The sequence below is a fragment of the Adiantum capillus-veneris genome, chromosome 2 (genome assembly GCF_014529385.1).
Source record: "Adiantum capillus-veneris isolate H3 chromosome 2, ASM1452938v2, whole genome shotgun sequence".
In the NCBI taxonomy this organism is placed as follows: Eukaryota; Viridiplantae; Streptophyta; class Polypodiopsida; order Polypodiales; family Pteridaceae; genus Adiantum; species Adiantum capillus-veneris.
The window spans coordinates 116377845-116449933 of NC_140932.1; the positions used below are offsets into that span (position 1 = coordinate 116377845).

The 72089-nt window shown below is 41.3% G+C and overlaps 2 protein-coding genes across 2 annotated transcripts; both read right to left on the reverse strand.

Annotated features, from left to right (window-relative positions):
* Positions 1-13844: 13844 nt before the first annotated feature.
* On the reverse strand, positions 13845-15608 carry LOC147463439 (uncharacterized). Its single transcript, XM_086496606.1, has 6 exons — positions 15279-15608; positions 15099-15204; positions 14893-15005; positions 14556-14694; positions 14173-14192; positions 13845-14042 (listed from the first exon to the last, which is right to left on the reverse strand). The coding sequence occupies exons 1-6, from the start codon at positions 15606-15608 to the stop codon at positions 13845-13847; spliced, it is 906 nt and encodes a 301-aa protein (XP_086352732.1).
* A 9-nt stretch (positions 15609-15617) lies between these two features.
* LOC147463440 (uncharacterized) lies at positions 15618-16265 on the reverse strand. Its single transcript, XM_086496614.1, has one exon. It carries the CDS (start codon positions 16263-16265, stop codon positions 15618-15620), a length of 648 nt encoding a protein of 215 aa, XP_086352740.1.
* Between the last annotated feature and the right edge of the window lie 55824 nt (positions 16266-72089).

Below are 72089 nucleotides of genomic sequence, written 5' to 3' on the forward strand. Positions count from 1 at the left end.
TGCAATGGTTGCATACATGGTACGGTTGGAATAGATGCATTATTTACCACATGATCCAAGTTGTAAATACCATGTTTTATAAACTTTGCCAGACAATGACCCTATCTCGAATGATGAGGAAGGCTCAGATGAAGCCTTGTATGAAGGAAATGGCCTACCAAGAGTGCCAGCTCATGGAGAGCTCTGCTATAGACGGAAACATGGTTGCCCTACAAAATACGCAAGATAACACAATATCTAGCATAAAATGACAAATCTGCATACCTGGCAATTCGCATAGAACATAAACCATGACATATGCGAACAGAGAGAGACTGAGAGCAAGATAGAGCAAAAGAGCACGTGTAGGCGCACCTCCTAGAGTGGAGTGCTACGCCAGCACGGCGAGAGAGAAAAGAGGAGAGGAGAGAAGAATACACAGACACTGGGTGCAATCTCCCCCCATGCAAGAGTGAGCATTTCCCTCTTGCATGAATTTATACTACAAGAGGCTCTTCATATTAGCGACGCTCACACAGCGACGCTTATAGCGACGCTCATAGCGACGCCGACTGGTGTAAAAAAATAACCGAGCGCGCCCAAAAACTCAGATCTCAGATCTGAGTTTTTCGGCGCCCTCAAGCAAGGAGCAGGTAACGCTCTCCCTCACTCTCTCTCTCTCTCTCTCTCTCTCTCTCTCTCTCTCTCTCTCTCTCTCTCTCTCTTTTTCTTCTCCACACACACACACACACACACACTCTCCCTCACTCTCTCTCTCTCTCTCTCTCTCTCTCTCTCTCTCTCTCTCTCTCTCTCTCTCTTTTTCTTCTCTCTGGCATGAGGAGAATAAATCTTCGGATGGTGTGCTACGAATTCCTGCAGATTGCGCAGCCTGGAAACATATAGATGGAACATGGTCGGATTTTGCCAGGGAAGCTCGAAATTTGCGCTTAGGCCTGGCTATGGATGGCGTAAATCCATTTGGTCAAAGATCAACATCTTACAGTGTATGGCCCATTGTCATCGTCAACTACAACATTCCCCCGTGGTTGACTACGAAGAAGGGGCACCTATGGCTAAGCTTGATTGTGCCAGGGCGATATAAAGTGGGGAATATGGATGTGTATCTTCGTCCACTATTGGAAGAGCTACAACAATTGTGGACTGGCATAGAGGTGGTGGATATGAGCCGACACACAGGACGACGGAATGCTTTGATCAGAGGCATTCTAATGTGGACCATGCATGACTATCCCGGGCTAACAGAATGCTCAGGTGATCTATTGACACTCCTCACTCAGACACTGTAAATATTGTTTTTTCCCATAGTTGATCTATTATCATGTGTATACATGCAGGGCTTCAAACAAGCGGATATAGAGCATGTGTCACATGTGGACCTAGACTGAATGCACGTAGGGCACCCTCACTGAAGAGGCAAATCTACGAAGGTCATCAAGCGTATCTTCCAGAGAATCATGTGTTACGCGACGGCTTTTTGGGAAGAGAGCCACCAAGGATGTCTGCACAAGCATGGTTAGAGCAGAAGGAGATGTGCGATGACGGATTGCCTCCAGGGATGAAGAGACTATCTCTATGGTACGAGTTACCATACTGGCCCCGACTCATGATCAATCACTTGCTCGATCCAATGCACATATTCAAGAATGTGGGTAATCTACTATGGGACCATTTGACCGGCAAGAAAGATACTTTGGGAGCCAGAGTTGACCTTAGAAATGTGGATCGTATGGAGCAATATTGGCCGCAAACAGCGTCTGATGGATCGATAAAACTCCCTAAAGCACCATGGATTTTCACAGGAGCCCAAGAACGCAAAGTAAAAGAGGCCATTCGATCTTTGCGGACCCCCACTGGCGTAATGCACTCGCTCCGAACGTGTTTCACTAAAGAAGGAAAGCTTACCGGTTTGAAGTCACACGATTGGCATAAAATGTGTCAGGTACGTTCATAGTGGACTTTAATATCATTGCATAAAATGTGGACTTTAATATCATTGCTGCACATACTTTACAGTTTATTTTACCGGTTGCCATTGAGGGATGTTTGTCTCTCGACATCCGTAACACAATCTACAAACTTGCAAAGCTGGTGCAATGGATCTCACAAAAGGAGATCAACGTAGACTCCATACCATTCGCCAAACTAAATGCTGCGGAGCTTGTGTGCATGTTTGAGAAACATTTTCCTACTACAATGCTAACCATTCAGGTGCATCTTCTTGTTCACATAGTTGATGAGGTGGAAATAGCTGGCACAGTTCATTCCAGATGGATGTTCTTCTTAGAGCGTTTCATGAAAACGCTTAAGGGATATGTGCGTCAAAAGGCACGTCCGGAGGGTAGCATGGCAGAAGGTTGGTTGGTATCAGAGTCCCTAGTGTACATTGGAGAGTGGCTAGACGGATTTGATAAATCCCGGGACACGCTATGGCGAACCATAGATGATGAGCGCATATCTGGGATTGTCATGTGCAATCTCGGTGTTGAGAAGAAGATGACGGAAGATCTAGAGGCTAAAATCAACCGATTTTGCATGCTTCACAATCCAGTGATGCAAAAGTGGATTTCACAATATGAGGATGCAAAGCAAGAGCGACAAAGGGCACGAATCGAGTGGAGACGGGGAAGACGACCACCGATGCACTATCCAGCGGTTCTGGAGAGCCTACCAACCTTCATGAGCTTAAGATGGTTGCACAACCAATTGAAAAGCGCACAACAATGCGGTGACGAAGTGACTGAAGAAGAGTGGGAGTACTCTCGGGGTTGCGCGACCAAGGTAAGTTTGCAATGTACGACTAGCAAGTGACTTTATTTATAAACGTTTGAACGGCCACTCATAATCTTTGTTCGTTGTAGTATAAGTCATACACAGCAGCATGGTGTAAAGGTCGACATTTTAGGGTGGAACGAATCGACAAAAAGCGTTTTACTCAAGATTGTGGAATCATGGCAAAATTTGAACAGTCTAGTCGACGACGTTCCTCTGATGCAGATCCTGTGGTGGCGGAACTCACTTACTTCGGCACGCTGCAAGAGATTTTGAGGATCGATTACAGAGGATTTTTTGTCGACTTGTTCGACGTGCAATGGTTCAAGATAATCATGGAGGGTCGCAACGCTACTGTGCGTAGAGGAGAGTCTGGTTTTCTTGAGGTGGATTCTACTAAGAAATGGACTGACCTAAGAGACACTTTCGTACTACCTGAGCATTGTGAACAAGTAAGTATGTAAATAGTTAACATCCCCCTTTTACAAGTTATGTGCTTGAAAGCTCTCATGTAAGTTATGTGGCTCTGGCAGGTAGTATTTCATCCTACAAAGTCTACATCAAACTGGTGGTACGTCATAGAGGTAGCCCCTCGTAGTGCAAGGACGTATGAAGACTACCATGTGCCAATCACAACGACATCAATGGAGGAGATCAGAGAAGATGCTCAATCAGAAGCCGCTGCGGTGGTGCCAGACGAGCATCAAGATGCTACTACTCTATATGGGGTGCATGCAGAGGAGCTACAAAATGAAACAGAGGATATGTGTTTAAACGGAGAGCTCTATATAGATATAGGAAGTTATGCTGAGTTATGCGAGGATGAGAGAGAGATCTCTTAAAGCCACAAATATTGTATTTGAACAATTTTGATCCGTGTTGTAAAAGCTCTGGCTCTCTAAGTACCTTCCATGGTGTATAACGCTCTTTTCTACTCGCGCTCACATCTTTTGATTGAAAATTCTGAGTTTTCGACTTGCCTCTTCTATCACTCGATTCATTGCGTCATTGTATTTATATGCGTCATTACGTCATTGTATTTAATGGTCTTTGCGTCATTGTCTACTCTATTCATTCAATATTAAGTTTAAATATTCGTGTGTTTAATGCAGGTATGGATGATGAGGAGTTTCTTTCTTCTTTGTCACCGCAGCAGAGACAGTGGTACGTGGAGCGTCATCGCTCTGGCGCATCATCGCGCGTTCCTACACCATCCGCATCTCCCTCTCTTTCGGAGCATTCGGCGCGCTCCGAAGCTTCGGCGTCGACGAGACGAGCTTCACACTCGTCTAGACATCGGCGCTCTAGTGGTGGCGGTGGCGGTTGTTGTGGGGATTCCGCCACCGATGCCTCCACACCGCCTCGTGTTCGACGAGGCTCTTTACCCTCCCCTTCTTTGCCCGCCCCCACACCAGCCACAGCATCGCCATCTACGCCAGGTTTTGCACGGCTGACTATTCCTAGAAGCTACACACCTCTACCTACTCCGCCAGGAGCCACCCCACTCGACACTCCTCGCTTCGGGGCCCAGACGCCGGTGGAGACACCTGACGTCCGTACCCCCATCGACACGCCGCTAGAGACCCCTGTCGGGACACCCAGGTTCACGCGTCACCGGCCAGAGGGCTTGCCTTACTCCGTCGACATCAGCGGCGGCATCATCATGGATGATGACGGCAAGAAGGTGATCTCGCGCATGCGTGGTCTTTGCTCTCAGCTGTTTAGACACTATATACTAAACAAATGGAGTGAAGTACCAAGTGATTTAAAAAACAGAGTCATCAGCATACTTCATGATGAGTTTCCCGTTCCAACACGGGATCAGCGCTTCAATGAAGACCTGATGAAGATTCGAATGCGCGAATACTGCAAACACAAGCGTTCCGAAGTGCAAAAAGCAATCAAGAATGGGTGGAATAGGCCAGATTGGCTGGCCAAAGAAGATTGGAAGAATGCGAAGAAAGCAGCGCGCGAGAATCCCGACAAGTGGAAGCAACAAAAGGATGCAGCCAGAGCGCGAGTAGAGGCAGGGAGCTCGCACCACTTGGGGAGCGGTGGATGGGCATCATTTGAGGCCGATTTTGTAAGTCTTTTCACATTGCTCTTTATGCATGTTCGATAGTTTAGGGTTTATGAGTTTTTTAGTTCTAACATAATGAGATCTTTGTATGTTTTGACAGTTGTCAATGACAGGACGTGATCCCACACCGTACGAGCGCGAGTACGCAGGCAGGAAGGGCTTAAACGCCCTGATGGACATTCTCAGTTCTCGCGGCGGCATGGTTAGTATTAGGGTTTACTCTTTTTTATTTTTTGTATTGTTTTATAAATGTCGTTATATGTTTATACTTACTGAAAGCTGTCTTATTGTCTTTTTTTGCAGAATCCGACAGATACGCCGCTTGGACGCGATGAGACGTCTGACTAGACGACGTCAGTTTAGCCGTAGCTAGATAGCATTAGTTTAGGGTTTCTCATAGCTTATGTATCATGAGACGGATTTTATACGTCTTTTTGAACCATGTATATTATTACATTTGTCACCGCAGTTTCTTTTGCCAATCAATTCTTTATGCCTATGATGTTGTACAATTGTCATTATTACATTTGCCAATCAATTCATTTTGCCTATGATGTGTACAATTGTCAATTTTGCAAACAATGCGTCTTGTGGGTGACTATTTTGGGTCTATTATCTACCTTTGCATTTTTTTTAAAAAGTGAATCAAGTACAATATGGTTGATGGGTGGCAGGGCATTCAATGCCCTGCCACCAAAAAAATATTCTCTCGGGCGTCGCTATAAGCGTCGCTATTTATGGCTCTGTAGCGTCGCTATGAGCGTCGCTATAGTCTTCTGGGTAAACGTCGCTATAAGCGTCGCTATAGGCGTCGCTATATGCGACGCATATAGCGACGCTTATAGCGACGCTTATAGCGACGCTCTCGTAGCGACGCTCGTAGCGACGCTTTTAGCGACGCCGGGGGTTATAAAAACCCAATGTATTTCCGTCGCTAACAGCGTCACAAGAGCACACAACCTCTTGTAGTGTTATTTATAGATTTCTTGAATGCCCAAAAATGAGTACAAACTAGCCGGCCGGACATAATTGGCCAAAGCTCATAAAGAGCTGCACTTGAATAATCAAATATACATATAATGTAATATCCTTCTGCATAATCCATTATCTGCCGATGCTTTTGCCACCTGTCAGCTGCAATAGATAATAAAATATGAATTCTATAACATACCTCTCCTTTGGAAAGCAATTGTCCTTAGTTGCGAAGATAAAATCCTGCAAACAACACTTTTAAAAACAATGATTAGAAATTTGTATCAAATAGGAAAAGAAAAATCCATAAAATTAGACACATTGGTTATGCCTGCCGCCATCCACATACTACCTTTTCTAGTGTCCCATACCACTAGAATAAGCAATATATGTCCTACCCTGATGAATCAGGATATCATTGGTCACACTCATCATTGTATAAATCAATTCTCATCAATCTCAAGTTCACTTTCATAAATACTGTCATGATAGAAAATCATCATATACCAATTTCAAATCCAATTCCAAAATAACAAAATCATACCAGTTACAGTGGTGGCCAGCCACTACATCATGATTTTGTAATAGGTGTGCCTAAATCGGCGAATCTACACCAATAAGACATGCTGCCTAAATCGGCGAATCTGCACTAATACTGCCTAAATTGGCAAATCTGTATTTGGTGTTTAAAAATCATGAATCTGTAGTTTGTTGGTGTGTTGCCGAAATCGGCAAATTTGCACTAGGATGAGCATTGACACACTGCCTAAATTGGCGAATCTGTGTGCTTGTGACCAATGGACTAGACAAGACATAAAAGAGAAAAATATTAACTATTTGTGGGACACCACTTTGGAGTATATCAAAGTACTTACAAATTGTTGTTCAGTATTCGAAAGTACCTTAGCTCACTCGAGTAGCTGCATAGCTTATTGACAAAGCATCTCAATAAAATTTCCTTTCAATACAATTAGAAGCCATGACCTTAACAATGTTTGAGTATTCAGCTTAGAAGAGAATACATAGAAATGATATATAGAAAGGGGAGGGGGGTATTTGATGTAAATACCTAAAGGATATTCTGTATCTGAAAATATACGTACCTATGTGTGTGCGTGCATAGAGAGCTATGATTGAAAGAATGACAATTCGGATTAGCGGGTCGCACAAAAATAGAATGCTCATACAAGCTAGAAGGTTGTAACTGAGTTGTTCTCTTACTGAATGGGAGCAATAGACACATCTAGAGTTGTAGACAAGAGAGTTGGCATCCTTAACAAATGAAGTGTTAAGTAAGAGATTAGGTTAGATAGTGGGTTAGTACACAAAGAATGCCAGCAGTCGAGAATCTTTAAGAATAGTGTTAGTGGAATATCACCTGAATGTGATAAGTAATACTGTAAAAATAAAAGAAGGGGATTTACGGTGTGAGTGGTGAGCTTCATGACAAAGTGTTGTACTTATTAGTGAAATATACATACTTAGGATGTTTAACAAACCTGGAAAAATAGAGATTGTTTGAGCGGCAGCCAGTGGAGATAGACTATTAAGTAAGTAGGTTATAGGAAATTCTTGTGAGCAATGAGAACATGCTCAAAGAAAATGGGAAGAATCCTCTAATAAGTGAAGTGCGCGAAGAGAGAAGTAGAGAAATGCGATGAGAAAGAGAACAATTATTACAAAACCCCATACTGTGAAGCTCTTTTGATTCTTACATTGTTTGAGTCAGGTTTTCTTGCAATGTATTTTTCAACATTTGAGACCAATTTCTGAGTGATAGAAGCAAAGATTTACCTATAATATGAGCTGATAATGTGAAAACAAAAATTGTATATAATAATTTAAACCAGGACAAGTAGTGGATATTAGACATATATCTTCATTATGGTGGTATATGTAGAGAACAATGAGGGCCATTTCTAAATATGATGATTTACCTACACAATCGTCGATAAGAGTGTTTCAGTACATGTTGTGTGTTACTATATAAAACAATTATGTTTATTGGTTGTAGGTGGGTGTCAAATCAAATGCGTCGGGCTTCTACTTGTGTGGGCTATGCACATTGGGTGCTACCACATGATAATCCTGAGTGGTATTTCATTTACAAAGACGATTTAGATCCTCTTAGTGCAATTATCTAATTGGTTCGCTAGGTATTAAAGAAAACGATGTTAGGTGAAAGACTAAAACAGAAAGTCTACGAATATCAAACTAAAATCATCATCGTCGTCATCGACAAGTCCCGTGGATGCCCGGCATTGGGTGTCGTCTCAAAAAGTATTGTATCAATGTAGCAGAAAGGCGATAAATGAAATGAAATAAAATGTTACATTAAACGCTTTTGAAGGTCAGAATTACATTTTGAGTCGGAATTGATATAGTTAGTGTGAATCTAATCCAATGTTTGGGTACTAAATAAAATGAAGTAAAGTGAAAGACTAAACTTAAAACCCTAAAGGCGTAAGACAAAAATTGTCATCATCATCGTCGATTCTCGTGGGTGCCTGGCAACTCGCGTTTTCTGAAAAAGTGTTGCACGGGTCTCTGAAGAGTCCGCCTCAGTATAAGTAGTCGTACAGGGAGGGGTTCCAGTGTTGATCGGCTGTTTGTGATTCTGTTGCCCTTCTGATCTCTTTGATCATCAAGCTACCTCAGGATTTGGCCCCAAATAGGCAGATTTGTTGACACTACCTAACAAAAAGTCAAGGCCGATTTTATGGAGCCCCTTGCGTGAAAATGTCCGCTAGGTACACTCAGCAGGTTGCAGCCGCTGGCTTTGCTGATTCTACGTTGATTTCCATAGTGCAATCTGTGGCTTCTATTATACTTGTGAGGGCTTCCTAATCTTGCTAAGCTGACATTTGCCTTGGCTTGCTAAGAAAGTGGCAGCTCTAAATGGACTTGAGAGCGGTACCAATAGCACTATTGTAAGCACTTGAACTTACTTTTGAGAGAATGTTGCCTGGGTTTCCACTCGTTGCCATGCAAGAGGGGGAGAGAGAGTGAGGGATCCCTGATGCACGGTAGTCTAAATCGCAGGAATGATGCTTGGATGATCTAGAAACTTTGCTAACAAGAGAGAAAGGCCTGTAGCTCTTAAATAAATGAATGTAAGCACGACGATGAGGATGGTGGATTTTAGTTCTTCTGCATATGAGAAATTCAATTCCAAGGCCTTGCTGAATGAGGCATGCAGGTCACGCCATCTCGAGGATCCCATTGGCAACCATGCATCTCTTTGACCTATAGACCATGCTCCAGGTTATCTCTGAAAATACTGCATCTTCCCTCGAAGGACGGAGCTCTTCTTCCTTTCTCAAGGTACCCCGTTTCTTGAAAGATTATAAGACTATGAGATGATGCTGCTCCGCTTCGTTCGGCGGTCTCAGCGAGCATCCTTACCAAATTCAAAGAGGCTGAAGGGTCATATGTAGAGTCAGTTCGCGCTCTTGCACGTGTGGACATTGTCAAGCCAAGCATGGAAGCTGCATACGGAACACTGAACGCTGCAAGATGATGCTGGTCTTGCTAAGTTAAGTGCCATAATGTAGAGACTGTGTACGTGTTTGCAGTGGGGATAAACTTACAGTAAGAGGAGTGACTGTGACCTCGCCAATATGCACCGTTAACGGCATTAGAGATGATAGTGGGTGGTAGTGTGTGAGGGAGAGTGAAGCGGGCGAAGGCTGTAGTGAGAGAGAAATCAAGAGCTGCTACTGCGTGTGTGTGGTGCATGAACTACTGGTTAGCAAGGGACACCACAAACTAGTGATTCAATTGTGGCTGTCATCGCTCAAGCCCGCTAATAAGAAGTTGGTGCCATGACTACAGTGCATGAGTGGCGGTCGATGAAAACGAGCCATTGGTTGTTGGGAGGGATAGTGAGTGGAGGAGGGCACTATGTGATAATGATGGCCATGCATGGAAACTGTGAAAGGTAGAGAAAATCGGCATCCCAGCTCTCAAGGCCCACCTGTTTATGAGTCTGCATGGCGGCTGCAGGTAACTCTATGAAAGGGATTGTTGTCACCAGTACACTGCCACTGAAAAGGAGCGCCCACAAACAAACGAGGGAGAAGTAGAGATCGAAACTATTGTGGATGGAAAAAAATAATAATTATAATAAAAATAAACAAAAGACTGAGAGAGAGACAGTTGGGGTTGGCGCCGCTGTGCATGGTTGAAAGTGGCAGGTGAGAAAGCTCGTGTGCTGCATGGTGGGTGAGTGAGGTGATGAGAAAGAGGGAGGGTTGCTGCTCGTTAACGCACCACAGTTGCATGATGCATGGCCACTAGCCGAGGAGAGAGAGAGAGAGATTGGTCGCTATTTGACCAAAGAGAGAGAGAGAGGGAGAGAGTTCGGTCTGCACGCTTTCCCTACTAGCTTGCTAAATAGCCAAGGCCCATGCCAACCAGCTTCGCTACTTTTGCAGAGCTTCTCATCGCGGCCATAGCCCATACCAAGCAATGTATCCTAGGCTGCTCCTCACCCTTAAAACCGTAGTCATTTATTCAAAGGTCTTCGACCTTCGTGAAGATCAAGAACCGCCTCGATACTCTGCATGCTCTTCACGACCTACGAGCAGCACTGGCTATCGTGGACAGTAGTCCATGGTTGGTTGTTTCTTTGCCCTGCTATCCTATAGCTACATCCTGCCGCTTTGTTTGCATTGACCATGAGCTTCATCACCCTCGACCACTGAACTGTAAGATGCTCCAATTGGAAGTTGAATTCAAAGTCAAGCTCATGAAGTTTTGTCGACCCTCTTCTTCCTTCTGCTTCTCATTCTTCAAAAAGTGAAAATTGAAAAAATAAAATAAAATTGGCTACTTCTACTTCTGCTTATTCTCATGTGTCCAATTCCCGACGAATAATTGAAATCTAGTAACACCATATTGAATCCCTCTAATTAAGTTCTCGCATGATCACTTATAAACTTATTTCACTCTTTATTCTATGGGGTGAGTCATGGACTAGCCTTTAGATCATGAGATTAAGTTTAATCTATTCAATTACTATGTTTAACGATCATAATTTTTGCTAGTAATTATTCTATCATGACAATAAAGAAGAGGTTCTCTTTAATTTCAAAGGTCACTAACTGTATCATGCAATCAACACCAATTACTGCAAGCTGAAGCAAATAACAACACCTACAAGCATGACAAAATAAAATACTTAGCTGGTGCTCGTCAAATTATTTAATCTGGGAGCGTAGCCTTGCTCTGATACCACTACTACAGACGGAAACATGGCTGCCCTGCAAAATACCCAAGATAACACAATATCTAGCATAAACTGACAAATCTGCATACCTCGCAATTCCCATAGCACATAAACTGCGACGTATGAGAACAAAGAGAGACCGAGAGCAAGACAGAGCAAAAGAGCACGTGTAGGCGCACCTCCTAGAGTGGAGTGCTACGCCAGCACGGCGAGAGAGAAAAGAGGAGAGGAGAGAAGAATACACAGACACTGGGTGCAATCTCCCCCTGTGCAAGAGTGAGCATTTCCCTCTTGCGCGTATTTATTTATAGATTTCCTGAATGCCCAAAATTGAGTACAAACTGGCCGGCCGGACATAATTGGCCAAAGCTCATAAAGAGCACTTGAATAATCAAATATACATAAAATGTAATATCCTTCTGCATAATCCATTATCTACTGATGCTTTTCCACCTATCAGCTGCAATAGATAATAAAATATCAATTCTATAATAAGCTTGACATCGCAACACTCCCCCTTGAGCTCGACGCCACTTGAAGGACTCCAAGCATAGTCCGAAAACGATGGAGCTTCTCAGCTCCCAGGGCCTTGGTGAAGATATCCGCTACCTGCTCCTCTGTGCTGACGTAAACTAAGTCAATGTCGCCTGCAGAACCTGATCTCGAACAAAATGGTAATGAACCTCTATGTGCTTGGTCCGCGCCTGAAATATTGGGTTCCTGGCCAACTGAATACTGCTAAGGTTGTCACAGTAAATTACAACCTCTCTGTCCACCTGCAGCCTCAAATCCATAAGTAGCTTCTGTAACCAAGCTACCTCACATGCTACAACTGCAACACCTCTATACTCAGCCTCTGTACTAGACAAGGCAACTGTGGGCTGCTTCTTGCTGCTCCAAGTGATGGTAGCACTCCCAAGTGTAAACATAAACCTGCTAGTAGAGCGTCGATCAGTGGCACTAGTAGCCCAATCTGTATTTGTGTAACCATACAACTCTACTGGAACATTTGCATCATAAAATAGTGCATGGTCTAATGTAGCCCTCACATAGCGTAATGTACGGTGAACTGCATCTAAGTGCGGCTTCCGTGGAAGCTGCATAAACTGACTCTGAAGTCCCACTGTATAGCTCAAATATGGCCGCGTGATAGTCAAGTAAATGAGACCGGCCCACAATCCTGCGATACATAGTGAGATCCTCGAGTACATCACCATCATGTGCACTCAGCTTTGTATTGACAAACAAGGGCATAGAAATAGGCTTGCAATCAACCATACCATATTTGGATAACATATCCAATGCATACTGTCTCTGAGACATCCATATGGCCTCTGTCGTACGAATCACCTCAAGTCCAAGAAAGTAGCACAGCTCTCCCAAATCCTTCATCTCAAACTCCTTCTTGAGAAGACCCTTAACATGCTCAATCTCTGTCTCATTGTCACCCACAATAATCAAGTCATCTACATAGATGGTAATAAGCACAAATCCAACATCATTATGACGTACATAGAGTGAGTGATCAGCATGTGACATATGAAATCCAATGCGCAAAAGAAATTTTGTTATTCTGTCGTGCCACGCTCTAGGTGCTTGCTTCAGCCCATACAAGACCTTACAAAGACGACAAACATAATCTGGATGCTTACCATCTTCATAACCAGGTGGCTGCTCCACATACACTTCTTCTTGTAGCTCCCCCTGCAAGAAGGCATTCTTGACATCCATTTGATGCATAAACCACCCTTTTGCTGCAATCACCACAATGACAGTGCGTACTGTAGCCATCTTTGCTACTGGAGCAAAGATTTCCTCAAAATCTATACCATAAGTCTGTGCATACCCTTTTGCGACCAGCCTTGCCTTATATCTTTCAATTGTACCATCGACCTTATGCTTTACTTTATACACGCATTTGCACCCAATGGCTTTCTTACCCTCTGGTAATGGCAACGACTCCCAAGTTTGATTTACATCAAGCACAACCATTTCTTCATCCATGGAATTTTCCCAATTTTCATTGCCAATTGTATCCTCAAACCATGTGGGTTCTACATCTTGAACAACCTTTGCTTTGTAAGCATAATAATGAGTAACATACCCATCATAAGTCAACCTGTCCACAGGAAATCTGACCCTATTAGACCTGCGTGGTCCTGAATCATTGCCAGGTGTCCTTGCAATCTATTTTCTAACACTTGGGGTCCTGACTGCTCGTATACCAAGCTCCTCATCAAGACTCTAATTTGAACCATCAGAATCTGCATCAATGTGTGAGGAACCTGAAGACACACTATTCATACATGGGGGCTCACCTACCTTCTCTTTTCCTTTGCAAGAGACCTGTGATGCACTTTGCGGTGTAACCTATGTGCGTAATCTGCCACTCCATGGCTTGTCAATAGAACCACTAGAAGAGGACTCTCTTGGTCCACTTAAAGTATGTGACTCTTGCTTCCCACTTGAAGCATCCAACAAGCTCTTTTACATCAGCCCCAATATTGTCCTTTACATCACTGTACCAGCCCGCCGTCTCGTCAAAGACAACATCCCTGCTTACACAGAATTCACGAGTACTAGGATTGTAACACCTGTACCCTTTTTGCTCATTTGAGTAACCCACAAAAATACATTTTTCAACCTTGGGATCTAGCTTTGTGCGCGACTCACCTGGAATGTGCACATACGCAATGCACCCAAACACTTTTAAACGTGACAAATCTAGTTTCTTGACACTGTACTTTTCCTCAGGAATGACTCCGTGCACAACAGCAGTAGGAGTCCTATTCATAATATAAACACCTTATTTATTGCCTCAGCCCAAAAATGATGAGGCATATCCTTTTCAGCCATCAAGGCTCTTGCCACCTCTGCAATATGTCTGTTCTTCCGCTCAGCAACTCCATTTTGTTGTGGAGTGTATCGACATGAGAACTGCCTGCATATACCATTTTTCTGCAAAAAATCAGAAAACTCTTTGGAGAAGTATTCTACCCCTCCATCTGATCTTAGTGTCTTTACCTGTTCACCTGTTTCCTTTTCAACAGAAGCTTTGAAGCTTTTGAAATGATCAAATACTTCGCTCTTTTGCCTCAGCCCAAAAATGATGAGGCATATCCTTTTCAGCCATCAAGGCTCTTGCCACCTCTACAATATGTCTGTTCTTCCGCTCAGCAACTCCATTTTGTTGTGGAGTGTATCGACATGAGAACTGCCTGCATATACCATTTTTCTGCAAAAAATCAGAAAACTCTTTGGAGAAGTATTCTACCCCTCCATCTGATCTTAGTGTCTTTACCTGTTCACCTGTTTCCTTTTCAATAGAAGCTTTGAAGCTTTTGAAATGATCAAATACTTCGCTCTTTTGCTTCATAAAATAGACCCACACTTTTCTAGTACGGTCATCAATGAACGACACATAATACCTGCTTCCATGAATGTTGGCAGTCTTTGTTGGGTCCCATACATCTGTATGTACCACCTCAAGTGGCCTCTTACATACATTACGTTCTTGTGGAAAGGAATTATGTGACTGCTTACCAAATTGACATGCCTCACATACTTTATGCATTCCATCAACCTTAAACTTTGGCAAACCTGCAGTAATCTGTTTTGATTGCATAGAGCGCAATCGCTGCTCATTTACATGACCAATCCGTTTATGCCATATATCTACATCGGCCACAACACCTGCACCTTTTTCAAACATAGCAGCTTTTATTGCAGGCATATTCACATCCAAAGTAAACATCCTGCCAACACGTCTTCCTTCTGTAATCAACTTGCAGTCATTCTTGTAGTCTTCCACATAGCAACCATCAGGATTAAACCAGACCTGCAATCCCTGTTCTATCATTTTCCCAACTGAAACAAGAGTCTTTGTAATATTTGGAACATGAAGCACATCAACCAAGTACTTCATTTTACCATCTTGCATTTGCAAGGGAACTTTTCCAACATGTGCAATAGAATGAGTTGAATCATCACCTGTCTCTAGATAACCTGGTCCATCTAGTTGCTTCATCTCTTTGAACCACTCACCATGGGATGTCATGTGGTTAGAAGCACCCGAATCCACATACCATACACTGTCACTGGCATGTATATCTGCAATCATAGCATTTACCATATGCTGCATAACAAATAACTGCTCGGACCGATCATCATCATTGTTGTTCCTTTTTGTTGCAGCATAATTGTTTTGTTGCCTTCTCTCTCTACCTCTGTTATTTGGCCTCCTTCGTGTTGTGGACATTCATTTGAGTAGTGACCCCGCTCACCACATTTCCAACATTCAACATCAAATGCATTATTTTGATCTCTGTTTGCATTTTGATTTCCACCTCTCCCCCTGCCTCTATAATTTTGTCTTCCTCTTCCACGACCTTGACATCTCTGATTTTGCTGCCAATTCTGATATTGACCGTCGTGACCATCACTTGTGCCACGACCTCTACCTCTACCTCTATTTGAATAGAAGGCTTGTTGATCAGAATTGATATTTCTCTGAGAAGAGGATGCACCAAGACTCTTCTCTTCACGAATTAACATGGTTGTCAATTAACATGAATAGAAGGCTTGCTGATCAAAATTGATATTTCTCTGAGAAGTAGATGCGCCAAGACTCTTCTCTTCACAAATTAACATGGTTGTCAATTCTGTAAAGTCAGGAACGTCTGCTCTAGTATTCATAGAGGTCGACTTGAAGTTTTTGTATTCTGTTCCAAGCCCTTCTAATGTCGCAGCAACAACATCATCGTCATCAACTGTGACACCAATAGATCCAAGAGAATTTGTTATTGTCTTGATATTTGAGGCGTAGTCATGGATAGACATGTTGCCTCGCTTCATTGTATTTAGCTTTGTTTTGAGCTGCAACTTCCTGACTCTGGTATGGTCTTCATTGAGCTTTTCTAAGCTCTTCCATGCTATGGCAGGAGAGGGTGCACTCTCTAAGTAACCCATCATACTATCTGAGACACTCATAGATAACCAATACATGACTTTGCTTTTGCCTTGCTTCCAATCTTTCAAGGCTTCTTTTGTAGTAGCGTTCTCTTCGGGACACCATGGAGCTTCATCATTTTCACCTTCAATGTAATCCCAATAGCCCTTTCCTTGTAGGAAATTTGTCATATGAAACCTCCATGTAGGGAAATTATTATTGTCCAACTTCTCACTAACGATTTGGTTAAACTTGTCTGCCATATTCCTACATAGCTCCAAAAATCTGCAACTTGCACAAAACTTGCAACCTTGCTGTGCTGGTATCTACGAGCTACTAAACACTCAACAAGAGTTACCACAACTCATATGCATGTATCCACAGTCATGCATACATGTACCAACTTTTTTTGCACACAATTTTGCATGCAAATCTGCAACCTGCACAGAAACCAGAAAACTGCAAATCTGGTCGTCCCTGTTTGATTACCTGTACTAGAACTCTATCTCTCAGATAGAGTCTAAATTGAGCCTAGTATCGAACTTTGTGAGAAGTAGCCCAAAAATCAGCATTTATAGACTGTTGGAGATTAGCGTGTCAGTATAGTGTGTCAATAGCTCTAACTTGGCTTTGATACCATGAAAAGAAAGAGGAGAGAGGACAGAGACCTTCTCCCAAGCTACACACAGAGAAGAAGATACACACGGTAGAGGGCTGAACTTTCTTCTTCATCTACTTCACAAAATGAGTGTGTATTTACATAATGAAAAACTGACTACATAAGTAGTACAATAAAAAGAGAGATGCGGTCCATAATGTGAACCCACTAAGTAGCTATGCTGGCTAGATAGATATGCCAGCTGTAGAATCTGTTAAGTATGGAGCCTGATTTACCCTTGTAATTTTTTGTGGTAAAAGCGCACATTTGTAAGGCCCCCATTATGAGGAGAAGCCATCGTGCGTGAAGGAAAATCACTCACTGGAAACCAAAATTTTCATGGACAAGAATCAGGGGCAACTTTAGGGGCCTCAAGGACGGAGGCCCCCGAGACTTTTTTTTCCCCTCGCCGGAATATTCCTTTTCGCCGAAATATTATGGCCCGGACGGCGGCCAGAAAGTGGTCGGAAAACAATCGATCGGTTGGCCGGTGGCCGGTGGTCGGAAGTCAATGGCCGGTGGCCGGTGGCCGAATTCAATGGCCGGTGGCTGAATTCAAAAGCGGACTTGTCTTCTCAAGGGCGGCCACACATGGGCGGATTGGAGGGTCCGATTTGGACTTATTTGCACAAGGGCGGCTACACATGGCTGCCCTCTCTTATGAGAGGGCAGCCCTTTTGGCCCATAAAAGGAGGCCATTTCTACACACATTTCATAGTGTGAAGTTGATGCAACAAGGTGAGTGTGAGGTGGTGAGAGTGAAGCAAGGCGGGAGCTCTATTAAGGGTTTAATCCCTTTGTAAACTACTTCTTCTTTTGAAGTGCTAAAGCCATTGAGTGGCTGCTTTCCCGTGGACGTAGCCCACATTGGGTGAACCACGTATATCGTGTGTACTCTCTCTCTCTCTCTCTCTCTCTCTACTCTACTCTATAATCTCTTGGGTGAACCACGTATATCGTGTTTACTCTCTCTCTATCTCTCTCCATTAAGTAATCTACTCAAATATCTATTTAGCTACGTCTTATTTCTTAACAACTGGTATCAGAGCAAGGTTTGCTCGTAGCTAAATTATCTCAAGGAAAGGATTCCTTGAATTGAGTGGGAGTTATGGCGGAGGAAGGGAAGCTCAAGATTGAGAAGTTCAAAGGCAAAAACTACCAACATTGGAAGATGCAGATTGAAGACTATCTCTACCAGAAGGACCTCTATTTGCCACTAGGCGGTCTTGCAAAGAAGCCCGCAACGATGGCAGATGAAGCATGGATTGTCCTTGATTGAAAGGCACTAGAAACAATTCGGTTAAGCTTAGCGTCAATGGTGGCCTTCAATGTTTCGGAGATGAAGACCACAGAGGACTTGATGAAGTCACTTGACGACTTCTACGAGAAACCATCGGCATCCAATAAGGTATTTCTTATGAAGCGCTTGTTCAATCTAAAGATGACAGAGAATGGTTCATTTGCAGAACACCTAAATGACTTTAACACAAACATAAGTTAACTTCGATCGGTGAAAATCAATTTCGATGACGAAGTGCGAGCTCTCCTTATACTATCATCTCTACCGGATAGTTGGGACAGCCTTGTGATGGTTGTAAGTAATTCTATTTCTGGCACAAATACTCTTAAGTTTGATGATGTTGTGGGTGTTCTCCTAAGCGAGGAAATGCGAAGGAGAAGCACAGGAGAATCATCAAGTGCTGCATTGTCAGTAGAAACAAGAGGAAGGCCTAAGGAGAGGTTCAAAAATCAAAAGGGTCGTGATCGCTCAAGATGGAGCAAGTCACGCACAAAGTCAGTTCTTGAATGTTGGAACTGCGGCAAGAAGGGCCACGTCAAGAAGGATTGTTGGTCCAAGAAGAAGAAGGAGACAGAGTCTCAAGACAACAAGCCAACATCGGAGGCCAATGTGGCAGGTAAATTAGAGCAAGATGCTCTAATTCTCTCATTAGACAATGTGTCTAATTCCTCGATAGTAGATTCCGGGGCTTCATTCCATGCGACACCACACAAGCAACATTTCCAAGACTACACCAAAGGTAATTTTGGGTATGTATACTTGGGAGATGATGAAGCTTGTGAGGTTGTCGGCAAAGGTACAGTTGTTAAGTATGGAGCCTGATTTACCCTTGTAATCTTCTGTGGTAAAAGCGCACATTTGTAAGGCCCCCATTATGAGGAGAAGCCATCGTGCGTGAAGGAAAATCACTCACCGGAAACCAAAATTTTCACGGACAAGAATCAGGGGCAACTTTAAAGGCCTCGGGGGCGGAGGCCCCCGAGACTTTTTTTTTCGCCGGAATATTATGGCCGGACGGCGGCCGGAAAGTGGTCGGAAAACAACCGGTCGATTGGCCGGTGGTCGGTAGTCAATGGCCGATGGCCGGTGGTCGGAAGTCAATGGCCGGTGGCCGGTGGTCGGAAGTCAATGGCCGGTGGCCGGTGGCCGAATTCAATGGCCGGTGGCCGAATTCAAAAGCGGACTTGTCTTCTCAAGGGCGGCCACACATGGGCGGATTGGAGGGTCCGATTTGGACTTATTCGCACAAGGGCGGCTACACATGGCTGTCTCTCATAAGAGAGGGCAGCTCTTTTGGCCTATAAAAGGAGGCCATTTCTACACACATTTCATAGTGTGAAGTTGATGCAACAAGGTGAGTGTGAGGTGGTGAGAGTGAAGCAAGGCGGGAGCTCCATTAAGGGTATAATCCCTTTGTAAACTACTTCTTGTTTTGAAGTACTAAAGCCATTGAGTGGCTGCTTTCCCGTGGACGTAGCCCACATTGGGTGAACCACGTATATCGTGTGTACTCTCTCTCTCTCTCTACTCTATAATCTCGTGTATATAAATCTGTCTCTCTCCATTAAGTAATCTACTCAATTATCTATTTAGCTACGTCTTATTTCCTAACAACAGTTTCTGTCAAAACTGCTAACGGAAATGAATGGAATCTTAAAGATGTTAGGCATGTTCCTTCCCTTCGCAAAAATTTAATCTCTACAGGACAATTGGACGATGAAGGTCACAACATTGCATTCGAAAACAAACGGTGGAAGATCTCAAAGCGATCTTTGGTGGTTGCCAAGGGAGAAAAGGTCGGTACACTTTACTTGTGTACTGTTAGCACGCAACCTTCAGCTTGTGCAGCAACTACAGAAGTTGACAGTGCAGTGTGGCACTACCGGCTTGGGCATATGAGTGCCAAAGGAATGCAAATCCTTCAAACAAAGAAGCTTCTACCAGGTTTGAAAGAAGTGGACTTAGAGTTCTGTGAAGATTGTGTTTATGGTAAACAAAAGAGGGTAAAATTTCAAAAATCAGGAAATGAAAGAAAAATAAAAAAACTTGAGTTGGTTCATTGTGATGTTTGGGGTCCAGCAAGTACACCATCACTTGGTGGCTCATTGTACTATGTAACATTCATAGACGATGCGACTAGAAAAACATGGGTTTATGTCATGAAGAATAAATCCGATGTATTTTCCATATTTCAAAGGTGGAAAGCCTTTGTGGAGAATGAAACAAGTACCAAGGTTAAATGCCTCAGATCCGACAATGGAGGTGAATATTGCAGCCAAGCTTTTGAAAGCTTTTGTGCTAGCAATGGCATTCGGAGGCAAAGGGCAACCCCAAGGACACCTCAACAAAATGTTATTTCGGAAAGGATGAACAGGACAATCATGGAGCGAGCACGAAGCATGCGGCTACATGCAGGCCTACCGCTTGAGCTTTGGGCGGAAGCTGTAAGTACGTCTGTGTACTTAATCAACCGGTCACCCTCAACGGCATTGGATGGGGGAGTTCCAGAAGAGGCATGGACAGGTAAACCGGTGAATTATGCATTTCTCAAAGTGTTTGGGTGTGAGGCTTTCATGCACATAGATAGAAGCCTAAGATCAAAGCTAGATGCAAAGTCCAAAAAGTGTTTCTTCATTGGCTATGGAGAAGGTGACTTTGGGTATCACCTATGGAATCCTGAAGATGGTAAAATCTTAAGGAGTAGGGATGTAATTTTTTACAAACAAAATATGTACAAAGATTACTTGGAAAGAAAACAAACAAAAGAAACAGGTGATGAGTACATGGAGCTTGAGGACGGTGAAGACTCAAGGACTGCAAACGGTGACAATGTGCAACAGCGTCAACCAAATGAGGAGCCTCAACCTATTCCTCGAAGATCTACAAGAGCAAGTAGACCTCCAGAAAGGTTTGTTCCTTCCTTCAACCATCTCTTGATCTCAGATTCTGGAGAGTCGGAATCATACAAAGAAGCTATGCAACATGAATCCAAAGAAGAATGGACGAAGAGCATGCAAGTGAAGATGGACTCACTACATCGCAACCAAATATGGGAGTTGGTTGAGTTGCCTAAAGGTAAGCGGGCACTTCAAAACAAATGGGTGTACAAGCTGAAGGAAGAAGAAGGTGGGATGAAAAGGTACAAGTCTAGGCTTGTGGTAAAAGGGTTTTCTCAAAAGAAAGGTATTGACTTCAATGAAATATTTTCTCCTGTTGTAAAAATGAACTCAATTAGTCTTGTCTTAAGCCTTGTGGCTGCTCATTATTTAAATCTCGAGCAAATGGATGTAAATACGGAATTCCCTCACGGTGACTTAGAGGAGGAAATCTACATGCTTCAACCAAAGGGGTATGAAGTAAAAGGTAATGAGAAAATGGTTTGCAGATTAAAGAAGAGCTTGTATGGTTTAAAGCAAGCATCAAGAAAATGGTACCTGAAGTTTGATCGATGGATGTTGGATCATGGATTCACAAGATGCAACTCGGATCACTGCGTCTACACGAAGAATTTGGGAGGTGGGAAGTTCATCATCCTAATGTTGTATGTTGATGACATGTTGATTGCAAGTGCTAACATGCAGGACATCAAAGACCTAAAAGAGGAGCTATCTAAATCTTTTTCAATGAAAGATTTAGGTCCTGCAAAGAGGATACTTGGTATGAAAATATCAAGGGACAGGACAAAGAAGACAATAAAGCTATCTCAAGAAGATTACATCAAGAAGGTACTAGAAAGGTTTGCAATGCAAAATGCAAAACCAGTTTCTACACCTTTGGCTGGTCATTTTAAACTAACGAAGGATATGTGTCCAAAGACACAAGAGGAGATAGCCTATATGTCTAAAGTTCCATATGCTACAGCGGTAGGTTCTCTAATGTATGCTATGGTTTGGACAAGGCCAGACATTGCACATGCAGTGGGAGTTGTGAGTAGGTTCATGGACAACCCAGGTAAAGATCATTGGCAAGCTGTGAAGTGGATACTTAGGTATCTAAAAGGGACAACAACAAATGCTTTGTATTTTGGAGGAATTGATATTTCTCTAGAAGGGTATGCTGATGCAGATATGGCAGGTGACAAAGATACTCGAAGGAGCACTACTGGCTATGTGTTCATGGTTGGAGGCACAGCAGTAAGCTGGGCTTCAAAGCTGCAGAAAGTGGTTTCACTTTCTACCATGGGAGTATGTAGCAATGACGGAGGCAAGCAAAGAAATTATGTGGCTTCACAGATTCTTAGAAGAGCTTGGATTCAAACAAGACAATTGTGTCTTGTACAGTGATAGCCAAAGCGCTATCCATATTGCGAAGAACTCAGCCTTTCATTCAAGGACAAAGCACATTGAGGTGAGATATCACTTCATACGCACTCTTTTGGAAGAGGGACAGCTAAAGCTAGGAAAGGTGCATACAAGTGAAAATCCTGCAGACATGTTTACAAAGGTGGTCAACAAGGAGAAGTTGAGCTTTTGCTCATCTTCAATCGGCATTCAAGGATAAGAAGCCAGAATGGAAAGCAGTCACAGGTTTGGTTTGGTGATCAGTCTCCAAGTGGGAGATTGTTAAGTATGGAGCCTGATTTACCCTTGTAATTTTCTGTGGTAAAAGCGCACATTTGTAAGGCCCCCATTATGAGGAGAAGCCATCGTGCGTGAAGGAAAATCACTCACCAGAAACCAAAATTTTCACGGACAAGAATCAGGGGCAACTTTAGGGGCCTTGGGGGCGGAGGCCCTCGAGACTTTTTTTTCCCCTCGTCGGAATATTCCTTTTCGCCGAAATATTATGGCCGGACGACGGCCAGAAAGTGGTCGGAAAACAATCGGTCGGTTGGCCGGTGGCCGGTGGTCGGAAGTCAATGGCCGGTGGCCGGTGGCCGAATTCAATGGCCGGTGGCTGAATTCAAAAGCGGACTTGTCTTCTCAAGGGCGGCCACACGGGCGGATTGGAGGGTCCGATTTGGACTTATTCGCGCAAGGGCGGCCACACATGGCTGCCCTCTCTTATGAGAGGGCAGCCCTTTTGGCCTATAAAAGGAGGCCATTTCTACACACATTTCATAGTGTGAAGTTGATGCAACAAGGTGAGTGTGAGGTGGTGAGAGTGAAGCAAGGCGGGAGCTCTATTAAGGGTTTAATCCCTTTGTAAACTACTTCTTCTTTTGAAGTGCTAAAGCCATTGAGTGGCTGCTTTCCCGTGGACGTAGCCCACATTGGGTGAACCACGTATATCGTATGTACTCTCTCTCTCTCTCTCTCTCTCTCTCTCTCTCTCTCTCTCTCTCTCTCTCTACTCTATAATCTGTTGGGTGTGAAATATATCTCTCTCCATTAAGTAATCTACTCAAATATCTATTTAGCTACGTCTTATTTCTTAACAGAATCCCTTCCGAGGATATGCCATGCCGGTCACCCACCGTGTCGGTGATGTAAATGTGGCCAACGGTCACCAAGGCCTACCAAGAGTGCCAGCTCATGGAGAGCTCGACATCTCAACATTGTAGATGGCAGAGCTTTATCAATATGTAGTCTACATGCCGACGATTAGCTTCATGGTGGCCATCAAAACCACATGTTCTGTCGAGTCTTACCATAGCCCGAGTTAAATTTTGTGAGCAAAGCAAAACTCGAGAAAATATCTATGGTCATGTTGTTATAAAATTGCCATATAACCATAGAATTTACATTGAACCAAAAATTTCCATCACCTTTTAGGGCACCTCACATGAGGATTTTACATCTTAACCACACAAAAGCATACATACTGAGTTTGGAAAAAACTGGACAGAGCCCTCTTTGTACATAGTGCAATAGCTCAAAAAATACTATAACCCAATAGGGCACCTCACATGAGGATTTGAAATTGTAACCAAATCCATCCATAAAATACCTACTACTAATCCACAACCCAAAAATATGCATATTTACCCATAAAAGTTTATATCAATACTACGTACTCGCTTTTGAAAAAACTCAACATATTTCCTGTTGTGCATGGAGCAATATCTCAAAAATACCATAACCTATTAGGGCAACTTACATGAGGATTTCAAATTCTAACCAAATCCATCCACAAAACACTTACTACTCATCCAAGACCCAAATATATGCATATCCACAAAAGTTTCTTGCATCTCTACATAGCAAGATATAAATTTTGTTTTTTATCTCCAATATTACGGATTCCATAGTTCTTATGATGAGTCGCACTCATAGTCAATGAAGACGTTGCGCTTTTGACACATTTCAAGGATGCAAAAATCAAATTGTGTGTCCGTAGCCATGGTTTGAACCATCTCTGTGCATAGATCGGAAGTAGACTTCCATGACACAAAAACAAAATTCAACACACTCTTTGAAAGGCTTAAAAGAAGAGGATCAAAGTTTCCTCTCCGAAAGAAGAGGGATTCAAGACTTTGTCGTGCCCGCTAGCATCATAGTTGTTATCACATGCATGCTATATGGTTGGTGGTATTTGTGGCTCATGGTGATCATGGTATTTTTTTGGTTAATAATGGTTTGGTGCCTCCAAAAGAAGGGTTGCCATCAATTTTTGCACCTTTTGCACTTGTGTAGTCTGCACTCTTTAAATCCATACCTTGGTTCACCAATCTACGCATGATGTCGGCGTGCGCTCTTCCAATGAGCTGAAAATATTAGATTTTGTATTCTTCACCCCATATAGTCTACATTGCTCAAATGCAAGATTTGCTTCACCAAGATCCGCACGGTGCCATGCACTCTTCCAAACGAGCTATTGAATTCAAGTTTGCAAGCCACTTCAAAAGAGCTTGCATAAAATAGGGGAAGTAACTTCATCAATTTTTTGCAAAAGTAAGCTAGAGGTAGTATTTAATAGGAAGGAAAGTACGTGTGCTACGAGATCTGCAGAAAGCTTCACATGCCTTGGATGTGGGATATTCACTACTACATACCAAGTCAGTGTGGCCTCAAAGTCTGCACCCCTCAAAGGAAAAATCTCCACTAAGCTCTGTACACCAGCGTGCGCATTATCTTGCAAGGGAAAGGAGCGTAGGAGGGCTCACAAACCTGTTGAGTTCAAATTCTTGAGTTTGCACGCGTATACATACACTTGTAACTCATCTGGTAGTAGCTCAAAGTTATGGTTTTTGTATCCATGGCATCAATGTCATGTAAGATATGCATCTTAATGGTTGTATGTGTGTCTATAAGTCTACAAAACATCGAAAAGAGAGAATGAAAACACACCCAAAAACACTAATAGGTTGCCTCTCTATAGCTCAAGATGATCACAACACCCCAATACAATAAAAATCACACCATAACAGACACAATTTGCACCGCATACACTCTATTTCACCAATTCAACAAGCTTGTCCACTCCTTGATGAATCCCAAACCACACAACATTAGAGCTCTCTCTCTCTCTCTCTCTCTCTCTCTCTCTCTCTCTCTCTCTCTCTCTCTCTCTCTCTCTCTCTCTCTCTCTCTCTCTCTCTCTCTCTCTCTCTCTCTCTCTCTCTCTCTCCCCTCCCTTTGCATACCACAATGAGGCCATTGCACACTATAAGTACCATGTGCATTTTGGAATGGTATTTGCATATGGACCAATTACCCCTACCATGTGGCACCCCATGGGTGATCTACCTTCTAGCCTCCTTAAAAATTCTAGTGCCCTATAAGAAAAATCACATTTTTATCCCCACTTTGGTAACTTTCCTATTTTTTGCCTATTTGCCAAATTGTCATCTAATAAAGCCATCATAGAAGCTCATGTTGCCAACTCCAAGGCAGATCACCCCGTGGGTGATCTGCCTTCTAGCCTCCTTAAAAAATCAAGTGCCCTATAAGAAAAATCACTTTTTTAATCCCCACTTCGGTAACTTTCCTATTTTTTGCCTATTTGCCAAATTCTCATCCAATAAAGCCATCGTAGAAGCTCATGTTTCCAACTCCAAGTCCTCCAGACCTTGAGGCACTTTGACCTCGTTGGGCCCTTGAACAACGTACTCGATCTTGGACAAAATTCATCTCGTACCTTCTTTCTAGTATAGCTGCCTCCAACTTCCAATATTAGTCTCTTGCCACTTCGGACTTTGATCGAAGCCCTGTAACTTCTTAAGCCTTCTCATGCCACAGAGAATCCATGAAAACCCTGGCAAGCTCAAAAAAAAATTAGATGGCACACCTATTGAGGAAGTCAAGTTGGGAACATAACTGTCCCTCGATGAGACTTCAACTACTCATATCTTGGTTGTTTGAGCTCTGATTGCCAATCCAAAAAGACCAACCTGCACTCCAAGTCAAGCACTTTATGTCTACGATTTCACTTCCACTAGGGTCTATCGTTTGATACTACCTAGTCCTTTATGGATCTGCAAACCGCTTAAAACTTTAAACTGCAATAACTTGCCCTTTGTAGCTCTGATTGAGGAGCCATATGGACCAACTTGTAGATCACACTATGTGATACCTTTGGTACTTCCGTTCCTACATGTTGAACATTTTGATTAACCATCTTTAATAGAAACCCTAGCAGAGCACTCTGGCCCAAAAAACCACATAAAGCATACATATCTGTTGCACCTTGCTCGCCCTTGAACTTCAGAGATGCCTTATCCCTTTGACATGCCTTGGAGAGAACACATAACCCTGCATTGAACTCCTCATAGCATTGATTGAACTCCCCCTTGTTGAACGTTCATGTTCAACCAAAAACAAGACTATTGAAACGTGGTAACTGCAAAACTAGCAAATATTGTGAGCTAAGAAAAAACCACTACTGTATGTGCAAAGTATTATTCATGGTGTAGATGAATCCCACTTAGGTTGGTTTTCCAACCCCATCTATCAACACTTGATGCAATGAAGGCACCAACTCCCTTTCAAAATATAGCTTGAGACGCACACTATTCATTCCGTGTTTGAGAAATTGACCATTCATTTCTCATCAGCTGATAAGTACCATTGGGAAAAACCTGATGGACATTGTATGGCCTTGTCTACTTCTTCTTGAAATTATTCTTGAAAGTGAAATCAAGATAGATCTCATATTTCATCACCAAATCCCCTTTTTGTATCTGCTTCTCTGGCAAGTACTGGTTGAACTTTGCCACTCTTTTCTCCCATTGCTTCACATAGAGATCTGTTGATGCTTCTCAATCCATCTTCAAATCTTTTAGACTTGTAATTCTACCTTGCAAAACATCTCAGTGAGTTTTATCAATCCGTAACATACCTTTCAATGCACCTAGCTGAACGTCTAATGACACCATTGCCTCGCCATAAACCAAGTACAGTTTGTAGCAACTTTGTAAGAAGTCATGTATGCCCACAAACACTTGTCTAGATTAGCTTCCCACCCCTCAATCTTCTTGCACACATACTCACACATACTTGTTGAGCATTTTGACAATTTGTCCATTTGCAGACCATTGCACTGTGGATGATAAGGAGAAGAAAGTATGTGTTGAATACCCAACTTCTCCACTAGTAAAGGTACCAAATTGAACCAAAATCCTTGACCATGATAAAAAATGATCAACCAAGGCACTCCAAACCGGCAACATATGCAACAAACTGAGTAGCTGTGTGAGCATTTACCTCTTTCACTTCTGTAGCTTTAACCCATCTGGTAAGATAATCAATAGCCATTACTATGTATTTCTTGCCATCTGTGGACTTGGTTAATGTGACAATAGCATCCAAATCCCACTTCTCAAATGAATCTTGAGCTATGATAGCCCCTTGTGTCTTGGATACCAGTCATCTTTCACCCGTGGTTTGACACTCATGGTTTCATCTTGAGCTATGATAGCCCCTTGTGTCTTGGATACCAGCCATCTTTCACCCGTGGTTTGACACTCATGGCATGTCTTGCACCAGTAGTGCACATCTTGTACAATAGAAGGCCACCACAAACCAGTTTTGAGCACACAAAAAAGTGCCTCATCTTTTCCCTCATGTCCACTTTCCTCATGACACTTCTCCAAAACCATACCGATTTCCTCTTTGTAGAGGACCCTATGTAGGACTCCACCTTGACCATATGTCAGTAGATCTTCACCAACCAAAGAACCTGTACGACTTCTGAACAATCCTCCTCTTTTGCAGCTTTGACAACCCTTCCAAACATTTTCTTATGCTCAAAAAATCATCAATCTCCTTTAAAGTCTCACTTCTTGCATATGTGGCGGGTGCCACATATAAACTCGACACTTGAGCCTGCACATGATTGCTAGCCAACTGATTTGCTTCTTGATTTTTCTCTCTTCTAGCATGGTTAAATTGCACTATCTCAAAAAACAACAGTTTTTTAATGGAAAAAACCAGGTTTTTAGAGAATCTCTCTTTACTTGCCGCTGACCCAAAAGCTACTTAATTACTAGGAGAGCATCACCTTTAACCACCAACCTAGAGATACCAAACTTCACATATTTCTTTAGCCCCAAATGGAGTGTTAAATACTCGACTTCATTGTTTGTGTGAGCACCTTCCAAATCATAAGCTTCAGAAAAGATCACTTTACCTTGTGGGTCATGTATAATCACACCTCCTCTTTGCGTCTGTACAACTCTCTAGTAAGCACCGTCAAAGCACATAGCTAAATCTTCCTTCAAATCAAGTTTCTCTATAGTGTCTTCCTTCAAAGTGTCTTCCTTCACCACTCGGGGATATACCAACAGATTTTCTTCCTTGTTGACCAGAATGTCCACTAAATGTGACTTACTTGTATGGTCAATCTTGGGTTCAAATTGCAAACTCCTGCAACTCGAGCACTCACTTTCTTATACGCCTCGTAGATGAAGCCCCACTTTATGAAACAAATCGTTAGATGTAACCTCATAAAACTTTTGAATGATCAAATGCACGTTGAGCTTGCGATAGGAAAAAACCAAAGTCATCACCCATTGCTCAGACTCCATGTATGACCTCTCCCCTGTACTAATCACCCAGCTATCAAAATAGATTGGCTTATAGCATCTACCATCTATTTTCTGCATTAACACAACCCCAATAGCTATTGTATCCACCATCATAGCAACATAGAAGTCATCCTCATTTTTAGGAGGACACACCATCGGCAATTGACATAAGATCTCCTTGTCAAAGGCTAATAACGTGCATCTTCCGTCCATTGGAAACCATGAACCTGGTGACTCAACTTTTGAAGAGGGTATACATACTGCAAAAGCATCCAAAAAAACTTGGACAAATGCTTGAGATTTTACACAAATGAATCCAAACCTATTGCACTAGTTGGGGGTTCCATAAAAAAGGCAATGTTTAATCCAACACCCAAATCAGCCATAAGGTGTCTGAGCCATACACACTCAACCGTAGCTGTGAATACTACCTGACTTAGTCTCACAACTAGAAGTGGCCACACTAGGTTGCTTCTTTCTCAACCATGAGATACATGAACTGCCAAGCATGAAACAAAAACCACTCGTGGGCAATCGTGTGTCAAAACAACCAACCCAATTTGAGTTTGAAAAAGCATGTAAATCTAGCATAAATGATCCCCGCTTGGTATTAAAAAAACCCAAGATCTAAAGTTCCACTCAAGTAGCAAAAGATCCGCTTGACATCCTACCAATGCTTAGACCCTAAGCTATGCATAAATCTGTTGACCTATGAGACTGCAAATTGAATATCTGGCCTCCTGTTGCATACATAAATAAGGCATCCAACAACAGTTTGGTAAAGAGTGACACCGACAGGATCACTAGCATCATGAAGACTCAATTTCAAACCTGTTTCCATGGGAATGGAAATAGGTTTGCAATCCTCAAGTCCAAACTTACATAGCAATGTCTCTATGTAAATTGTCTAACACAAGTCAATACCACCATCAACAACTTAAATTGGATAAGAGGCATCGTTAGCACAAGTGACTGACTTCCCATGAGGGACATCCTTGAGAGAGGTAAATAAATTACGATGAGAGATAATGTGATTTGTAGCACCACTATCAAAGTACCACTCATGAGCATCCGCAAAAACTGACATACATGCATCATGGAACGAAAGGATCATAAGTGCACTCTGCACTAAAAGCCCATTTTGCATCAACATTAGCATCACAATCTCCTTTCATAGAAGACTCAATAATAGCTTCATTTGTAGTGAAATTTGCCTCTTTCTTCTTAGCCTCTTTTGCCTTCAACTTAGGACACTGCTTCATCAAGATTTACAGTAATGGAAACGAAGGAGATCTTGTGCTAAGGTATGACAATCAACTCGATAATCGTTTTGATGCCAAATTTGAAACTAGATGGCAAGGGCCATACATAGTTAAGAAGGCTTTCAATTCAAGTTACTATCAACTTATGGACTTGAATGGGAAAGAGCACTCTAGGAAGGTAAATGGTTATCGCTTGAAGCCTTATTTGAGTCGCCTTCTACCAAAGGATCTACCAAATATCTGTCAAAAGGCAGCTATCTCATGTAAGTATTGTTCCATGAAGAATGAGTGTAACTCGAGCCAAAATTCCAAGGGGCAAAACAATGAAGATCTCATCAAGGAATCTGAAGCACTCTCTTTGGAAAAGATGCTCTATGATGGTACATGAATATACCATCCGGGGGGAGGGCTAATGATAGCCATTTTTTTGGCTATCCAAATTGCCGCTACCTCACCCTACCAAAATCACCCAAACACTATGGCTATCCCTACCATTTCACTGTACATAGGCGTGTGTGAGTTAGGAGACTTTCCTCATATTTTTTTAAAAACCCTAAATTATTAGATAGTCACTGGGCTAGTTGAGCCAAAAAAATTAAAAAAATAATTTTTAAAAAAGATATATTATGGCCTCTTTGTGTGTAAATATTTCATTGTATATAGGGCCTAAATATAAGGATTTTTCATAATTATTTTGGTATTTATTTACATATTTCTACCTAGGTGTGTGTTATTTATGCTATGTACATTGACTCGCCATTACCACAATTTTTCTTACCATTTTTCATACTCTTTATTCCATAAAGAAATAATTTCATTGAAGCTTCTTTTATTTTTGGTGTAACTCCATCCCAACAAAAATCCAAGTTTTATTTATGTGTATATTTTTTCACTATTGTGATTTTTTCCTTCCTACATCTATTCTCTATTACTCTCATGAATTAGAACACCAAAAATATTCATCTTTTTATGGTAGACTTATAACGAGAGAGATTTATTTTGACCCCTTTATATTTTTTCCACCTATGTTATTTATATTTGACATGTATATATTTTTTTAAACCCCTCAATATTTGATTTCCTTAGTTTTACTATTCATTTATATCATGATCTCAACAATATCTTCAATTATAGACCTACCAAATAAGTTCAAGGGTATGTGGCGTGCATGTATGCACTCTGGAGGGCTCACTCTTGGAGGCATTCAAAAGAATCATCCAAAGAAGGACCCCACAAGGACTTTGTGCAGTGGGCAACGACAGTCGGTTTTGCTGAATTTTTAAAGGTCACTTGCTCTCCGAATTTGAAAAGGTGATACAAACAAAATTTGTAGCTCATGGGCTGAACGTTTTCCTCAAATTTTTCCATATGTTTTTGAGCTACGAGCTGTGAGCTATGATTTTATTGGTGGACCCCAGTTTGCCCATGCCATGCAACCACACTCCCTCTTCCACTTTATCATTTTCCTCTTTCACACACACTTCTCCACTCATCATCCCCACCTCTCTCACCACTTCTCTCTGCACCCTACTCACCTTCTTCTCAACCTTGAAGAATAAGAGAAACCATGGTGAACTCATGTCTCCTACACACACTTCCATTCCAAAATTGACCACCTAGTTTCATTTTTCCTCCTCCATATTACCCATATCTATTAAAAAAAACCACAAAATTCAGCCTCTTGTCTTGAAAGACAGCATCATGGTGATTGATTACTCATATTCAATTACCTTGGCTCCCGAAGAAGGTCAAGAGTAGAGAAAAAACGTACCGTCAAAGCTAGTGGACCGTCAACAAGCGTCAAAATTGACCCTACTAAAGACACTTGGAGCATCAACATTGTAAGAAATCCATATTTTCTTACATATTAAGAGTTTTTTCTTCCTTATTTGTATCCTACATGGATACTCCCATTATAGATATCCAATTCCATTTGTAAATCAATAAAAATACTAACTCTACTAATTTACTAACACTAATCTACTATGAAAAGTCCTATCACCTTCACTTCTCTCCTCTCTCTTTTCTTCATCTATTCCCACCAACTTCTTGATAATTCCAAGAAAAAGAAATTAGATAAGTGCTGAAAATCTAACACAACCATGGTTAGAAGAGTAACCCTAGCCCTCAAAATTGCTATAAAAGGAGGGTGTAGCTAGCACAAAAGAAGAGCCATAAGCAAGAGCACTATGCTATAGCTTGAGAAGCCACCTCTTGAGAAGGATCTCTTGAGTGGAAGCTCATTGGCTTATGCATATGCATGTGTTGTATTAGGGGTGATTAGCAAGGGAGCTCTATGCCATTGTAAGAGAGAGTGATCATTCAATTGAGAGTAGGAAATCTACCATTTCTCCTACTAGTGTAAGCCCAACATTTGTTGAATCAAGGAGGGTGGATTTGGACTAAGCATGGATACTTTGTCTCTCTTCCAACGTGAAGTCATGGACAACAATGATGTGTAAGTGTCTTGGTGTTTTATTTAAGTTCTTCATAGCTTGTCTCTGGGTGTTGTCATCAATTTAGCCATAAATCCCACATATTGTAAGAGGGCGACAGGGTGCAGAGGACTCCCTTGGCCTTAAGACAGTGATTGGGGTGGCTTTTCTTGTGATGTGTTGTGGTTTAATTTACTCAAGCTTTGTTGAACAAATGCTAATCTCACTTTGATTGGTCATGACAGATTTGTAAGAACGTATTAATGCAACAAGCACCCCCTCCCCCTTCTCTCTCTTTCTTACATATATAATTGTGTTCGCTTGATCATTGCCGATACATTTCAAAGCAGCTCGAGCACTCTCTCTCTCTCTCTCTCTCTCTCTCTCTCTCTCTCTCTCTCTCTCTCTCTCTCTCTCTCTCTCTCTCTCTCTCTACGTGTCCTAGTTCGCATCCAAAACTAGGTGGTGCCCCAAATTTGTGTAGGGTTAGGTTGCGGGTTTGTGTGTGTGTTTGTTGTTTTTTCCAACCCCAACCCAATTGAGCAGCACGGGAGCTTAGAAGGGTGCTTAGAGGCCACTCTTCTTGTTGCCCATCCCGGACCGCCTCACTAGCATATGTGCGAATGCTAACTATATGGTAACAACAAATTAAGATCATTAGGTGAACTAGCATATGAAAATGCTAACTACCATGTTGTGACTATTATGTAGCATAGTGCTAAAAAGCATAGGGGCCAATGCTCACTAGCATGGTGGCATTGATATTTAGCACAATGAGGCACAATGACAATGCTAACTAGCATATGATAATGCTAACTATTATGGTGGCACCTACATCTAGCATAAGCAAATGACATTGGTAACTAGCATGGTGACATTGATATCTAGCATAAGAAGGATATGACATTGCTAACTAGAATGGTGGCACTCTTATCCACCAAGAAACAAGGCTACACTCAAAACGTTTTTAGTTTTAGGCCAAAATTTGAAGCATTTACTAGAATTTACAATTTTGTAAAATTTTATTGGTTTTGTTCGAGGCAAGCTCAGCATCTAATTCGCCGTATCAAAACACACTAAAGTTTAGTTTTGAGAAGACACTAACCAATAGAATATGGTACTTAATACATATTAGGGTGGAGGCAACCAAGTAGCAATAGAATTCACTAATGTGTTAAGAGAAAGTGTCGTGTCTCTGATTCCATTCTATAAACGTGCTTGGTTTTGGGTTTGCTCGAAAGTTCTTGTTTGGTGTTTGGTAGGACTCTCCGTGCCGATGCGGATGGTTCCATGTAGTTCTTTTTTGATGAAATATAATTGAGCTGATAAATGATAGATGAATGTCTTGCATTGGAAGATGAGTAAGCATTCCAAGTAGTGCACTTCCTTGCTTGGTTGTAGCCACACATACCATGCCCAACTTGGCCTTGGTAGTCCAACATGGCCATGGTTAAAAACTGAGTAGATTACTATTGGTATAAGTGACCTTGCCATTGACGAATCATTGGGTAAATCTTGATGGCTAGCAAGCTAATAATGAGGCTAATTTTTTCTCAGGAGGACAAGCCAAACGGAGAGGTTAATTTTGGATTAGAAGGACAAGATGATGGCTAGCAAGCTATGATGGGGTGCAATGATGGGTGACAAATTGTGAAAGAAGCTGCATGATGGAGGTGGTAATGTGGGGTGGAGGATGGAAGAATTGGGCAGAAAGGAGTGGAGAGAAGGTCCATGATTGTGAGTTTGTCTCTGATGAGATGATCAAGAGGAGAAGTGAATAGGTTGGGAAGATGAACTCACCCTAAATATTTTTGTTTAATTAGTAGGGATTCGGTATATAGTAACATAGTTCTACTTAATCTGAGACATTAGGAAGAGAATGGGGTCTAGGAGGGCCTGTTTATTTGGCAATTTAAGGAAGTCATACCTTTAGTATTAAGAAACAAATCAAAGGACATCTTTTGAATCCAAACAGGTAAAACAACTAGTTTATTTGAATTCAAATTTTCCCCCCAAAAAGGAATTTAAAATGTAGCGGGTAAAACCACACCATGTGTCTTATCTATGGAAAGAGCTCGACGTCTAGATTACAGATCTATGATATGTGCTCAAATTGGAGATCATATGTGGGAGTTATGGAAGGCCGAAAATCATAAAATTGTCTACCTGCTTTTCGGGGGGAAAAGTGTATCCTTTGACCATTCTTACACATCTCTTACACACCCACCATCCTTGCACACATGGCATACACCTATTTGCCAAAATGTTAATCCCCTACATAAGCTCATGTCAAATAAAGAGGCCCTCCTTGACCTCATCCTCTTCCTGATGAAGTTAGAGGAGACATTGGGGCAATATTAAGATGACCAATTGCAAGCTTAGGTATAGAGTAATATATTTCTACTTAATTAGAGATGTCATTATATAGAAATGGTAAAGATCTCAAGGTCTGATCATTTTGTATATAGATTAATTTTAGCTTCAATTTTCAATTGATTAAGATACTAATCCTAATCTGATTATATAGTGGCACTCCAACTGCTAGCCACACTAAATCTATTTGTGGCTAGCTAATAGCACCACTTGCATGGGATGGGTTGTGATAAATGCTCCTGGGCTAAGGGCTCTGCTTCTCCTAGGTAATATAGAAGTAATTAGTACTTAAAATGCATCTAAGTAAAAATGTGCCTTGTATACTATGTATTTTTGCAAGCATATGGCTAGTTCAATTTGGTGCATGAGTTTAAATGTTAAGTACATTTGGGAAAGATCAAGTTGTTGTAAGATTTATAAAAGTTATAGTTGAGAACACTCTATGAAAAAATGAATTGATCCCAACGTATTCAATAAGGGTTATTGTATGGCACCATGTGAGTGTACAATAGGGGGATCTTGTAAGGTAAAAAATGATGATTTTACAAAGTTGAGTCCCGTATATGGGGGTAAATAAGGGAGTTTTGGTGAATGCAAGTGATGTCTCCCTAGTAGTGCTAGTGAATCTCCTTGGTAATTGATAAAGATAAGGCATCCATGGTTACATGGGCCATGTATCTTTCTAGGTAGAGACATGTAATTTCCCATAGTTTGCATTAAATTTGACCTGAGCATTTCCAAATATTATTTGTATTTTGATCATATATATATCATTGATTTGTGCTCTCTTTTGGTATCGCGTTTTTTGCACTTCATCAAAACTGAGATTTGAGACCATGAGCATGTGTGCTTAGGTCTTATATACTAGTTCTAGAATTTTGATAACATTCGGATGTCGTTGGATGCTGGAACGGTCATGTTTTGTTTGTCGATTAGTGACTAGCTTTTGATGACTTAGGTCATTTGAGTGTAGCTTGTGTTAGATGCGAGTTGTCTATTGTTTCCAAGAGATTGATACCCTCTTGTAGCCTCTATGCACTAGTCGAGTTAACTTCGTCCCATGGATTGACAATTATGTTCGTGCTTCTTGCTATGTTTGCAATAAGATAAGAGTGAGGTTAGATAAGAGTAGAATCCTAGATGGGATCTCAAATCATTGCTCACTCCGAAAGAATCATCTGTGAGTTGTTTATGTGAAGTTGCAGAATTTCAGGTCTACGACTTGAAACAACACCAAAAGACTCTCAATTACTGAATCCGGTTAGAGATTTTACTCATAAAAGTTGTATGAACCAGTGGGTAAGCTTAAAGATGCATTTGAGATAAAGTTTCAAGAGTTTGCAAAAACTCATATTATTTACATTTTCTTGAGAATTTAGGCCAAATTAAGTTTTGACTTGACTCAGAGGCCTCTAAACATTTCACAAAAAAATTGACCATTGAAAAAATTACAAAAAGTGTTCATTTCAAGCCAAAAGTAAATAATTGCGATTATATACTTTTAGCTCAAAATTGACCAAGGTTGATACCAGAGAATCTATGCATGATTACAAACATCTTTCATGAAGGCTCATAGGATTTGGATCACAAAACAAACCAAAAACTTGATAAAAACTTAAAGTTGTACTAATTGTCGAGAAATTGAGTTTGACTTGATAAATCTTGCTCAAATATAGTGAAACTTGACTCAAAGGCTTAGTTTAAAGTGTTTAACATGTGTGTATGCTCAGATGATAAAAAATTTGCTTAAATTTACGAAAAGTAAATAATTGCGATTATTTACTTTTGTCCAATTTTCAAACTTTTTTGGCCAACCAAGCATATCACAAGTTCTATCATGTTGTATTGAGCACACATATCAAATTTGGTAAGATTTGGATCTTTAAAGTGTAAATTGTGGCCAGATTTGTAAAGTCAGTCTGCAAACATAAAACTATTGACAAATTGAGCAGAGTTTATCCTAACTTGGTGGAACTTGGCTACTAGGGAGCTTAAGTTGAGTTGTTTTACCTCTTTGTATCAACATTTTGGCAAAAAGTTGCTTAAAAATCCCAACAGTAAATAATCGCGATTATTCACATTTGCACAGAAATGAGAATTTTTGCACAACTGAGTATACCACAAGGTCAAGCATATCAAGTAGACTCTACATATCAAATTTGGTGAAATTTGGATACAAAAGTGAGACTTAAGCCAAATTCTTGAAAACTGAGTTTGTGGACACTAAACAGTTGATAACTTGGGCAACTCTTGTTCAAACGCAGTGAAAATTGTCCATATTTTACAGCAAGGTGTTTATATGGCAAAAAATTTCTAAAAAGTGAGAAAATTTGAGAAAAGTAAATAATCAGATTATTTAGTTTTGAGCCAAGAGACAAGATTTTGGACTTTTGAGCTTGTACAGTGTTAGAACAACATAATACAAGGCCACTGGTTAAGTTTGGGTTCCATCGGGTCCAAATTAGTACATGCTTACTCAGTTTCCAGGTTGCGGATTAGTCCTTTACCTCTTTGAAAGGGTAAAATTTGCAAATCTCATTTGCTAATCACTTAGCTCAGATTGAAGTGACATACACAGACCAATCACAATAGTTAGCAAAAATTTGTACAGTCTTTGAGAGAAAATAGCTAACTTGGTTAAAATTGTTACCATATACATGTGGTAGTGATGTGTGAACACACTAGGACCGTCGGGGCATTTTTTCCCTCTTTAGGAGGTTTTTTTCCCCGAGCATTGTATATACGCCCTTCAGTCTAGGGCTATCTATCTTTCCATTGCACACTAAGTAACACACTCTCTATTGTGTGCCTTGAGCTTCCTTCGTCTTCTCCAATCTGTGTACGTTTCTTTGCAACCCTAATTCCAACAATTGATATCAAAGCAGGTTACGTCCTCCCGGGCTTAGTCACCAACTGGTCCAACACACGCATGCTCACTTTCTCCTATTATAGTGAGGTTTGGCGAGCGTTCGCAGGTCGACAAATATTTCGGGTGAGCTCGTAGAGCCAAGTTTGCTCAAATTTCTGATTCGGGCTCATTTCGGCCTCCGTTTCCACTACAGGCCGATCTGCACAGGCAATTTTATCATTTTGTGCAGAATTTCTGTCAGTGCCGATTTCTGCATAACAGGTGCCTTACAGTCTTCTACGGTTTGTGCTATATAGCACGTGTTGTTCCCGCTCCATTTCTCCTATTTCTGGGCAGTTTTCACATCAGGTGCAACATTTACCATGGTTGACAACAACACAGATGTCTTCAAGATGTTTGCTATTGAGGACAGGTTGGATGGGGACAATTACCCTATGTGGGCTTATATGATGCAACATGTTCTTGTGTCAAAGGGCGTCTAGAATATTGTGCAGGGCATTGATGTACATCCTGGTTCTGAGGATGTAGGCAATGTTGAGGATGTTGCGGGTCTTGCTGCAAAGATTGTTGCTATTAGAGTTGTTTTGCCTATGGCAGAACAAGCTCATTGGGATGTAAAGGATGCACAGGCTCATGCATTAATTGCGTTGTTGCGTTGTCCATGAAGCGCACCATTGTTCCTCACATCCGTTCAGCAAAATCTGCAAAACGGGCTTGGGATATTTTGGATGGTCTTTATGCAAGTCACAATGAGGCTAGAATTGCTTTGCTGCGTAAAGAGCTGGAGTCAAAGATTATGCATGGACACTTTCCTTGCTAGTGTCAAGGGTATCAATGAGCAACTTATTTATGTAGGGGAAGTCATTTTAGACAATTCCCTTGTGCAGACTGTTATTGATGCCTTACCAGATTCTTACCAGACTTTTGCTAGTACTTGGAGACTTATGATCCAAGGAAATCCTCAAATTGTCAAGTTTGACGCATTATGCACATTGATGTTGCAAGAGTCACTTTCCAAAAAAAACAGGACTAGCCAATGTGCAGTTGAACAGGCTTTTATTTCTTCTCAAAGAAAGGGTGGTAAAATCAACGTAGCCACTTCTTATGGTTCTACTGCGAGTGGCAAAACTTCTGTTCCTAATGCTTCTGTTGGCAGCAATTCGTCTAGAAATTCTAGTGATAAGGGCAAAAAGAAAATGCGTTGCCATTATTGTAAAGCTAATGATCACTTGATCAAGTTGTGTCCTAAGTTGAAGGCCAAAGAGGCTAAGAAGAAAGAGGGTGGTTCCATTGCAAATGCTGGTTCCACTACAAATGCAGCCATTGTTAAGTCTTCTGTGAAAGGAGACTGTGTTGCTGATGTTGATGCAGAATGGGCTTTTAGCGCAGAGTGCACTTACAATCCTAATGTCCATGATGCATGCTTGTCAGTTGCTACAGATTCACATGTGTGGTATTTCGACAGTGGTGCTACAAAGCACATTACCTCACATCGTGAATTGTTCACCTCTCTCAAGTCTATCCCTCATGGGAATTCAGTCACTTGTGCCAACAATGCCTCTTATCCGGTTCAGAGAGTTGGAATGATTGTGCTTACTGTTGCAAATGTCAGTTCCCTCACACTTGTTGATGCACCTTATGTACCTGGGATCAAGAAGAATCTCTTGTCTGTATCCGCACTTGCTAGACTTAGACTTGTAGTCAAATTTGTGGATGACAGATGTACAGTTCATGATCTTAGTTTTGGTGATGAAATTGTTGCATCTGTCCTTTTGTGCCATGGGCTGTATAAGCTCACTTTGTATGACAAGTGTGGACAAAATTTTGCAAATGATGTTACAGATTCAAGGGCTATTTCAGATGCAAAACTTTGGCATGCACATTTTGGTCATCTGAATTTTGCCAGTTTGCTGATTTTGCAAAAATCTGATATGGTTGCTTCTTTGCCGCCTCTTGAAGCACCTGTCAAACATGTTTGTGAAGGATGTATTTTGGGTAAGATGCAGCATTCTAAGTTTCCAAAGGATGGTTCAGTTTGGGACACATGTAGGTTGCAGCTTATGCATAGTGATGTTTGTGGGCCCATGCAAACTCCGTCCTTGGGCAATTACCTGTACTTCATGACTTTCATTGATGATTACTCCTGGCATACATGGGTATTTCCGCTCAAAGCGAAGTCCTAAGTTTTTATGTGCTTCAAACAATTTCTGGCTATGGCTGAAAATGTCTCGAAATGTACTATGGGCACCCTCCGTTCCGATCGAGGGGGGCAGTATATGTCTCATGAATTTAATGCATTTCTGGCTAGTCGTGGGATAAAACACCAATGTATAGTGCCTTATACACCTCAGCAAAATGGTGTTGCTGAAAGGAAAAACAGGTCACTGACGGAAATGGCACGATGTATGGTCAAAAGTCAAGCTTTACCGCATTCTTTTTGGCTTGAGGCCATCATGTGTGCCACTTATGTGCTTAACAGGTGTCCTACGAAAGCTTTGCAGTCTATTACTCCATATGAAACATGGCGTGATAGAAAGCCTTCTATTGAGCACATGCGTGTTTTTGGCTATTTAGCATATGCTTTGGTGCCACAAGTGCAACGCAGAAAATTGGATGATAAGGCTGTCAAATGTATTTTTGTTGGTTATAGTGCTGAAAGCAAAGGTTACAGGTTGTATCATCCACAAACAAAACATATTCTGGTTTCACGGGATGTAGTGTTTGTGGAAGATTCTGTTGAGCCCTTGCTGTCATGTACCAGAGACAGTAATGTAAGCTCAGAGGACATTTATGACACTTTGTTGCCTCTTTTCAGTGGTGGAAATACGAATGTAAGTTCCAATGAGGAAAATGTAAAGCCTATGGGGGTTTCTGAAAATGTTTTAGATCAGCCTATTACTGATGCAGATGTACATGATGTACTTGATGAGGAAAGGGTTGAAAATGAGCAGGCTAGAGGTATGCCAAAATGGCTGGTGCACACTTTGCGTGACAGTAAATTGGATGCACCTTTGTCTAGTCGTACTCGTTTAGGCTCTCGCCATGCATCTTATGCATTAGATTGTTATGCTTTGGCTGTGTCTAGCTTACATGATGTTGAGGAGCCTCTGACTTTTGATGAAGCACAAAATTCAAAAAATTGGATGGCTGCCATGCAATCAGAATATGATGCACTTATAGAAAATGACACATGGACTTAATGTGATGTGCCTCCTGGCAAAAAGGCCATTGGTACGAAGTGGGTTTACAAGTTGAAACGCAAGCCGGATGGTGAGATCGATCGCCATAAGGCTCGACTTGTTGCAAAGGGTTATGCACAGCAAAAAGGCATAGATTATGAAGAGACTTTTGCTCCCACTTGTCGTATGACTACTGTGCAGTTTCTATGTGCATTGGCAGCTCATTTTGGTTGGGATGTACATCAATCAGACATTGTTACTGCTTTCTTGAATGGTGACATATTTGAGGAAGTTTATGTAACGCAGCCTCGCGGTTTTGTCATAAAAGGACAAGAGGACAAAGTGTGCAAATGTAACAAGGCTTTGTATGGGTTGAAGCAATCTCCTCGTGCTTGGTATGAGAAAGTTGACACTCATTTGGTCAAACAAGGCTTTTGTAACAGTCCAGCAGAAAGCACATTGTATGTAAAGCGTGAGGGTGATGTACTTCTCATCATGGTTCTTTATGTTGATGACTTGCTGATCACTGGACCAAATGAGAGACATATTGCTGAATTACTTTCAAGATGAAAGATTTGGGGCTATTGCATCATTATTTGGGTATACAGTTTAAGTAGTGTGATGGTGGTATTGCCTTGTGTCAGAAAAGTTACATAGAGACATTGCTATGTAAGTTTGGACTTGAGGATTGCAAACCTATTGCCACTCCCATGGAAACAGGTTTGAAGTTGAGTCTACATGATGTTGGTGATCCTGTTGATGTCACTCTTTACCAAACTGTTGTTGGCTGCCTCATTTATGTATGCAACACGATGCCGGATATTCAGTTTGTAGTCTCACAGGTCAACAGATTTATGCATAGCCCAGGGTCTAAGCATTGGCAGGCTGTCAAGAGGATTTTCCGCTACCTTAGTGGCACTTTACATCTTGGCTTGTTTTATCCCAAGGGGGGATCATTGCTGCCAGACTTACATGCTTTTTTGGACTCAGATTGGGCACTAAATAAGATCACTATCAAAAATAGATTTCCCGTGCCGTGGGTAGAAGATCTATTTGATAAGTCACAAGTTTTGGCCTGACAAATGCTCCAGACGCGTTCAAACTCATGATGGACAAAAATATTCAGGCCATCCAAATTCTCTTGAAGAGTACAAGCGACACCTCCAGGTAACCTTTCAAGTTGTGAGAGAGAATAAGCTTTTCACTAATCAAAAGAAAAATGAATTTTTCCTACAAGAGATTCAATATTGAGGTCACATTATCTCTAACGATGGCACTCGTATGGATCCAACAAAGGTAGAGATAATAAAAGGATGGCCTAATCCAAGGAATCTACATGAGGTACGAAGCTTCATAGGTATGTGTGCATATGGTGTGCATACTATAGATGCTTCATAGAAAAAATTCTCGCTAATAGCAGGCCCATTACATGACTTAACAAAAAACAAACGTTAAGTATTCGTGGTCTGCAAAAGTGCAAGAAGCTTTTGAGAAGCTTATCTCTCAACGTGTGCTCACACTACTAGATCTCTCAAAGCCATTTGAGGTCCAATGTGATGCTTGTGGTGATTGCCTTGGAGCTAGTTTGCTTCAAGAAGGGCATGACATCGCATATGAGAGCCAAAGACTCAACTTCAATAAGTGCGTATTGGGCAAATACGAAAAGAGCTACTAGATTCTATATGCCCTAAACACGTGGAAACACTATCTCTCGGGGACTCCATTCATCCTATGAATGGATCACAAAGCCTCAAGAACTTCATGACGCAAACCAAGATCTCCGACAAACAAACGAGGTGGGAAAACTTTCTTTTGCAATTTAAATTCATATTGCTCACATTGCTAACAAGCACAATCAAGTGGTCAATGCACTTTCACAAATGACCAAGGGTAAATGTGGTGTCTATACCAACTCACAATGATCTATCTTTTATGATAAATGAGTATGCTAATGACCGAGACTTTAAGTACGTAATTACAGCCTTTGCAATAGGAAAGAAAAAAGAACCATCCACCTTGGAGGATGGTTATCTTCCAAATGGCAATAGGCTATGTTTTAATCACCCAAACAATACGAAAGTCATGTATGAATCCCATACTTCTCCTTATGCGGGGCAAAGAGATCAATGTTCTCAATGATAGATGTACCTACCTCTTATCGAGTATGCGTCAATGATATTGTACATACTTCTATGGGGAAAGTACCTTTTGAGGTTAATGAAGGAAGATCCAAAAGTCCCTTACTACTTAAATTACATGGGAAGATCTTCACTGTTGCTGATGAATATAGCCGAGACCTACAAGAATCTTTTCCAAAGATTAAAGGGTTATATCCATCTCATAGGAAAGGCAAAAAGGGCTGCTGCTAATAAACACAGAAGAGCCTTAGCCTTTAAGGAAAATGATTGGGTCTTGCTAAAGTTTCTCAAGGCTCATTTTAGGCATACTACGGGCAAGAGTCCTACGGACCGCCAAGAGTATGATGCTAAACTAGAAAAATGATACTATGGTCTTTAAAATTCTTAAGCCAGTCAATGAGATGGCTTATCAATTGAATTTGACCAACCATTGGCTTATGCACAATGTTCTCCATGAGAACCTACATAAGCCTTACAAAGGAGTGCCACCAAAATAAGCGACCCTCCAAAAATTGAAGATCAAAAAGAAGTACTTCAACCTGAGTCCATCTTATGACATGAAGACAAGGTATTAAGAAACGGTAAGATTATCTGACGATATCTTATTAAGTTTAAGAATTATTCTTTTAAAGATGCTAGATGGATGCAAAGAACCTAGCTTAAGGATAATATGAACCTTGTCAATGGTTACAATGTTGCACTAGGGTAAGCATATGAAAATGCATTTTAAATGAAAAATATTTTTGTCTTATAAGACTAATTCTCTTTTTATTGTGCACAAATTTAAGAAGTATGCATGCTTAAAATCATGTTTTTGGTGACGACGTCTCCCAAACACCAAGTAGAACTTGTCACTCTACTTTGGAAGTATGATATGGACTAAAGAGCAGACATGCTTGCGGCATCTACATCTCCCAAGCACCAAATGGATTAGTCATCCATATTGGAATGATGTCGTAGGGTAAAAAGAGATCCTCTACCCGCTAAGAAACATGGACTAATGACTAGGCTTTATCTTCTCTACCTCATAGTCGAGGACGACTATGATTTCAAGAGAGAGGTAATGTCATAAAATATAATATCTACCTTTACCAAATGATTTTCTCAAATTAAAATGATCATTTAATGTGGGAGAATAAACAAGAACAAGAGTTAGAATAGAGACATGTGCTTGAGAGCTATCTCAACATGGGACCAAGAGGAGAGATGGCTACATCTCAATAGGGGTCCAAAAGGAGGTAGTCTATCAAAGAGCAACGTGCATCTCATGGAGCTTAAAATACCTCAGGGTTAGCTTCATTAAATACCTCCAATGGTTAGTGTTAAAAGTCCTTTGACCTTAGGAAAGCTAGGGCTGAGCTTGAGGTGGGAACCCGACCTAAACTTGCCTTTGACCTCAGGCATAAGGTGGAAACCTGACCTAGACTTGCCTTTGACCTTAGGCAAGCTAGGGCCGAGCTTGAGGTGGGAACTTCATCTAAGGTGCTTTTCATACTTGATGACTAAGGTACTTGAGGTACTTGTCATACTTAATGAGGAAAATGCTTGAGAAGCTTCTCATGCATGGGGGGTAAGGTGCTTGAATAAAAAAGAGACCCTACAAACTTAATGAGGAAGGTGCTTGAGAAGCTTCCTATGCATGAAAGTCCCAAAGCTAGGGGAATCTTTGACCTAACTTTCCACTCACCCAAAGGACACCCATTTTTCAAAGGGCACATGGGACACATGTCAGACTATCCCTAAGCTTAACCACTTGGTGTGCTTGAATGCTATGGTTAGGCTAAAGAGGGGTCCAATGAGCTTCTAGTTACATCCAACAAATATCTAGACATTTTCAAGCTCTCTCTCTCTCTCTCTCTCTCTCTCTCTCTCTCTCTCTCTCTCTCTCTAAGGGGTAAGGAGGACATTGTCAAAAGACTACCCATGTACTTGACTGCATATTGCATGTGATTGGCTAGGGGGGAGAAGGGTCCAATGAGCTTGTAGCATGTGGAAAAGTTGTAACTCGCCCCAAGCAAGCAAGGGGGGTGCTAGGGGGGTATACACCACACACACACACACACACTCATTTTGTGGATCCATTCTCACTTGATGAAAGTTGAGGAACTCCACCTCCTTCTCCAAGCTTGTGAGAAGTGAGAGGCTACACCAACACTCTTGGCTATGGAATGAAAATCCAACCAAGAGACATGCTTCAATGCTTAAGCTTGCCATCTTCTCCATCTTTATTACTATGCTATTATGTATGCTAGCAAGAAGAGTAATGATAAGTGAGGAACTATTTCTTTCTCCTATGGAATGTTTCTTCTTTCTCTTCCCTATCCTCATTCCCCGCTAGCCCTCTCCACCTTCGAAGGGGTTTGAGGCCTTGGGATTGAGGCTTGGGATAGTTAATGCTTTCTACAAATTTTATGTTATGTTTGTGATGCATGAAGCTTTCCATCATCATTGCATCACCTAGGTCACAAGGAGCACAAAGATTGTATTGTACCAAGTCTCTCTTGATGCGAGAAACTATAATACAAATGCCTATTGGAGGGGGGACCGGCTCCGTATGAATCCGGTCCTCAACTATTGTCATGTTCTCTAAACTCTCTTTCTCTTGCAAAAGTATTGTTCATGCCAAGTTAACTAAGTACCATGTTTATGTTGCTACCATCAATTAAGTTCACCCGCTATGCTCACAAAGTAATCTCACAAAAGTGCTTCACCTAATCTCCTGATTCCGCTACTCTCAAAGTTCATAAGCCATTTCCATTACATAACACGTTTAAACTCAAGCTATTTGTCATCAATTTTATGGTATGATCAAGTACTGTGGTACATGTTTTAGAACTTACCATGGTTTTTTCAGTTTTCTTCTAAACTAGCCCAAGTATATGCATTCATTGCATGGGTGGCTTCTTTCTTATGGATCTACACCACACAATAATAGTCTATTATTACTTTTATGAGCATATGTTAGAAAGACCCAAGGGTGCCCCTCTACTTCAAAAGATTCACAACACCCTCTTTTCCAACACCATTGAAACACCACTCAAACCAACAAAAGGCAAAGAAAGACCAAGGGAAATCATACAAACACCAAGCAACATGGCTTCAACTGGTCGGAAACCATAACAATTTAGAGGATCTAAGGATTATAGAGACACTCCAAAAGCTTTAGAATCATATTACTTTGAATAATTAGGTACAATCACTTCTCTTTAAGAGCAATTGTCTTCTGTATTTAGATCAAAAGAATAAGTCAAATGGTTGGTTTAATCAGTTTTACTATGTATTAAATTCATGGGTTTCATTGAGCCAAAAATATTTTTTTCAAATTATGTTTAATGAGTGCCATATTAAAAATTATCAATCCAAATTAGGCATTTGTTTTGGTTGGAAGTATACCAAAAACCTTAGCCACACACTTTTTAAACTGGCTTTAGTGTTTTTTGAAAACTTTGACTGTAATTTGAAATGTGGCTATGCAACTCATAAAAGGTTTACAAGATTTATTATAATTTGTGGGTTGGATAAATCTTCTCAAATACTGGTTATATCTATAAGAAGCTCATTAGACTAGTAGCTAAGAAAGAGACAAGAATCCCTAGAGTTCACACCTCTTACGAGATGACTAAACACAAAATGGAGTTTCGTTGGATAACCAATGCACATAACTATGTATTCATTCCCACTACAGACGTTTTAACCAAAATGTTAAGAGGATCACAAAATGGATTGATGGAATACACCAAGGGCATACATAAAAGAATACACACAATCTCTGGATACAAGCCATAATGGATATTGGTGTATCAACAACCAATATGACTTTTTGGTTAACATACCAAAGCACCTCACTCATGTTTGTTCATTTGATATTACGTCATGCTATGAAGCTATTCTATGCAAAGGAAGTCATGGTTTAATAGATGTTTTAATGAGAATTTCTAAGCTTACAAAAAAATTGGGATACAAAGGATTATAAAAAGGCTGAAGACGTATCTCACTTACAAAGAAAAAGAGAGGGGTCGTTTGGACATTTGATTTTTTTAACAACATTAATGAATTTCTTCTTGATAACTGCTTCACCAAGATAGAAATGAATATTTTTCAACAAACTAAAGCCATTTCAATGGGATAAAGTTATTCTCTTTACGATGTAATCCATACTTAGCTTGGTTTGAGAACAAATACATTAAAAATCTCTCCCATTATCAATCATTTGTTCCAACTCTTGAGCTTTAGCATTGAAACTAAGACAACAGCTAAGAGTTGCTCTTTGTATCTTCTTTGTCATCATCTGCATCTGCTTTGCATATTCATTCACCTGGATGATACCTTCATCCATTGTTTCCCATTCTTTAGATTCTACCTGAGGCTGCTTAGAAGGTCCAATAGATTTGGCTTGCAGCTCTTTCGACAATTCAACGGATTCTGCTTGAGGTTTTGTAGATGCTTTAGCTTATTTTGCTTGTGGTTTTGTAGAAGGTCCAGCTTCATCTTTGTTGGGTTGTTCATAACTGGATTCCTCCTCTTGTTTCTCTTCTCCTTTTGTTTCCTCACCTTCATTAGATTTGTCAGCTAGTGAAGGGATTGGACTAGGACATGGCTGATCTTCTTGTTTGGTAGCGGGTGAAGGTGGTCTTGGAGATATCTCTCCTTGTTCATGTTGTGGTTTAGCATGTTGTGCAGGTTCTGCTTGCCTTTGTTGTGTAGGCGACTTTTCTCTTGCTTTTCTTTGCGCTTCTAGAGTTTCTTGTATCTTGAGGGCTTCGGCTTTTGCATACATTCTTTCTAGCAGGTCCTTTGGATCTTCTTGGATCTTCTTCTTGGGGTTCTTGGTCCTAGGACCCTTGATTTCCCTTGGCCTCCATGATTCTGGGTTCTCTCCTATAGCTTGGAAACTTTGTTCACAAGATTATTTTTCTCTTTCAAACATGGCTTGTTTCTGTTGAGGTTCTTCCTAATGGGTTGCCATTGCTTTTCTATTCATTTCTTCTCTGTTTGCCCTTTTTTCTTCATTGTCAGAACTATCTTCACTGTAATGGGCTTTAGGTGAGCTTTCTGCTGATTCTTCATCTGGTTTATATATTCTTTTTTTTTCTTTGATCTAGTGGCTCGTGGGGAGGATTGAGCTATGACTATCCATGTATTCTGATCTGGGGTTGGTGGCAATTTATCGGCCATCCCAATGGCATGGTATGCAATCCGGGTTAGAAATTCTGGAGCTCCTAGGTATGTTACTCTCGCTTCCTTATTTGTGCTCTTGAGTGTTGTAAGCACGTACTGAGCATGATCTATTGTTTGTCTTGTTATTGACTTCAAGTTCTGTGTGAAGGTAGTTGCAACCGCATGATTGGGAGTAGTATATCTCGGTGGTCTCTTTGAAAGGAAGTGGAAGTGCTGGTGATAGAGACGAGCGGGATCCTCCACTTGCTTTAGAATGAGGTTGGAGAAGGTGGCGGCAGCTGTATCCTTTGAATTTACCAACTGTCTTCCTAACTTTGGCCCTCATTGTCATACCTTCAGTTGGAAACTTTAATGCTTCAGCCACTATGTCTTTGTTCATAGCCACTTTGACTTTTTGTCCCTGCTGATCCGTGATCTGGGCATATCCATCCTCCTTGATTGTTGATAATAGCTCATAAGCTCTCTAGAAATCTACTCCACATGTCTCTTGATCGTAGAATTCTCAAAGCCCTAACCTTTTGTTGGCTTCTTTTGTTGTTGGCTTAGCGGCTACATCATAAACTTCTTTGGGTAGCATCTGCAACTCTACCTGATTTCCATCTTCACTCTTGAACCTGTCGGTGAAGACTGTGGTTTCATGTTCTTCAAGATGTTGTTTTGACAGGTAGGTTACTTTTGTCGTCTTCACTAAACTCGGCTCCAACTAATATGGTGACAATTCTTACAACTTTTCTTTCTAGGTCATCCTCTTCTTTTATTTCTCAGCAACTTGCATTGTCCCTATAAAGAGAATGCAGTTTTAAAGCTAGAAAATTCCGCTCTGAAATGCCTTGTGTCCGAATTGCTGGCAAATGATGTCCATTTTGCTTCAATTCAATTTTGGAGCATGCATAGATGCATAAAAACATGTAAAGATCAAAACCATTCAATCCAGGTAAAATTTGCAACCAAAGTAAATAATCACGATTATTTACAGCAAGGGAACTTTTTCAACTTTTTGCATTTTTGACTTCACAGGCTTGAAAAACATGTGATTTGGATACTCTGAGTGAAGTGTGGGCTCATTTGAGTGCACAGGGTGGAAACGGTGCCAAATTTAGGCCTTAGACTCTGAAATAGTAGATATGAAGGGATCTTGGGTTTTTGAGATCCAAATGTGATCAAACTTGATTGGTGGGCTTGTCACATATGTACTTCGGTCCCATAAGGTCAAAGTTGAAATTTGAACTCATTCTGGCAAAAAAGTAAATAATCACGATTATTAACATTTTCATCAAATTGGATAATTTTTCTTGCAATTTGGTTCTAGAGCCACTGTGTGAGATATGGGATATTTTGGATCAAAAAATGCAACAATTAACTCAAAATGTGGACAAAAGAGCCTTTTAGTGCGTTTTTTGACAGAATTTGAGATTTTCTTGATCTTTTGGGCTCATATTTGACATGTGGCATGAGATAGATGTGTACAAGTGATAAGTAAAGCAAAATGATGATTTTCAAGCCAATTGTGCACAAAAGTAAACAATCCCTTGAAAAGATAATTTTATGACCTACACATTTTCATTGCATCTAAAACAAGTCCTAAATTGAGTTTGGTAAGATTTGGTCATGTCGGCATCACTTCGTGCTCTTGTCGATTCTGAAATCACCGGTTTTTGTACTACTTGGTGTAGAGTTGTTTGGTTACTTTTGAAGCCATGGACTTGTCCACTACATAGTCTTGATGCTGCTCATCCAGTTTGGGCTCCTTCGGAGTCAGTTTGACTTCATATGTCAAATTTGATACTTTGTAGTCTTTGAGCTATTTCCTGTTGCTAGAAAGCTTGCCTTGACTATTTTCTTGAAACCATCTAGGTACATTGTGTATAGACCTTGTCTATAAGCTGCCCATGGAGTCAGAATTCAATTCTGGCATGTAGCCAAAACCTATATTATTTACTTGGGGACCCCCTCGACCCTTGCCAAATGGCCATCTAATGATATGGAAGTGTTCTACTATCTAGGAGATTGCTACAGTTCAAGTCTCGTCCAATTCGGTTGAGTTGACAAGCCGCTATGGTCATTTTTGGGTTGTAAGAATTCGTACACATCTGGGATTCTAGGGTTTTTTTCATGGGCCTAGACTTGCTACCCGGCTGTATAGAAACGTTCTTTGATGAGTTTAGAACCTACCTCTCATGTCTCGTGTGAAACGGCATTGAAAATGGGCGACTGTGGACTCCGAAATTCGCGCACGAAGAAGGAAGAGAGCTCTCTTCTCCAAGAGTGACTAGTGGAAATGAGGTGATTTTGGGCCACCTTGGATATCTATACTCGGACTTCCCAAATTATTTTTTCCCATATTCCCCAGTTAGTCCTACTAGGCCGTGAAATCTACATTAGACTTGAAAATTTCCTCAATCGGACTCCGTTAGCTCATTCGCAAGAATTTGCAAATACAGGTCTTGATAGCCTAATTTAGGCCTCCTGCTTTCGTTTATCGTTTTGATTGAAAATTTTTGTGTCTATCCGTCTTGTTCTTCTAATCATCTGCATATCTTCAGTTTCTCCATTTGAGCTCATTTATTATTTATTATAATCAAAGAAAATAATAAAATACACTAAAAAAGAAAATTGAAAAATCAACAATTAAGAAAATCCATTGAAAAACACTATTTTATTGATTTTTGGTGGATTTATCTATTTTTAAGCTCTAATATAAAAAAACTAAATAAAAATAAGCAAAAAGGATAATTTTGATGCATTTTTTGATAGTATATACACTATTTACACTCATTGTGGAGATGTTATCAGCTGAAATTCCCCTGTTGATGAGTTTTAAGGGCATTATTAGGTAATTTGCAAAAAACCACACGTTAACATCCAACTTTTTTCTCCCTCTTCAAACATTGCCCTTAACTAATGAAGTTTCCTTCCACCCCTCCTAGATGGAGTACGTTGGGACGACTGTGTGCATGGGTTGAACAATCGTGTCTATGCATAACCGTGGTTGGCTCTATCATGCTTTGAAGGTCAATGAAATTCAAACCATTATGCACTGCAAGAGCTGCGTCTTGAGTAGTTAACTCAAGGGTTTCGGTCGTCGAGGTTTCTTGTTGCTGTTTTCTAAATAGCAGGTTTTGTAATTTGTGTGCTCTTTGTTTGATTGTTCCATCTGGATGCTTTGGCATACTGATTTCTTGAGCTGTAGGTATCAATGATGATGGTTGCTGAGATTTAACTCTCCATTGGTATTTTGGTTTTCCGTTGATGAACTGTTGTGGTTGAGTTTTTTGAGATTTAACTTTCCACCGATTCATCGGCTTAACAATTTGTGGAGAAGATAAAGACTTCTTTGGTTTCCAAACCCACCTAGTGCTAGTTTCTCTTCTAAAAGATGTTTTTGTCTGAGTTGTTAGATGCAAAACTTTTTTTAGCATTGTAGATGAGTTTTTGGGCAACCAAATTTGAGACAAATTGTCCTTGATTTGTGCTTTTGGTACCCAAATCTTCCAGACTGCTTGCATGCTGCTTGTAGCATTTGCTTGTCTAGAGGTTGACGTAGATTGATTATTCCCTTGTTTCTTTTGTAGGCGACCTCTTTTCCATTCCTCTTTGTTCGGTGCAATTGGAACTAAGAGTTGTCCTCCTTTAAGTGATAGCTTGATTTGATTGGTGTCCCAATCTAGTACTGCCTTGTATGTTCACATCCATGAGATTCCAAGAATCATTGTTTCATTCATATGTTCATCCGGTATGCATACATTTTGATGAGGGCATGAAAATCCATTTACTAATCACATTCAAGTTGACTACTCCCAATGCCGGTGTTGGGTTTTTGTTGCAACCTTTGATAACAGATATTCTCGATGCTAAAGATTGATTCGTAGCTTTTTTGTAAGTGGAATTATTGACTTATTCATTCGAGCTCCTGTATCTACTAATGCATTTGTGCTATGATTGTCCAGTTGTACCGTGATGCAAAGGTCAATTCCATCCAATCATTCATCATCCGTTGACATTGCATCATTCTGTGATTCCCATAGTCTTTCATTTAGCTCCAATGTGTTGATGGGAATATATTTTTGTTGATTTTTGAAAGAAGCTTTCCTCTTGAGTACTTAAAGTCGAGCTTTCTCCTAAGCTTCATCAATAACCTGTTGTCGTTTAATATTTCTCTTCTTTGCTGCATTCATTTTCTCTAGCAAATCATTGGCTAGTGCCAAATGGTACTTCTTTAAGCGACATCCACTAATCTAGTTAGCCATTGGTTCACCATCTATAGTGGATAACTTAACTGATCCACTTGGAGGTACTTCTTCAATGACAAACGGTCTATTTCCCTTTTTCTTGAATTTGGGAATGTGTTGCTTAAGGGAATAAACTAAAATTGGGTCCCCTTTTTTTTGAAGATTTTAGATGTGAATCAAAAAATTGTTTTTGCTTCCGTTTTCGTGCATAAATGTGACCTAGAGCTGTTAGCCTTTGTTCATCAAGCTTTTCTAAATCTTCAAGCCTTTCTAACAATTTATGTTTGGTCCGCTCAAGATCTTTAGCTACCCTTAGTGTCTGCAATAGAAATTCTATCGGCAGTATAGCATTAAGACCATAAACAAGATTAAAGGGTGTAGCATTTAAAGCTGTCTTGAATGAAACTCTATAAGCCCATAGAGTAGCATGTAAATTCATTTTCCAATCAGCTTGTTCTGAACTAGCCACTTTAGTCAGTACCCAACTAAGAATTTTATTTGTGTGCTCAGCTTGTCCATTTGCTTGTGGATGATATGGAGCGGATTTGTTATAAATGACCATAAATTCATTCAGTAGATACTCAATTACCTCATTGAGGAAATGAGTTCCCCTATCACTAACAATTTCTATTGGAAGTCCATATCTTGTGAATACATTCTCATACAAGAATGTGGATGTGGTTCTAGCATTATTCTTTCTAGTTTTCTTAGCCTCTGCCCACTTGGTCAAATTATCCACTAGCTACAATGATATATTGACCTTAAGTTTTGTAAGCAGGTGGTTGTATTGGCCCGACAAAATCTCTGTCCCATTTTGTAAAATCTCTAGCCCCCATCATTGGTCTTAAAGGCATGCTATCTACCTTGGTTGGCATTTTTTCTTGTTGGTATGCATCACACCTTCGAACATATCCTATGGCATCTGCAAAAAGTGTTGGCCACCATATGTCTACCATTAAAATTGCTCTAGCGGGGGTTTCACTAGAAAAGTGACCTCTAGCTAATCCAGCATGTGCTTGTTCTAGAGTGGGTATATATTCACCTTCATTTGCATAGAGATGCAAATGTTGATCTTTTCTTCTCTGATACAATTGGTTTCCAATAAGAGCATAGTCTCTTGCTTCAGTTTCAATAGCTCTTTGGGGTGTTTACTCATATCCTCCAAAAATGTTCTGCTTGATAAGTAAGTAACTAGGTAGTTACTCCACTTGGAAACGAGTGATATTTGAAATAATGTCGCATGAGCTATGGGTGTTTGTTTCTGGAATTGAAGACAATCTTTCACAAATGAGTGAACATCACTTCTCATGGTTGGCCAAAATACTCCAAGTCTCAAGATCCATTGCATAGTTTGGTCTTCCGCAAAGTTAAGTCCTACTATGGTGTGTGAGCTTGACTTAGATATTGGGTTTTCTCTGCAGGATTAATCCACAAAAGAAATATTCCATCTTGATTCATTTGGTATAGCATTTCATCTAGTAATTGATACATAGCCAATTGCCAAATTAATCCTGGTGTAATAGGAAGTGATATTTGAGAATCCATTCGAGCTATAGTCATCAATGAAACCATAGTTTCCAACCAACAGGGTATCATTTCCGAAGAGAACAGATATACATCTGGTAGATCATCGTCTACCCCTTTTGGTGGTTCTCCTGAATTAATCCTTGATAAATGATCTGCTCTTTGATGTGTGGTGTCCTTTTTTACAACTATAGTGAAATCAAATTCCAAAAGAATGATGAACCATCTCAAGATTCTTCCTGTGTTGCATGGCTTGTTGACCAAATATAATAAATATTGGTGGTCCACAAAGAACACAAATTTGTTGGCTAATAGGTAATGTCTATTTTTTTTAATGGCATAGATCATCCCTAATCCTTCTCTTTTGATGGTTGTATAATTCTTCTATGCCACATTCAGCTATCTACTAGCATAAAAAAATGGGAAAATCAACTTTTTTGTCTCCTGCTTGAGCTAATATACACCCGATGGAAAAATTAGAAGCATCAACATGTATATGGAATATCTTATTCCAATCTGGTGCTTTCAATATTGGGTCTGAAGTGAGAGCTTGTTTAAGCTTCATGAAGGATTCTTCAAACTCATCAGTCCATAGAAAGACTGTAATCAGGCCATACATGGGTTTTGCGATTATAGTATACATGTAAATGAATCTTCTATAATATCCACAATCTCCCATGAAAGCTTGAACCTCTTTGACTGTTGTCGGTCTAGGCAATTCAACAATAGCATGAATTTTATTTGTATCGGTCGCTATGCCGTTTTTAGACACTATATGTCCAAGAATTTCTCCTTGTCTCCCCATCAAGGTGCACTTTTTAGGATTTAAGAAAATCCTATAAAGTATACATTTTTCGAATACCTTTTTGAGATGTTCAAAATGATCAGCTTGGATTGATGAATGTACACATAAATCATCCATATATACTTCCAAGAGATTCCTAAGATATTCTTTCAAAGCATGGCTCATAAATCTTTGAAAGGTGGCAAGAGCATTAGTTAACCCAAAAGGCATAACCCTATAGGCAAAAATACCCCATTCAGTTGCAAAGGCAGTTTTATGCTGGTCTTTGGGATCCACCAAAAGTTGATTGTACCCGAAAAAGCCGTCTAGAAAGCTGCAAGCTTCTTTTCCTGCAACTCGTTCTAAAACATGCTCGGTGATTGGAAGAGGGTAGCTATCTCTATTGGTGGCTACATTCACTTTTTTGAGATTGACACATACTCTTAATTTTCCATTTTTCTTGGGTATCACCACAATTGGAAACACCCAATTTGTGTGTTCAATTTCATAAATGAATTTAGCTTCCTTGAGCTTTTCTATCTCTTCTTTTATCTTTCTGGCAAATGTTTCATTATAAGTATATGGCCGTTGTCTACTTTATTTGGCATCATCTCTCATAGGTATGGTATGATGACAGATTTCTAGATCAACACCCTTGAGATCTTTATAAGACCAAGTAAAAATATCTCGGTATTCTTTCAGTAAGCTTAGCAAAAGCTCTTTTTCTTCTTCAGTCAAGTCATTCGCAATGTAGGTAGGTTTGGGCTCTTCTCCTGGTTCTGCTAGATCTATTTTCAAATCCTTCATATGACTCGCCCTGCTTTCTTAGCTCCCTTACAGGTTGTTCTACTATGATCTTTCCGTCTTGGAGAGTATATTTCTTGTAATGGGATGGAACACTCATCATTAGAAAAAATATGAACCCTCTAGGGGCCCTTTGGGATTAAGGTTAATTAGAGGCCATCCAATGAGAAGAGGGTGGTGGACACACTCTATGCCCTCAAAAATGTAGAGGGACAAAGTAGTCTTACACTTCTGAAATGGGCTCTTACCCAGTGAGAAGGTGGGGTGGGGGGGGGTGGGTGGGCCATATGGAACCTCCAACTTCCCTCCTTTTTGATCCGGTTTTGAAAAACTCCCAAAAATGTGAAATTTTTCAAAATTTTCAAAACTCAAATTTCATCTTCTTAAAACCCCCCTAAAATTATTTTATGGTCAAAAAAGCATTTTTTGACCTCAAAAAGTCAAAACGTGCACCCAAAAATCCTAAAATTAAAAAATTTTAAAAAACTTTTCAAAAATCTTTTTTTGCTATCCAGAGCTCCCCCAAAAGTAGTTCTTAGGCAAAAAGTGATTTTCTCTCTCTAGAATCCTTTTTCCAACCCCTCCTTGGTTGCAACCATCACACTCATCCTCTACTCCAACACTCTCACTCTCTCTCTCTCTCTCTCTCTCTCTCTCTCTCTCTCTCTCTCTCTCTCTACACCATCTCCATTGTTGCAGCAAGGAAGCTCCTCTCTCCTCCCCTACCACCTTCCATTGCCACACCAAGCAAAGGTTATCCACCTTCTCCTCGAGGCCATTGCCACACCAAGCAAGGGTTATCCACCTTCTCCTCCCATTGCCACAAGGGTTAACCACCTTCTCATATCACTTTATCCCACCTACATTGTAGTAACAAGCAAGGTCCTTCTCCTCCTCCTAGTTTTCTTTGCTCAACCATGGCCAACTCTACTTCGCAAAGGCGGCCAAAGGATGAGGTCACATCACTTGCATGCCACAACACTAGAGGTGTAGATGATGAGTGGGTGCCACAAGAGTTCACCAAAGGTGCTCAAGGGTATACAAGCAACCATCTGCTATTGGCCCTCCTTGTGTGCGGAATCGTGCAAACTTGGATCTTCATTGGAAAGGAAATCTCCTTGGCTTCAAGAACCGCAAAGACAAGGGGACCGTAGCCATTGTGCAACATGTTTTCTCAATGTCAACCATGCATTTGCAACAACCACCTCGATTTCCAACACATTGTAAGTACATGTTTTGAGAATACAAAGCTAGGTGTGAAATCACAGTGTAATGTTATTATGGATTCATACTTAAGATTTGTCATGCATTTATAGTCATATTTCCATCCACGTTGGTGGAGGAGCAGTCACTACATAGTCTCTCCGGCACATTCAATGCTATACATGCGGATATTGGAGCAATAATGTTCCCAGATCTTTGCCCAACCAAACTGGTTTAAAGAAGGATTTTCTTCTATTCTCACTCCTATATTGTCCCTACTTCTACACAAGCGTTTGGAACGCTTGAACCCATCAAAGTAACTCCTTATTAAGTATGGAGTGGCCGGTGCCAGATTTGTGGTCGGTAGCATCTTTCAAGCAAAAGATGATAAATTATAATGGATGTCCAAAACTCTTTGAAATACTCTAAAGCTTCTAGGTCTGTGGGCTTGAGTTGGTGTTTGCCTATTCATTGTTTTGTGCACATTTTTAAAGAGTTTGGATTTGTGGAGACTACCACAATGCTTGTATGTAAAGATGCACATTACGAGGAATTAGGAAGGCTTTTAGAAGAGGATTGGGGTTTTGTGGAGGGCATGCACAACGGGGACCGGTACCGTTGTAAGGTTGGAGCTTCAGGTATTGGAATGCGCTATTTGAAATCCCGCACCTCTTTGTACATACGATTTCACTATGATTGTTGGATGTGCAAGCTTGGAGTGTGGACTCCTTTACAGAGTGTAGACGACGCTATTGCAAGCTTTGACATTGCAGTGAAGATGCCCAACGATGATTTGGAGGCAGTCCAAGTGAACAAGCATTGGACTCTCAGTAATGTTCGAGAACATTTGGTTATTATGGGTTTTGAGGCCCTTCAACAAGCACAATTTCATTTACAAGGTCACAAGGTGAGAATCCTTCCACCACATTTTCAATACATCATGGTTTTTTTATCATTGGATGCTTATTGTAATGAATGTCCACAGATTGGGAAGAGAATGGAAGACAAATTGAGGGTCGAGGAGGACTGGGGGATGGATGGAACTATGCTATCAATCTTATAACTTTGTAACTCTTGCAAGTTTCAAACTGATTCCCGCTGTAATCAACATGATTTGCTTCGGCAAATCATGCCTTTGAATATAATTTTTTGCATTGGGATGAGAAATCATTTTTTGGTGAAAGTGCCTTCTTTTAATGTCTTAAAAAAAGGGTCCTTTATAAAAGGGGGGCCACCTAACTCATTCACTATTTTCACTTTTGCAACTCTTGAGCTCCTCCACTCTCTATCTACACCCCAGGCTAGACATGGATGCTTCCACAGGCTCTGCATCTGCAGCCACATCCACCCCTTTGTCACGCTTCATCCTCTTCCTCGAGGACACCAAATACAAAGGGAAGTTGGACCTCCACACCTTTTTTACTCGTCTCCCTAACCTTGATGCCACAATTGCCCTTCACATGGATGCATTTGCCGAGATTTTTGCGTTCATGGAGGAGCACATCATAAAATATTCTGTATCTATCCCCCCACATGTAGGGATCTGGGTGCCTTGCGATCTTTTGCGCTATATACACAAAGGTGATCGCCCATTCTCCAAGCGGTTGCAAAGATTCCAAGAAATTGCAACCGATGCAGGCCATTACTTGGACGAGCAAGCCCCAAGGGTGTCAGCGCTCAAGAAGTGCAAGTTGGGGGTGGAGTACCTTTCTTGGCTCGCAACATTTATCTTCTTGGTGAGCGAGGAACCTGATTTGGAGGAGCTCCGCTTTCCACACCTTCAGGTTGGGTCCTTTATCAAGGACACCAAGGAGCAGCAGGTTATCCCCATGAACCCTGCAGCGGAAGGAAAGGCACACTGGCTCGAGTATCCTAGGGGTCTTGAGGAAGTGGTTGAGAAATCCATAGTTGCGGCTGGCCCTAGTGACACTCCAGTGCCACTACCACTGACGGATGTGGCTATCCCAAAGGTAGAAATCAGCCGCTTCTCCTCAATGTTAGTGGATGGGGAGCAGTATGTGTTCCTGCATGATTTGGAGAAAGCATTTGGCCTGCGCATGGATGAATGCTTGAGCGTGCTATGCAACACCACCAAATGTCCCTTAGACAATACGCCAGATGCCCTAGAAAGCAAGATCTTGCCAGATGGGGACTCTGTTGCTGACACTATTGCAGTTGTATGTGCGGAGGTCCTAGCGGCATAGCAATTGCATGTGGCTGATGAAGAATTCCAAGCCACGCAAGCCAAGGTTGAGGCTGCTAGGATGCCTATGCCATTATGCGACCTCCCATCTGATCATCCAAATCTTGTATCTGTGGTGCATGGGAGCATTGACTTGGATGCAAAGGGCAACAGGGAGGAGGACGACAAGGAGCAGAAGGTAAACTGTATCCTAATTTTCATGTTACTATTTTATCCTTCATTGTCTTTTTTCTCAACCTTCATCGGTTTATGACAGGATGTCGTGGAGGTTGATGATTTTGCTGCAAGGACGGGTGGCAAGCGGACGGGATTTGGACCTCAAGCTTCCCTTGCGCATTACCTAGGACAACTCCCCCCTGGCGATGTGGCCATTATCCATAATGAATTTACTCCCCAAGCCCATTTTATGACTTGGTCGTTAAAAGCTTTGAGCAAGTTTTTGTGTTTGAGCACCATTGCTCAAACTGCGTATCAAGTGTTCCTAGTGCGTAGATCCCTTGTATGCACAACGTTTGGCACTGGCTTTTGTGGTAAAGTGCTTGCCCAGATAGGGATACATGCTTCCATTGGCTCAATTGATCCAAAGGCCATAGCGCAGTCCCTCTTGACTAGGGAATTGCCTTACGCGCAAAATAGGCGCCAGGAAATGGTCAAAAAAATTATGAACTCCTCAGATACATGATGTAAAATCACCGTTTTGGAAGTAATAAAAAATATTTGAAATTGTCTCTCTATCTTGCAAATTCTTTTGAATGTGATTTGTCAATCTTGAAAATTGTTTCAATTGGTGATATGAAAATTGTTTTGATTGGTGACTTTGTAATTTCAAGTTCTGTATGTAATTTCAGTCAATTTCAGTAAATTTAGGTATTTTATGTTCCCTAGGGGGTAGATAAGCCTACAAAGGGCCAAAAAAAGCCTGGCCACAAGGGCGCGCAAATGGCCCATCCATCAGTTTTGGATGGGCCATTTGCACGCCCTTGTGGCCAGGCTTTATTTTGCCCTTGGTAGGCTTATCTACCCCCTACGATACTTACAAAGCACAAATTTATTGAAATGAATTGGTTTTGCATCATTAATTTAGATGCACCCTTTTTATGGCAATTCCAACATATGTTCACACTCAAGGACACTAGAAAAGGTGAAATCAATTATGAAATGAAGTTTCCAGCACACTATCACCTGCTTTAGCTCTACCTAGTACACCCCTGCACCAAAAAGTCCAATTACATTGGACATTTGAAAAATCCAAATTAATGTTGCATAGACACTTGGTTTCACAATATGTTATTTTTTTTTATATCCTATAGGGAATTCAAAGCTTGAAATGGCCAAAAAAGGGTGTCCACAAGGATCCATGTAAAATAATGTTGCAAAGCCAATAGGTTTTAGTAAATTTGTGCTTTTTAAGTACCCTTGGGGGTAGATAAGCCTACAAGGGGCAAAAAAAGCCTGGCCACAAGGGCATGCAAATGGCCCATCCAAAACTGATGGATGGGCCATTTGCGTGCCCTTGTGGCCAGGCTTTTTTTGCCCCTTGTAGGCTTATCTACCCCCAAGGGTACTTTAAAAGCACAAATTTACTGAAATTGACTGAAATTACATACAGAACTTGAAATTACAAAGTCATTTCATTACAAAGATAATAGACACAGTAGACACAATTGTTGATCATATTGTCATTGGAAAGTCAAATCATTACAAAGATAAGGGTGTGCAATACAAAAAGAGGGGTAACTTCGTCTAATGCTCAAAGTCTCGTCGCAATCGACGTGCAAGCTGCATATCTTTTGGCTGTATTGTCACTCGCTTTGCATGTATGGCGCATAGGCTGGTATCTTCCAACACCGAAATGATGTGGACCTCTGCAGCTTCTTGAATAGCCTCTAGCGCTATTGCTTGCATTCTATACTCATTTCCATAGCTTTGAAGCACCTCCTTCATAGTGCGAGCAAAGGGGGCGCGTCGAATCAAAAGCTCCATCGTCTTCTGGTAGTGGCGGATTTTTGCAAATGCCCTTGCTATTTTTTGGCGCCGCTGCGGTTTTCTTGGGGGCACTTGCACATTTGTTGGTGGGTGGTGTTTAGGCTTCTTGAAAAACTTAGACTTGCGCTTGTTTACATGCTTAGGGGCTGGTTCTGCAGCCTCTTCTGATTCTTCCTCTTCCCTTGGCCACCGATCTTGTCGTGTGGGGAGAGCTCCCTGGCCTTGAGGCAATGTCTTCCCCCCAACGGCCACCCGGTGTGTGCGCGGTATTTTATCTCGCAGCCATGGTGACTCATTCTCTGATTTAGTGTCTGTATGGACCACCCAAGTCCTGGATGGTCCTGCTTGTGATTGGTGGCGCGAAGGCTGCTCCCTATCGAACTCTGTTGTTTGCTGGCCCTCTTCTTCTCTCCAGTGCTGGGCACGTTGCTTCATTCTCCTTCTAGGTGTTATATCTTGAGGAGGTGGAGATTCAACCGTCCTCGATGACTCTCGTGCCCTACCACCATGCCCACTACCAGATGAGTTCCTAGAACGGCCAGGCATTCGTGGCCGTTTTCTTGTGCCTTTAAGCCATGACGGCTTCTCACATCCTTGGAGGGTGTTTTTGTTGGCAGGCGGATGCTCTTTCGCGGTTTGTTTGGTGCGTGCCATTTCGTTGGTAAGAGCTCACCTGTTTTTAAGAAATGAGTGGTTTATGAGAGCATGCAATATTTATAAGGGCCCATTTAAAAAGGGCCCTGTTCACACTAATTTCTTTTTTTAAAGTATTATTTTTTAAATAAACATGTCGCTAAGAGTTGGACCCTGCGTTCACGTTTAGTGACTCGCGCAGTATCCACTTTGATCCTTGTCACACTCTGCATCGCCGCCATGCAGCATGCTTGGTGGGACCTTGCGACATTTGCCACTTGTTGCTATGCTCTTGACGACTCCATTTCCGCACTTCAATAGCAATCTTGGATTGTCGTGCATGTTCCATTGTGAGCTTACGAGAAAATTTTGTGTGAAAAAACCAATTGAACATCTCCTCCAAATAATTGGATTGCACCATCCCACCACCATGTCGAGTATTTTTGAAGTACACTCCCCTCGCTCAATAATGGGACTCCTCCATGCCTTGAGTGCTAAAAATTTCAAGCGATCCATACTTGTGTATAAAAAATGCACCATGCGCAAACAAGATATGTTGTTCACATGAGTAAACGATCCACATTATTAAATAAAAACAATCCCTTGTAATGAATACACCATGTAAAATGACTTACCATGTAATGTGTGATGTTATTTTCACCCCAAGAAAGGGTGAAGACCTTGGTAAAATCCGCCAAGGCTTCTTAAAATGATTGGCGTTGTTCTTCTGTTGTGTTGTTAAGGCCCATAAGCTTGACCATTTTATCAAAATGTTCCCAAACTTGCTTGCGCTTGTTTGCAAGCTCTCCATTTGAATCATTGTCGGTAGTAGCTTTGCATAACTCCTTCCAAAGATCCCAAAGGTTACCTGCCTGCTGGTTGGAGCTGTTTTGAGCATCATATTAACTTGGCTTTCCTTGGGAAACTTTCTTCAAAAAGTGTCTAGCTTTTTGTCCACTCATTGACACTTGTTGAGCAATTTCATGGGCCTCCCCTGTGTTCTTTGTAGCAACGATAGACACATTTCCACCGTGACAGCCAATGGAATTCAAGAGTACCTCCACTCTTTCGATCGCTTCCTAGGACTTTTCCAACGGTTTCATTGTGAAAGCATAGTCAATGTGGAGCTTCAATAGCCTATCAAAAATGCGCATGAATGCGTGTAATGTACAAAAATGTACATTTGATAGAGGAAATCGAAAAATTGGATTCCAAGCGTGGTCCTTTTGATCACAATCTGGGGCATTGAACATGGGACATCTCAAAATAGACGCTTCCCATTCTCTACCTTCATCTCCGATATCACAACAATCTAAGCCTTGTTCTCCATGCCCTTGCCATGGAAGCATGGAACCGGCCTTTGCAGTGCTCTTATGTGATTTTTGTCCATTAGGTTTGTACCCTCGAGTGCAAAATGGACAAGGCATGAGAGAAGAAGCCCCTTGTTTGCAGCCAAGCAAACACTTTATGGTCTTCAAATCCCCACCTAAGTGCCACTCCACATCATAACTACCAAAACCCTCAATCTCCAACTTCTGACCTACAATTTAGGAGTGTATTACTTCTGTGATCCATGGAGTTCTCTCAAAAATCCATGAAAGTACTCCATTGGTCTCTTTGGGCACCTCAATAGCACCCAACCAGCAAATGTCTTTCTCTGATTGCACGCTAAAAGATGGGGTGGGACATGGCTCGACTGAATCCCTTCGCTTGGTTTGCAGAAGGGCCTTGTTTATTAGAGTGACACTTAGCCTCTCTAACCTTCGGCCTTTCACTATTTGACACTCATCGAGTTTCAGCACAAAAGCGACTTTTGTGCCAAGCACTACAAAATAAATAGTGCTAAGACCTTAAACTTCAGAGTCTATGATAAGAATAATACCAAAGAAAAGTAAAGTGTGTCACCTTCTTCAGGTAACTCATAAAATCTAAGCATGGCTTCTTGAAGCCTTCTAAGATCCACGAAAATATTTTTCCACATTGTGTAAGGAAAGCCCTTCTCCGAAGGTCTTATGGATTGTTTCTTACCTTTTCCCCTTGTCTTTGTTGCACACGAAGCATAAAGGGAAGTTGGCATTGTGTCCTCAATGTGTAGGTATGTCCCAATGCGGGAGAACACATCTTCGTTTGTGGCCTTCTTTGCGAGCTTGACCTTGTGAGGAACGGGAAATAGGTTTTCCACAATGCCATGTTCTTTGAGGGCATCCTTCAAGAGTTGGAAAATAGCCTGATAGGCTTTGGTGCTGATTCCAGCCTCATCACAAGCTTGTTGAACTTTATCATCACTAACCACATTTCTTAATTACCCATAAGGTCCTTGGTGACTGCATCCTTAATGTGCTTACCTCCAGGTGATTGTAAGATAGAAATCACGTCCTGGGTATTGAGACAACTAGTGAGAAGGTTGACTCAATCATCTTGGCTTGTTCCACCCCATGCCTCTTAGATGAAGTTTCTAGCAACAAATAAACATAAATGTTAGAAAATAGTGTGAAGTAAGAATGCATCATGCAAGTAAAGACCAAATCACCTTGTGAGGAACGTTTGCGTTTGCGTTCCCTTGCACCAAGGGGTGTTTCTTTCAAGTACGTGATGGTGTTGGTAAGCTTCTGGAGGTGGGACTCCTTTTCTTGCATTTGTTGTTCAAGAGTTTTAACTACCCTCTCCGAAGAGGCGACACTCTCTTGTAATGCCGTTGTCTTGAGGTGAAGAGCTTGACATTCGTGCATCCACATATGCAAAGAAGCACCTGCACCCATACACAACCACTTGCAGTAGCCTAACAAGCCTGCTTCTCCCCTCCCAAGAAATTGAAGAAATTTGGAAAGGCTATTAAACGGTGGATGGAAGCGGCTTATAGGATCGTAAGGGTACAAATGGCCATCCACCCAAATGTCAACATTGGTCTCACAAGTGGTGCGACGTTCCTGTGATGACCTTTGATCACCTTCACTAGTGGTCTTCGGTGCAAATGCCGTGGGTATGCGAATATGTATGATTTTGGTGTGCGGAGTACGTGGTGGAGGAAGCAAACCATTTGTGATGTCCGTGAGCACCATGGAAGCTGTTGCGTGAGGAAGCAAATGATGAAAAGATAGAGGGGGAAGGGTAGAGAGGTTGAGGAAGATGGGAGGAGAGAAGGAGGGAGGGGGGGGAGGGAGAGATTGGGGAGGAGGAGGAAGGTAGGGGCAGGGAAGGAGAGGAGAGAGAGAGAGAGAGAGAGAGAGAGAGAGAGAGAGAGAGAGAGAGAGAGAGAGAGAGGAGGGAGGAGGAGGAGAGAACAAAATGTTTATTACTTTTTGGGGGAAAAGAGTTTTGAAAAAATGGATTTTCTAAGCTTGTGGGTTAAAAAATGGGTCAAAAAATGATTTTTAGATATGTATATATGTTGGGAGAGAGTTTTAAGTAGAAAACAAGTAAAAATGATTTTTTTAATTAAAAAAGTCAAATTTTGTCTCTTTGTGACCCACGTTTTTGTTGATGTGGACACACCCCTATGCTTCCTTCACTTAAAAAAAAAGCTAGAGAGAGAAAGTAACCCTTTAGGTCCACATCCTACATTTGTCTAAAAAAAAGGCTAGAAAAGCCTACTCAAAACTACCTTCTTCAATGCCCTTGCCCCCCAAACCCCATAACAACATTAGCCTTAATTCCTAAAAATTAGGATTCCTTACAAGGCCCATGCAAGGTTTATATTTCTCCTAATGTTACATCTTTACTCTCTTCCTTGGTTGTTTCCATTTCAGTGGTATACACCTCCTTTAGAGTTTTCTTCAACTCTTGATATTTTTTCTTTTGTTCAATTCGTGTCATAGATGATTCATCATCCTGGTGTTTAGGTTTTGATTGAGTTTTCTTTCTCATTTTACAATGTTTTTGATGTTCCTTGTTTGTTGTCTAAAGGATATCACTCGTGATTTTGTCTTTGACACAATCATGTGCATCTATCTACATCAGAAACTATGCTCTGCTACTAGAAACTGATGGAATAGGTCTAGATTTCAAGTTTTTTGTGTTTCTTTTTATTCTATACCATTTTTGTCTTCTTGGCTTTTGGTTTGGAAAGTCAAAAAACTTTTCCTCTCCTCTTTTTATGAGTAGTTGTACTCTCACACGTTCTTTGTCTAACCCAGAATCATCGGATGTAACTGAATGTTATTCAAACTTGTTAGTAGCATCATAATAGAGGTCTGAAAAGACTTGTTGAGCTTTCAATAAGTCCTTGGGTTCTTGAACTTCATCTTCAATGTGAAGGATTGAGATCATTTGTATGAGAATTATGTCATAACCATCCTCATTGCAAAATTGAGTAGGCATAGACGCATTCACACATACATCCATTATTGCCAAAATTTGAGTCCATTCAAATGGCTCAAACAAATGCTCCAAAAAGGGTTCAAGTATGTATGCTTCATCTATGCAATCCCTTTCTAAGATACATTCTTCTCCTTTTAAACTCCCGTTTTCTGACGCTCCACACATCCAAATAGGTGTGTCTTTGTTTAACCAAGATGGAAGCTTTGATTCAGCTGAAGAGATTAAGCCAAATTCTTGAATGGGTGTTTTCATGAAATCTCTATAATTGTGATCTTTGAAATTAACCCTCGTGATTGATCCCACTCGCTTCAAATACGGGTAATTGTTTCCCCGATCTTGAATGAGCTGTACTTATCGTATGAATGGCCTTCCCAAGATGATTTAAGTCGGAATAAGTGTCTGAGACTTCTTCTAAGATAGTGCCCAACTGATCACCTTGATTCACACTCCAGTAGGATTGAAATGCCGAGAATGGGCCGACGGCGCCGCTTGGTGGGAGGAGGTGAAGACTCTTGACGCCATGGTCAAGCCTATTCTACACCTACTTCGAGTGGTGGATGGCTTGCAGCCATGCATTGGCAAAGTCTACGAGCATGGATCGGATGATAGAGGCACTTTAGAAGCTTGTGCCTGACCCTGTTCAGTATGCTACTAGCGGTCTCTTCAAATATGCCTTGATTTTCTAGTATACGACTAGATCTAAGGTTCATATAGACTTGTCAAGCCTTGGATAAAGTACTTACCATCGGATTGAATTGTTATCCATTTTTCCACTTGACCTAAATTTAGCTCATATCAACCTCTCAATTCTTTGCTTGCAACCTGGTTCCTGTGTCAGTTTTTGTTGGAATCAGGGTTGCAGAGAAATGCACACAGCTTGGAGAAGACGAAGGAAGCTCAAGGCACACAATAGAGAGTGTGTTACTTACTGTGCAATGGAAAGATAGATAGCCCTAGAGCGATGGGAAAAAATACCCCAACGGTCCTATTGTGTTCACACACATTACTACCACATGTATATGGTAACAAATCCCCCCTGGAGTGATGCGGTGAACGAGAGTTGGCACATGAGTAAAGGGAAGTGCCATGCCATGAGGACATGATCGGTCCACAAAGAAGAGTAAGCCCAAAGCTTTGTGGAAATCACGGTCCTAGTGTGTTCACACACATTACTACCACATGTATATGGTAACAAATCCCCCCTGGAGTCATGCGGTGAACGAGAGTTGGCACATGAGTAAAGGGAAGTGCCATGCCCTGAGGACATGATCAGTCCACAAAGAAGAGTAAGCCCAAAGATTTGTGGAAAGCTTCAAGCTTATCACGAGGCAATGCCTTTGTGAAAAGATCTGCAAGGTTGTCCTGTGTTGACACATAAGCCAAGCTGATCTCTCCTGCTGAGAGCCTCTCCCTGACATAGTGGTAATGCACCTCAATGTGCTTTGTGCGAGCATGAAAAACTGGGTTCCTCGCAACCGCCAATGCGCTCTGACTGTCAGTGTAGATAGTGTTGGCAGTGTCTTTTCCAACACCCAAATAAGCCATAAGGCGTCTGAGCCATACACACTCAACCGTAGCTGTGAAGACTGCCCTGTACTCAGCCTCACAACTCGAAGTGGCCATAGTAGGTTGCTTCTTGTGATATGTGTCGTCTTTCTTTTGCACTAAAAGTGATGGTGAACAAAATGAAGAGGAGTTAGACCTCACCATCCCTTTTTCCACCAATTCCTGCACTTGCCTCATGATCTCATCTTGTTGAGCTTGTGAAACTCGATAAGGAGGCTTGTTAGGCGGTGAGCTTCTTGGTAGGAGCTCAATTGCATGGTCATCAACCCTATTTTTAGAGGTAGCTCACTAGGGATGTCATCAATAAAAACATCTTGGGATCCATTTAGGAAATTAGACAACTCTAATTCCTCTTGATTCCCTTTATTGCAAGGATATGGTGTTTCCCGACTCATTAGCATCTATGTGCATGCTCTCTTCCCTATTGGTGAAGTAGATTCTCCTTTCAGGGAACTTCATGCTGGAAGGCATGTGGTTAAACCATGGTTCCCCAATGATAACATTCTCATGTTTGAGGGGGAAGTTGACAACTCCTTTTTGTCCACATAGCTTTGGACATGAAGCCTTAATTTTCCAATAAAAGAAGTAACTGAGACATCTTGTCCCTTGATAGCTCCATTGGCTTTCAATGCATCTCCTATCTTGTGGGCTTGTATGCCTAGCTTAGTGGTCAACTCCGTGGATATGAATTTGTAAGTTGAACTAGGGTCAAACAAAATAAAGGCATCATGCTCTTGCATATTTCCCCAAGCATAGGAAAGAAGAAATCCTTGGCAATGAGCATCCTCTTTTGGAGCTTCAAAGATAGAGGCTCTAGGAGTCACATTGCGGGCAATTTTCTTGGGGCAAGGACGATAACCATGGCCTTGCTCACCACACTTAAAACATTTATGGTCCTTACAAAAAATTTCTAGCTCTTTAGGAGAGAGTTTATATTTACCTTTGGAAACTCTCTTCTCCTTGGACCGATTGTTGTTGTTGTTGGAATGGCCTTGGGAAGAATTTTGGGCATTGGTTCTCCTGTTAACATCACTTTTGTCTTTATTTTCCATGGGCTTGACATTTCGTCTAGCCCCTTGTTGGAAATTGATGCACGAAGCAACCATGGTGTGGTGGATTACTTCGGTGATAGAACGAGGCCGTTGAGAGTTGACATACTCATCCATCTCTTTGGGTAATCCCGCACGGAATTTTTCTTTTGCACGGAAAAGTCTATCTTTTAAAAGACAGTAGCCTTGAGATGTAAATCCCAAATTTTGTCCACTTATTTGTGGATAGAATCATGAGAGAGAAGCCTCAAACTCCGCCATTTGGTGAGCACTTTGTCCTTTGCATCGCTTGCAAGGGATTGCTTCATGATGGAAACTCGTAGAGTTTTCCATGTCTTTGGGGCTTCACCGTTGCCACGAAGGCTAGCCCACCATTGATGAGCTGATTTTTGGAAGTGCATAGCTACATGGCATAGATTGGAGGACTCCGTGAGGCCCTCGTCTCCGAAGGCCGCATCAAATTGTTGGATGAAGGCCATTACTTTGTCAGTAGCACCAAAGATGACATCATAGGTGAGAAAAGAGATACTCTTTCCTCCCTCTTTGAACTTCTTGAGCTTTTGGGACCTTCGCCATTTGCAGAGTCAGAGTAAGCTTTGCAATGTCCTCCCTCTTGTATTCTCTAGGAGAATAGTCATAGCTTTCATCAGTAGAGGAGGAAGGTGAAGAAGAAGGAGAAGAGGGTGACCTCTTTCTTGCCCTTTTCTTCCTTGGTTTCCTCTCTTCCCTTTTGGAGTGACAAGGAGAAGGACTATGGGTTAACCATTTCCTCTTGGGAGGAGTTGGTGATCGTTTAGTCCGCCTTCTTCATGGAGCCACATCTTCGGAGGAATTTAGGGATTCATTACTTTTTTGATATTTGGATTCCTCCTCTCGTATGGGAGAGAGTCTTATTTTGGGGGTCTCATCAAGAGGCCTCCTAAGCTCTCTCTCCTCTTGGAGAGGAAAGGAAATCCCATAAGCACGAAGTTGTTGAGTAACTTCAACTTGCAAAGCGGGGTTGCCCATAGCTTGTTGCAACCTAGTGACAAGATAATTAACAAACATGGGGGCATCATCATTAGCACCTTCATGTGCAAAATCAAAGTTATCAATGTTCATTCTACTCTCTTGGTTATTGTCAGCCATGTTAATTAAACTTATGTGTTTACTTAGTGTATGCTTTGGCAATTCAAAACCTTAGTTTCTACTCCTCTTAGCCTTTGAAAATAGGCACTTAAGTATCTACACCCACGGCTTGAATTGGTTAAGTAAAGAGAGTAGTGGAGTGAGTCTAACATAGCGAAGTTGCCGAGGGATAGCTCCTTTCGGACTTCTTATGGCTCAATAATGGTAAAGCCGTAGGCAAGTCTAAAAAGACTCCATTATTAAGACCAAAGCTCGCGAGGTGTGCACCATATCCCACATAGTGGGCTCAACAAAACCGATAATAGATCCCATTCCCACTTATCTAGTATAATTAACAAAATCAATCATTAATAAGCTACTTAAGGACCTCTCTTCTTAAGCAAGAAAAGAGAAACCAAATGCTCTGATACCAATGTAATGGAAATGGCCTATGAGCTTTGAGAGTAGCAGAATTAGGAAATTAGGTGAAGCACTTTTGTGAGATTACTTTGTAAGCATAGCGGGTGAACTTAATTGATGGTAGCAACAAAAACATGGTACTTAGTTAACTTGTCATGAACAATACTTTTGCAAGAGAGAGAGAGAGAGAGAGAGAGAGAGTTTAGAGAACATGACAATAGTTGAGGACCGGATTCATACGGATCCGATCCCCCCTCCAATAGGCATTTGTTTTATAGTTTCTCCAATAGACTTAGTACAATACAATCTTTATGTTCCGTGTGACCTAGGTGATGTAATGAAGATGAAAAGCTTCATGCATCACAAACATAACATAAACTTTGTAGAAAGCATTAACTATCCCAAGCCTCAATCCCAAGGCCTCAAACACCTTTGAAGGTAGAGAGAGCTAGCGGGAAATGCGGATAGGGAAGAGGAAAAAGAAACATTCCATAGGAGAAAGAAATAGTTCCTCACTTATCATTACTCTTCTTGCTAGCATACATGATAGCATAGTAATGAAGATGGAGAAGATGGCAAGCTTAAGCATTGAAGCATGGCTCTTGGTTGGACTTGCATTCCATAGCCAAGAGTGTTGGTGTAGGCTCTTACTTCTCACAAGCTTGGAGAAGGAGGTGGAGTTCCTCAACTTTCACCAACTGAGAATGGATCCACAAAATGAGCGTGTGTGTGTGGTGTATATCCCCCTAGCACCCCCCTTTCTTGCTTGGGGCGAGTTGCAACTTTTCCACATGTTGCAAGCTCATTGGACACTTCTCCCCCCTAGCCAATCACATGCAGCATGCAGTCAAGTACATGGGTATTATTTTGACAAGTTTCCTCCTTACCCCTTAGAGAGAGAAAGCTTGAAAATATCTAGATATTTGTTGGATGGAACTAGAAGCTCATTGGAACCCTCTTTAGCCCAACCAATAGCATTCAAGCACACCATGTGGTTAAGCTTAGGGAGAGTCTGACATGTGTCCCATGTGCCCTTTGAAAAAGGGGTGCCCTTTGGGTGAGTGGAAGGTTAGGTCAAAGATTCCCCTAACTTGGGGACTTTCATGCATAGGAAGCTTCTCAAGCACCTTTCTCATTAAGTTTGTAGGGTCTCTGTTTGACTCAATCACCTTACCCCCCATGCATGGGAAGCTTCTCAAGCACCTTCCTCATTAAGTATGACAAGTACCTCAAGTACCTTAGTCATCAAGCATGACAAGCACCTTAGATGGATTTCCCACCTCAAGCTCAGCCCTAGCTTTCCTAAGGTCAAAAGAAAGTTAGGTTGGGTTCCCACCTTAAGCTCAGCCCTAGCTTGCCTAAGGGCAAAGGCAAGTTTAGGTCGGGTTCCCACCTCAAGCTCGGCCCTAGCTTGCCTAAGGTCAAAGGACTTTTAACACTAACCATTGGAGGTCTCTAATGAAGCTAACCCCGAGGTCTTTTAAGCTCCATTAGCTAAAAAACATTTGGAGACATGAACCCTTTTATTGGCCAGGACCTCTACATCCTACTTGTCAACGCCAATAATGTTAACATACTTGGATGGGGTGGAGGTGCCAAATTGTCAACTAGTTTCTCTCTTGAATCAGCGAGTAGCCCTTGTCATCTACCTCGACCAAATAGTGGATACATATGATATATCTCCTCTTTCTCTAGTGGGTGTGGGCAATCATGAGCACAATGTCCCTCTTCTCCATAATTGTAACACCAACTAGGAAAAGGCTTACCTTTGCCTCTTGGATGACCTCTATCCATAACACTCAAAGAAGTTTTGTAGCCTCTTGGCCCCTTGTAGTTTTGCGGGCTCTCAAAGTCTACTATTCCCTGCACCTTGGGGTGCAATCACACCATAAACTTGTCCCGCTTAAAGTATTCACCATTGGCCAATTGCATAGCCACCACCAACTTTGTCCAACTCTTTTCAA

Coding starts and splice junctions, on each gene's coding strand:
- LOC147463439 (XM_086496606.1), bottom strand. CDS start 15,608: ATGTTAATTCGTGAAGAGAAGAGTCTTGGTGCATCCTCTTCTCAGAGA. Junction 15,006..15,098: donor TAACCACATGACATCCCATG/GTGAGTGGTTCA, acceptor ATGTTGGAAAAG/TTCCCTTGCAAATGCAAGAT. Junction 14,695..14,892: donor TGATAGAACAGGGATTGCAG/GTCTGGTTTAAT, acceptor CATGTAAATGAG/CAGCGATTGCGCTCTATGCA.
- LOC147463440 (XM_086496614.1), bottom strand. CDS start 16,265: ATGGCAGACAAGTTTAACCAAATCGTTAGTGAGAAGTTGGACAATAAT.